Below are 60,948 nucleotides of genomic sequence, written 5' to 3' on the forward strand. Positions count from 1 at the left end.
GAAGACAGGCAGAAGAGTTCTCTGCTGGATTCAGTGCCAGTAAAGCTCAGCTAGGCACATGCTGCTGGTGCCTTCATGAAAACAAGACATTTCCTCTCACTAACGAAACAGTGTTCGTGTGCATTTTACAAATATATGAATTTTGCAATGGAGCTTTTGACAAGACAGTTTTAGATGCACAAATCTGGCTGCGAGCTCCAGGTTCTGGTTTGTGCTTGGTTCTGGGAAGCATTTTTTTTTCAGCAATGAGCTGCACATTATGTACCATCAAGTCATCCCCGACTTATAGCCACCCCATAAAGGGAAGACTGCTAAAATGCCCTGTCCATGAGAGCGCCCTGCAGCCCTTCTAAGGGCAAGGCTGTGGCGTCCTGAATGGACCTGATCCATCTCATCTCAGGCCTCCCTGCGCTTTCCTGCATGTGCCTCCAGCGTTGCTGGCTGGCTTGTCTTCTCCAGTAAGTCTTGCCTTCTTGCGAGGTGTCATGAGAAAGGCTGCCACATTCCCCTGATTCAGGGTCCAAACTTTTCTTTTAGGACCATATCCCCTCTTCGGTGTAACAGGCATGCTTAGTACCATGGAGCAGGGCTGCGAAGGGGGTGATGGGGGTTGGACTATTCTGTGCTGCCAGGATCCTAAGGAGCCTTCTCCTTACTGGAGCTGCTATTTTCAGGATGAAATCTCCCATATGGATCAGCTCAAACCATGTCGGAGCCACTTGTAGCAATAATAATGTTAAGCTGCAAATCCAACATAAAACACACCAAAAAAACATTGACAGGACAAAGGCTAAGGCCAAATTTAAAACAGAGTAAAAAAGTGTAACGACTGGGCTCGGGTGCGGGGGAATGTGGAAATCTCACAGCCCAGGTCAGGATCTCAGCAAGCGCCGAGAGAGGCCTTGGAACTGGGACCCGGAATATTTCTATTGCCTGCCAGGATAACGCCTTTGGTTCCTGGCCACCAGGGGGAGACAAAGTCCATCGATGAAGCCACAGCCAATTTTATCTGGCTTTTCAAAAGCGAGTTTGTGGGAAAATACAGTCTGCTTTGGAGGAAGGAAAAGGTGTAACCAAGGCACCCAATTTCATAGCTGCCTGTGCCGTTGCTGCTATTATTTCTGGGTTTCGAACTTCCCCTCGGTTGTCTTCATAGAAACTGGGGTTAAAAAAGCACACACACACACAGCCCGACAGAAAGTGGCTTTGCAGTTCCTCTTTCCTTCTCGTTATTGCAATGCATGTTCCTGGCTTATTGCTAGTGTGAGTTTCCTGCTTGTGGTCTTTTGCCCAGTATAGTGAGTGACCAAAACGTGTTCTGCAGTTCCCACCCAAACTTTCAGGTTCAAGGTCGCGTTCTTGTGACCGCTTCCTCGGGGGGGGGGAAGTTGCGACACTTAGCTAAAAGAAGTGAGATACAGCCAAGGACCTCTGCAAGGAGAGATCCCCTGGGGCTGCTCCCCGAGCATCCTGAGCACCGTGTGGTGCACCTGCACCCGCTGACCTGACCCACATGGGCTGCCCCGGACCGGCTGGGAAGGGGCCTTGCTGAAGCCGGCTTCCACGGACAGGCCTTCCGCAGGGAAGTCCCAGCTTCCTTCTGACGGCAGCAGACAGATATTTGTCATGAACATGGCCACTCGCACAATGTTACGCTCTTTGGAAATGCACTCTCTGATTGACCGTGCTTGACCCTGTTCCATGTTGCAGAGCCGAGCACAAGAAAAGGGGCAACAGGCACACGGAGAAAATAGTAGGCTGAACGCAAAACCGAGAAAGCCATGGCTGGCGAGAGCAGGATGTCTCCTGGCAGAAAGGTGTTGCCAGGTGGTGCCAGAAAGAACACGATATGGGTGTCTGCCTGATCCCCGAGGGCAGCGAGTTCCACAGGCAGGGGGCACCGCAGCCAAGCCCCGAGCTGCCCAGGGCTTTCTATGCCAGCACGGAAGGGAATCGCCGTCCAGCAAGCTGCGTGCTGTGCAGGGGCTGGCTGCTCCAGACGGCAGCCGGACTCCCGCATTCTGCACCCACTCCAGGACCCCAACCAGTCTGGAGGGGATGCCCGTACGCGGCACGCTGTGGCCCAGCCAGACCTGTCCAGGCCAGCCCTGGCGGGCAAGCCAGTCTTCACTAGCAGAAGGCACTCGGCCTCCGGAGACCATGGCGGCTCCAGGAATGCCCCACACTACATGCCGGATCGCCCGCTGGGAGCGCGTCCCCATCCGGATCAGCCCCGAGCCCCTCTCCACATGTCCAGACGGGCAGAGACACCCGCAGAGGCGGCCCAGAGGCCGAGGCGGGGAGAGAGCAGCAAGGGGAAGAGCGGTTGCAGGAGGAGAGGGCGCCCATGAGAACACCCTGTGTCAGCCTCTCTGTGCCCTTTTGTTTTTGGGGCGCTGGCTGGCAAGCCTCCGATCCGAGTCGCTCTTCAGCCAGAAACTAATTCGATAGCCTTTGGCCAGCCAAAATCTCATGGCGTGGAAACCACACTGCCTACAAGGCAGTGCGGCCAAACTTGCCGAGGGCACTTGCACATGGCCGAATCCCCATCTGCACCTGCGCTGCTCGCCATGTGCCTTTCTGATGAGTCAGGCAGCATTGTTCCCCTTGACATGCGTAACGAAGCAGAGTCTCGAGTGGCCAGCTCGCTTCGCACTTGTGCGGCCAAGATGCAATGCCCAGCGGTTTGGTGGCGGGGACGCCTCTCGACCCAAGGGCCCAGTCAGTGCTGGGGCCGCTGCCTGGAGCTGCGCTGCAGAGACCCTCGGGGCTGGAGGCAGAGGTGGAGGGGTCCCAGTTGCACCAAAATACAACACCTGCCGCTGTGTTTTCATTTCAGGCTCTTCCTGCCACAAAAGCGAAAGAACCCTGGCTTAAGTGCTGACGAAGCGAAGCGTGCAAATCCAGTCAATTCAAATCTCATTTCTGCCCGAAGTTCACTAGGGGCCTCAACTCTTCCATCTGGGAAATGGGTATGATGGTGAGAATACATTTCTTCCAGCACCTCAGTAAATTTGCCAGTTGACTCATAAGGTTTGCTGATGAGTGACATATGCAAATAAAACTGAGGCATGCTTGATTTTGCAAAGATTATCAGAATAAATCAAAGCACTTCTCCGAGTGATGCAATTGGCCTTGCAATGGTGGGACCCTTTGGACTCGGGGGAGGAGGCAGGTTGCCAGCTACCCAGCCCCCCATGGGCATCGGGATCGCTCTTGTGCTTGCAGCCGGAGTGTGTTTGGCAGAAATTGGCCAGCAACCCTTTCCCTGAGTGGCAGTTGATACTGCCCACTTCCAACCCCTCTGCAGGTAAGACTGCCCTTCCAGGCCCAGGAACTTTCTGGATGGTTAGCAGGCCTACAAGCCGGTGGTGGAGACTGTCGTGGCGAGAAAGTGAGACGGAGAGTCGAACTACGCTGTCGAAGTTGCTTCTCGCATGGCCACATCCCTTTGCCAGAGCGGGGGCTCCACTGCTCTAATTTCGCAGCCACCGAGCTGAAAAAGCACCAGCACCCCAGCAGAAAAAGCTGGCAACCTCAGCAGCCGCAGCAGCCCTTCCGTCAATATTTTGTCTTCCTTCCTCAAATTTCAAGCCAGCTTTTGAAATCTGTTGTTATTTGCAAATGGAATTTCTCTTTCACTCTGACTGGGTGCTCTGATTTGAGTCAGGAGCTCTGGGTGTGTAAAAGAAAGCATGTTTTTGGGGGTATCAAAGAGGGCAAATTTCCACTGAAATGCTTTATGAGTCACACGAATGCCTCGATTTCAGTTATGGGCAAAAGGGCCCGGAGCTGTGGGAGTGGAGCGGAGGCTGCCGTTGTGCCCGGTTAGTGTACGGGCTGCTCGTCTGGGTGCCAGCGTTTCTCTTCTGAACCAGTTCTGCTCCTGTCCCTTCAGCATTAAGCTGGCACACAGAAGTCTTGGGGGTGAGGTCTCTCCATGGCAGAGCAATGCAATAAGCTGGAAGGTTTCCTATGCTAAATTTCTGGGAGTCAGACAGATACGAAAAAGCAGAAGGCCCCAGAGCAATAAAGCCAAGCAGCCACGCTAGGGACTCGCGCTGCCGACCTTCTCCTTCAACCAGCCCCTTCTCAAAGCCTTTCAGCTGCACGCAGTCACTGGGAAATTAGGATGTCATGCACAGAAAAGCTGTGCCAATTGATCCGCTCAGTTGAAAGCACAGGTGCAGCTCAGGCACTAGGGAGGTCAGCTGGCCCTCCTTGGAGATCGAGACAACAAGAAGACACCACGCATTTCAGCCGGGCTCCCGCAGGAGACCTCCTGGCGGCCGAGTTGGGGCCCAGTCTGTAGGGAGGGGGGAAATTCGTCCCATTACAGGTGGCTCGATGCTGATCTTTTCCAGCAAGCGGCTTCCCTCTCCCAGTGGGAGTTGCTATTGTTGCTGCTGTTGAGGTTGTTCTGGGCATGTGTCGCGGCCACGGGAAGCAAAGCGGAGCGCAGATGTAACACGAGTGCCTCTTCACTCCGGTTTGCTTCTCTGACTGGAATTTATACAAGTGCTTTTGCTCACTCATTTCTCACCTGCCACTTCTGCCTTTCATAGAATTCTCTTCATATAGCCATATTGGTCGTTTTGCATTTCTACTAGCTTTGACTCACAAAGGGGGATTTTTTCAATGTTTCAAAACTTGGTCAGAAAGTCAAGGGGAATCTTGGGTATAAAAAGAAGAGTGTTTAGAGATACAATTGGGCAGCTATCAAACTAAAATTGGCTTTACCACATCAGTTAATCAACGAATAGCTAGAAATGCAACCCAACGCCTCTCGACTTGGACCCTGCAAAAAAACCAAAGCAAACCCAACATGTCCTTGAGGAACATGCCAGGATCCCGCGTCTCAGGGACAAGGAAAGGGCCCGAAAGCCAATTCCCGAGTTCTCCAAGGCTCACCGTTGGGTGGGATGCCAGGTGAGGCAACGTTGGGAGGGGCAGGGGCAGGGGCAGAGGGAAACCACGGTGGCTTCTTTAGTCACGGCTTCAAGAGGGAATGTAGGAAAGGCCTGCAGAGTTTGGGCAGAACTGGGTTGCCCTGCCCTGAGACAAATGAAAGGGCTGCGATTCCCAGCATGTCCTGGTCATGCTGTTTGACGTGTTCCACAAGCTTTTTGAAACCTTAGCAACTTGTTTCGGGATGCGGGACTTTACTTGTGCAACAGGCATATGTTGGGGCAAGGAGGTAGTCGAGGGGGCCCTCGAGGGGTCGGTGCAGCCCCACCTATTTGGGGGGCGCTCAGGGAGCCCTCGGGGATCCGTGAAGCCAAGGTCACTCTTTCCCCCTTCACCACCGCTCCAGAGTCCCAGTTTGGCTGGTTCCTGGCTGGTGCCCGCACTGTGTCGGAGTCCTGATTGTCACGGCTTAACAGCTGGGTGTTTTCCACCCGTTCGCATCACACTCCCTGGGTGCCCATTGCAATAAAAGTGCCATCAAGTCACATAAATAAAATGATACAAAAGCCATAATAAAGGAGCAGGATGGCATCAGCCATGCATGGTCAAGTAAAGGTAAAGCCTAACCATTAAAGCCTGTGCAAAGCCATATGACTGATCGCGGTGGTGCCACAGGTGTGCCACCGCCTTCAGTGTCCCATCCAAGACGGACAGCGGTGGGGGGACGGGCTGCTTTGGCCAGTGAGGGGTTCTGTGGCCGGACCAAGGACCCTGCACGCCAGCAGTTTGCTCCTACAAGCCGAACGATCTGGGATCTGAGCTAGCAGTGACTGAGCAAGAAAGCGCTCCTGGGCTGCTAGTGGAGAGCTTGAGGAAAATACTGCCCCAGTGCGCAGCTGTTGTGCAGAGGTCAGACTCCATGCTGGGCATCTTAGCAACTGGGAGGCCACCTGTTATAGTCATCACTGCCGCGAAATGAGAAAAGACATTTCTCCAAACATTTCCCTATGTGTAAGAAATGCTTTGCACACTGCATGTCCACAAGCCAACTGCCAGGGCAAGATTTCCACGAGTCCCATCTTCCCTGGCCTCGGGGATCATGGCTTTCCTTCACATTCAGATATGCAGAGCAGTTTGTTTCTTTCTGCCGGGGCTGCCAACTTTTGAATCGCTCTGCTCTTACGCCTTTTGCTTCTGCCCAATGTGCAGAAAGTGCAGCTTTTCCAGGAATGGAGAAACCGGCTTGACTTCTGCCAACCACCCTTCCTTTAAAGTTTTTGGAAAGGGATCCATCCAAAAAGTGACAGGCCACGATCTTTCCAAACAGACACCACATCTCCCTGTTCTTGCAGGCAACAGCTTCAATATTACTGAAAATCTGTTTTACTGCTTGCAAAACTAGAGCTTTCATTTTGATATTGGAAAGAACCATGTATTCATTTTGTCAGACACCTCAAACCACAATTAAAATAGCTCCGGAAAGCCCAGGCGCTTTTGGAGATGAATAAGTATAAAATGAATCATATCCTGACCCCTTTGACCTGAGCGAGAAAGAATGCAACAAGCCCATAGGCTTGATTTTAAGTTTTAGCAGTTCCAATGAGCCAAAATAGCCTGTTAGAGGCACAGCAGCTTTCCTTTGTGCTGACTACAAGCTTTTAACTTGCTGTTTTTTCACAGGGTTACCAACTTCTTTTTTAAAGCTGGTCTTCTTTGCTTGGAAGAGCACCTCGCTAAAGTGGCGGATATTAATGGATGAGAACACTCATTGCTCATGCTGGGAAATGCTTCTGCTGCCAATTTCTGAGGGCCGGCTGCTGTTGAGGACACAGGCGCAGACCAAAGCAATTTTTCTGATCAGTTGGCAACTCTGGCTTTTAAACTGACAGATTATGGGCATCACCATCCAGGCCTCCTTGGCAGCTGTCCTGACAAACTGGAGAGACGCAAGAGGCCTATTTTATAGCCAGCTTCTCTGGCTAGCTTTTAATTTCCTGGGAAGGGGGTACAGCATGCAAGGACAGGTGTGTTCCCAGGCAAGTCCCCCGTGAAGATGAGCGGTCTGTGGCGGTCCAGGTGAGAAAAAGCCACACAATGTGGTCGCCCTAAGCACCTGGGTATACTCCTGGGTCCCGCGACCTGTGCTCGGCAGGGTGGGCCTCGGAGAGGAATGTCTGCAAAAGCCTCTCCGCAACGGTGCAGTGCCGTCCTCCACGCCTGCTGCGGCGTGTTTCTCGCTGCCGCCGGGCCCCTGCACACCCCTTTTGAAAGCTGCTGTCCCTGTAACTTTTTTCCCTGCCTTAAACGAGAGAAGAGAACTTTCTGGCTCAGTGAACTCTTCTGTGCTCTTGGTTGGGCTGTTGAAGGCAGAGGAGGAAATGCAGCCCCTGGCAGCCCCCTCCCTGAGCCTGGCACCCCCACGGTTGCCCTGGCTGGTCAAGGGCGGCGGTCCCTTGCGCAGAGAGGGCCGACCTGCTCTTTGCACGGGAACTTCAGCCAATGCCGCATGCCGGGCCGGGCCGGGCAGCCCCCTGCGAGGCGGGGCGCATCCCGCCGCTTGGGGAGCAGCGGCAAATGCTGGGGCCCAGCCCCCTCCTTGCCCCGCGAGGCAGCGGGTGCTCCAGGGAGCCCTGGGGTGGCGGTCCCACCTAGCAGCTGCTGGCCCCGCCCGGAGCACCTTCTGGAGGATGGCCCTGTGGCCCCCAGTCCCACAGCCCCCTGCTGGCCCCGCTCCCTTGCCCCAGAGGCAGAGAGAGCAGCCACCTGCCCTCTGGCCACTCGGAGAATCCTGGACAGGCAGGCTCCCGCGAGGCCTGTGCCAGCTGGAGATGGTGGGCTCCCCACAGAGCCAGCCAGGCCCCAAAGCCTCTGGGCTTCTGTCCTCAGAGCCAGGCGCTTTGGAAGGGCCGGGCCAGGGGGTGGTCTTCACCCCCGGAAATGCTGCCTAGCCAAGCCCCGGGCTGCATCCCAACCCCCTTGGGAGGTGCTGGGTTAGGGGAATGCTGCACCGACACCCCGAGACAGGTGCTGAGCCAGGTGCGGCTTGCGCTCCTAAAAGGGACCTCTCCCTGGGCGAAAGAGAAACTGTGGCTTGCTGGGGAAGGGCCGAAAGAGCGGGGCTGTCCCTGGCAAACAGGGCCAGCGGCTCTCCCGTGAGTGTCCCTACTAGTCTGTGCATGGGGGGTACCCAATAGGAGCAGCTGCCTTAGCAGGCGGGTGTATGTGGCACGTCTCACAGATGGTTTTGTGGCTGAAATAGCAACCAGCCCCATCACCATATCGCAGGCAGAAAATATCTGAATAACGGTGCCAAGCCTAACCGATATTCAAAAAGCTCTCGCTCTCGCTCTCTCTCGCTCTCGTCTCCGGGTTCAGGGGGCGCCTCTGAACCTCCCCTCTCTCTGCCCACTCCCTGGCACTCTGCACTTGTCAACCTTTCTTAAAATTGGAATGTGCCCATGCCATAGCAGCAGCCTGTTGCCCAGACATTCAGCAGGTAAAGTTGTGGAAGGAACACCAGAGGGGCTTCCGTTGTGCAAGAATCCTGCCCTTAGACTGGGTGCTCAGGCTCCCTTCAGTGGGAGAACTGGAATCCAGTAGGGGCAGGAAGGGGAAAGGGGCAGAACCAGAACAGCTCAGGCAGTTCTTGTGCCTATGCTATTGCACTCCTCTCCCACCTTTCCTGGGGAGATCCCAGCTTTTCTCCCGCTCTTCTGTGAGGAGAGCGACCTTGGCACTGGCCCGGGGAACTTTCAGGTGTTTGCTGAACACCCCACAGCTGGACTCCTGAAAGAATCTCCTACAGTTTGCAGGATCAGGGCAACCTCTGTTGCATGGTGGGAAGAATAAAAACGGCCAGGAGACTGCTAACCCGTTCCTCTTCCTCGTGGGGTACAAAGGTCTGCCTCACAGTCAAGCCAGCGTGAGCACTTGAATGCCTGGAGCCCAAGCTGACCCTCTGAGTTCCCGTCGCACCCCCCCCCCCCAGCCTGCTTTTCTTCCATCACAAATTCTCTGGTGGTTCTCCAGGTTTTGTGCCATGTTTCCGTGCTCTAACATGCTGAAATTCCTCTTCTAAGATAAGCACATTAAGCTAAAATCTGAATTAGTGATTTTGGACTTTTCGCCCGGTCCCCTTCGCCTGCAGCCCTGCTGCACCGCCGAGTGCGAGATCAGTTGGGCTGTGGGGGGTGGACACCTGTCTAAGCTCAGCCGCGAAAGCTGTGGGCGGGGGGGGGCGCCTACATAGGAAAGAAGGATTTGCAGAGACCAAACCCAGAAGTAGCCCTGAGTAAGAGGCTGGAATCCAAGGTGGCTTGCAAGCGTCTATTTCTAGTTCAGCCTCACAACAACAACCCTGTGAGGTAGCTTAGATTGGGAATCAGTCACTGGCCCAAAGTCACCCAGTGAGTTTCATGGCTGAGCAGGGATTAGAACCCAGATCAATACTGAACGCTCCAATAAGCATAATTCCATATATTGCACAAGTATGGCAAAGCGAAAAAGAATCCTATGCTGTAGTTTATTATTTTTGGGGAGCCTGGAAATTTCTTGAGAAGATGCAATCCCAGGGCTGGCCTTTTGCCAATGCCCCAAAGCTGCCACTATCTTGCCCCCAGGGTACAGACCTTCCTGAATCTCCCTTGCCCGGTGGGTGACGCTTCCTCTGCAAGATTAAGCATTTTTAGGCAATGAGTGAAGCAAACCTCTAATGATTAACATTCTGAGCCCGTGGATGTCTGAAACTTGGGAGGGGGGGCAGGCAGTTTTCTGGGTTAAAATGTTAGAATCTGGCCTGCTGCTTCTGCTTCTAATTTCTGACCGTGGTCTCTTGATCGTGTTTTCCTGGCCAGCAGTGATTGCCTGGAAAGAGCTCCGACTTCATCTTTGCGCTCTGGAATTCGTGTCCTGGACAATCCGTTCATTTTCCCTCCAGATCTTACTCATGCTTGCCACCCAAGCGTGATGCCTGCACGGATTTCGTCCAGCCAGTGAGCTGCATTTGGTGATGTAAGCTGATATTTTAATTCTCTTACAAGGAATGGTGTTTAGAGGAATGACTTAAATGGATTACTCATCTTCTGTAATAACTTGGCAGCGCTTCTGTTTCTATTCCTAGACATGACGCCGGAGGCTTTGATTCTTCTCCCGCTTCCCCCTCCCGCCTTGGTGTTTTGTTGCGCTTTTTTTAATGCAAGCAGTTTACGCTCGTGTGTTTTTCACACTGGTGCCTGCCTCTTGCCAGGGCGTTGCATTCTGGGAACTGTAGTACGCTGAGGCTCGAGGCAGAGGTGCCAAGGCAGAAGAGCCGAAGGGTACCCCCTGTGGGGCTTGAAAGTTATGGGGCCAGATGTGGCCAAAGGACACAGGGGCCTCCGATCAAAGGAGGCCATTGTTTCTAAGAAGCAAACTTCCCATTTCTTCGCTGAACGCTGACCGAACAGTTGGCGGTTATTCTGGCAAAGGGTGATTCATCAGCATTAGTGGAAAGGAAGTGCCAAATACGGAGAATGGTGCTCCATGGCAGCACACATAACGCATGAAGGTGCGACTTTGCTGTGAAACTGGGCTGACGCGGCCTCGGGCTTACAGGAGCCGCTCTGGTGCGCGCTGCTAGAACCCTGGGAACGCAGAACTGGGTACTTCGCTTTCAGCATCCCAAGTGGAGGAATTTCTTTTCAGGATTTGAACAGAGTGGGACTCACCAAAAACACTCTGCCTAACCAAGCCCACCACCAGGCCAAAAACACCCCCACTCTGTTATCCTGCAGCTCCTTTATTTCTGATGGATAATCCAGGCGAATGTGTGAGAGCGGAGAGAGGGAGAGAGATTCTTGTTGCTGTTGCTAAACAATTGGAAAGGTTGGTCTGAGTGGACTGGCAGAGGGTCTCCTGGTCTTTTCCACCCTGACCACCAAACGCCAGGAATGGAACACCCAGAATGCCAGCTGCAGCCCCAAGTCTCCGAGAAGCCCCCAGCCCCACCACCCGGCTGCCCGTGGGCACCTGCGCCAGCCTGCTGCCCTAGAACTTTTGTGCATGGGATTTCCCCCCCGAAAGCCAGGGCCCTCCTCTGCCCATCCATACCTGCCTTTTCACCAGTTGGGATGAGCTTAGGGTCCTTGGTATACTCCCCACTCTCAATCTCCTAAAATTAGCATATGCAAATCTGTGCGTTCTCTGTCTTGCTGATCTGAGTCCTGGATCTGTTTGTACCCAGTGCCACCGCTGCATTTCGTGTCCTGGCGAAGAGGAGGAGGCAGGGCCTGGGGCTGCGCGGTGCCTGCTCCATGTGTGCAGCCAGGTCCCTGAATGGGGCATCCCGCACGGCCAAGCTGGCTGGGGCAGCTGGGAGTCGCAGGCCCCTTTTCTCTCCCACCCGGTGCAGCATCGTGTCCGCAGTCTCTCTTCTTTGCAACCCACCAGCAGGTCGGCTAGCATGCAGATCCGACCTGATCCACTTCTCTACATACGTAAGTCCGTGCCCGCTCCATTTCACTCTGTATCAAGGCTGCTGGTTTTGCTGCTAATGCAAACAATTAACCATCCGATGAACGTATGTCCAGCACATGTTTCCCATGACGGGGCCACATGCCCCTCATTCCTGACTGGCAGCCTACCCTGCAGGGCTGTTGCAGGGATTGCCAAGCTGCTATTGCGGGAGCTGCTTGCAATGATCATGAGAGCATCGACACATTTCCCTTTCTTATGGCTGATCTCCAGTGGCTTGTTCACAAGCACAATTCAGGAGGGATGAACCTGCATGTCTGCACACAGCCTAATTGTTTTGGAAGGAGGATGGCGCAGGAGTTCAGCAAATTGTCCACGTATTTCAGAGTGTCTCCATAGTCATACCGTTGCTGTTCCGCAGAAGAGCCAGGGAATATCACATGTGTGCTGTGTGTGTTTTGCTGAGGAGGGCAGAGGAAAAAGACGCAACTTAAAAATTGGGATCACAACTGCCCACTGCATTTCCAAAGGTACCTCTGCTGGCAAATGCCCAGGGCCTTGTCCACACACAGTGGCAGGCGGGGCATTCATGATTGTGGGGCAAAGCCCCTCCATCACAACACACGGAAACCGGGTTCAGACAACACGGTTCCCAACACCCAAGCACTGATTGTGGGTTGTTGCTGAACTGTAGGTTATTGCCTTGTCTGAACCCCGGTGTGGTAATCAGCCATGAAGAACAACCCACCATTCACAACCCAGCAACAAATCATGGGGTTCGAGTGCCTGTCGGTGCCCTGCTGCGCCTCCCCTTTTGGCGGTTTCAGTGCAGGATCTTTTCCCTCCCCAGTTAGCTCTTGAACCCTTGCCTGAAGCAGGCTGCGTGTGTGTCCGCTGCAGGCACCCTGGCCTGGGAGCCAGGGGACCTTCTGTAGCAGGCCTCCTTCTTCCTATTATTGCTCGGTGCGTGAACCGTAACAAGAATACGGTACTTTGTGAGAACATCTTTAGATGCGTTTCCATTATTTTTATTGTGAATTTCCTTGAAAAACAAAAGCACCCCCTGTAAAAAGGAATAAAATAAAAGATTCGATGTGGAGCAAGATGTCCATAAGCAGAATCATGCAGACGCAGGACACGTTTCCCTATGATATCCATATTTACGCTTGTAAATATCTGCAAAACTTGCCAATCTGAACCACACTTCCCAGCATCCACGAGGATAGAACGGGCGGGGACCTTGGTTTGAGTGGTGACTTTGCTGACCAATCGCCAGAGCTCAGCCCCAGTCTCGGCCCTATCAGCGCTCAGAACGAAGCGCTGGGCGAGAGTTTAGCGAAGCGAGCGGGTTGCTGGCTCAGTTGTGCGGTGGACTTAGTATCACATGGGAGTTGCTGGTGCTGAGCCGGGCAGGATCTGCGCTCCGGGCAATGGGTGGGTGAGCGAGCGCGCGCGCGCGCGCGCGCGTGCGGCTGTTTTGCCTCTTAAGCCGGGCGCGTTTGGAAACTGGGAATCGGGGCGCGCTGAGGACTAGGAACTTGTTCGGAGGCGCATTCTTGTGGCTGGCGCAGCTTTGTAGAGACGTAAGGAAGGGGGCCAAGTAGGAGAAAGAAGGGAAGCCGGGTAGGTCGAACTTGTTCCCCCCCCTCCGTTCTCTTCCCCCCACCAACTTTCTCTAAGCCCTGTTTGCACTTAGGCGCACAAACGCGATCGGAATGAAGCTTTCTGTTCCTTGTGATTTTAAAAGGGGGGGGGGAAGGGGGGAGGGAGACATTTTATGGGAAGACATAATACCCACCCTTCCAACGAGCATTCCCACAGTTCGTGGGTGTCTGACCGCGAGCAAGGTGGCTCCAAGCAAGTCTAAAAATCTAAGGGCTCGCCGGTCTTTACGCGCAGGAAGCGCTCCGCTTTGCAGCGTGTTTCTGCTTTCGGAGCCCGGCATGCTTCTCCGGGAGGGGCGAGGAAGCGGGGCTTATTTGCTGTTTACCGCAGAGGTGGCTTTCCGTCCCGTAGCGCTCTCGTTTCCCTGCGTGGTGGAAACGCAAGTCCTCTATGCAAATACCTTCCCGTCCTGCGTGGGTCCGCGAGCGCGCCGCGTGGCGAGGTCGCCAAAGTCCCCGCGGTTGCGCCTCGGAGCAGGTGGAGCGCGCGCTACGGGCGAGTCGGATTTGGGGGGACGGGCTCGCGTTCAGCCGAGCACCCCCCTTCCGCCTCTTTCCTCCCCCTCCAGCCCGCTCTGGGCGCGCGTCAACCGCATGCATGTGACCGGCGTTTGAGGCTTGTTTTTCAACGGCGCCAGAAGTAACTTTCTCTAAAGCAGCCCCGCGTCCGTCCGTCGCCCGGGCACAATTTTCCCCCCTTTTCAAGCCCTTTCTTGGCTATCAGGGCTTCCTGGTGGTTCAGATCTCGTTTCTCCTTCTCTTCTTCCTCCCTCCCGCCTTGTTTCCAATTTGGTAAATTTCATCCCGCTTCTCTGATTTTGCGATCCTCCTCCTTCCTTTTGTGGTTTTTAATCGCTTGCTGTTCTCAGCTAATTCGGTGTGTCAGCAGTTAGCAAAAGCTACCCTTCCCTCCCCGCCTCTCTTCTGTCTCTCTACCCCCCCCCGAGGCCCCCCCCCCGTTCTGAGAAGACTCGGAGGTAGCCTTTTCCCACACCCCTGCCCGTCTCCTGACCAGGATCTAAAGAGTTAATCATGGCATGTTGAATGAAATGTGTACACACAATTTGGGTACCATTGTACTCTGTCATTTCCTGTAAGAGACTTGATCTACATTCTTTGAAGATGCTAAACGGCTGCTGCTTCGCCTAAGCCAAGAAATATTTCTGTAGGTTGCTGACCTTTTTGCTCTCCCTCTCTGCCTTCCCCCTGCAAACCATTTTCCCCCAGTAGGGTGTTTCCTTGGAGAAGCTGAGTTGGGGTGCCCACTTTTGCTCTCCTCGGCTCTGCCCTGCCTGCCCGGGGAGCCCGCCGAAAGAATGCTGGGCGCTTCTGTGAGAAAGAAAAAGGGAGATTGCAATCGCTGTGAAATACAAGCACATACAGTCATTGTTGGCAAAGGCAGCCTTGACGGGAAGCCAGGGAATTCAGAAAAGCCAGCAGAGCCCTTCTGTTGCAGTTCAGAATGAAGTCGAGATGAAGCAGGGGCTTAATGAAATTTCCCCGGCTCACACGTCCACGAACTCTGCCTTTCTTGTCTAGGCCGTCCCTTTCCTGCTTTCTTGGGGTGATGCGTTCTCTGTGTGCCACGCTGGAATTTTCTGGCGACCCAGGGATAGTCAGGCTGTTTTTATTCTTTTAAGCTTCCATCCCACTTTTTTTCCTCTTGCAAGGACCTCGAGACAACTTACAGGCACCTCCTTCCCATTTTAGCCTCACAACAACCCTGAAAGGTAAGCCAAGCTCAGTCAAGGCTGAGAGTCAAGGCTGAAGGGGCACTAGAACCAGAAGCTCAGCACTCCAACCACTATACTACACTGCTCACCGCACTGCTCTGCCTTTGTGTGCTTTCCCCCCAAGTTTTGTGCCTGGGTATTTCATATTCAGCTTTGTGAATAACTGCATTCTACAGCCTACATAAATTATGCACCTGGAGAGTGCTTTTCGCATCTGCTTAACTGACCCTGCCCTTTTCATTCTGTTTTACCATACCCATATAATTTCTTATGCATAGGAGGAACAATGTTTCTGAAGCTCCTCCCCAGTTACTGGAAGTATTAGCCATTTCCCTGAGTTAGCAGAAGCCTCGTCTCTGTGCTTTTGTTGATATTGCTTCAATCTTAGGGACTAGAAACTTGCTTTCCTTGCTTGAAAAGGAAAAAAAAAGGAAGAAGCAAAAGCTGAGATTTCTTGGCAGCTGTCAAAACTGTGCCACTTCAGTTTTTGTGTTTCTGTAGAATCCCATTATTTACCTACCTCTGTACAGGAAATTCAGCACCCCCTGGCAATGTGGGGTTCCCAAGGTATGGACATACAGGGTGAACGTGGGTGAAAATTGTTCTTCCAGAGTCTCTGTGCTTCACTTCCTTGTGAGTGGTTTAGTATCCCTACTGAACCCTCATTCAACACTGGCAGGAGACCCACTCGAGTTGGTGGCACATGGGTGCCACTCTTCTCAGGAAGGGCCGGGGAGCCTGGAAGCAGGACCCCAGGAGCGCCGAGCTACTAGGCTTTATTTATGTCGTGTTGGATTTCTATGATTCACCTTCAAGTTTTGAAACTGATCTGTGGTACTTCTCTTTAATTGCGTGTGGTTCTTTTCCTCCTTCTTCTTTTTTGTTTTTTGTTTAACTTACTGGCACTGACAATTTTATTTCCCCATTTCGTCCCCTGATGTTTTGACATGCCCTTTGGGGCTTTCTTTGTGCTCAGAGAGGCTTTCTGTGGAAGGACAATGTACTTTTGTTTTTAAGATACCGCAGATTACAGTTCTCTGATCTTTCCTTAGATTGCTTGCTTCGTAAGAACTGCCTTTGTGGATCAGAGCAAAGAATACAGTTTCTGTCAGCAGCCAGCCAAGAGCCACGGGGAATCAGCTAGTCAACAGATTCCCTGCCTAGTTTGTCCGGCATCTTCTGTTTGGGAGACAGACTAACTCTGAACACGGCGGTTCAGTTTATCTCTGTGGTCTTTTGGTCTCCAGGAATTTGTCCAGCCTCCTCCAGAAAGCAAAGCGTCAGGGTCCGGGCAGATTTCCTCATCCTGTGGCAATGAGTTCCATAAGTTAACGAGGGCGCTGAGGTCATCTTAATTATTTAATTATTTCCCGTGTCTCCTGGGACGGTTGCTACTCAGTCATTACAGGAGAGGGGGAAGCAAAGGTTCCCTCTCCCCGGCCCATTGTTTTATTCCCATGATCTGAGACTCAGTTTCCTCGTCTGTAAAATGGGCTTGATAGAGGTGCTGTTCTGTGCCAACTTGTGTGTGTGTGTGGGGGAGAACTAATGCCTTCAAAAGCTTTAAAACTTTTCAGATGGAGGAGCAAAGAATTGGGTTGGGGTCAGCACTAATGCACTTTATTGGGGTTGCTGAAGGAGGACCAGGCGCCCCCCTGCCCCCTAGTCTGTGTGTCAATTCTACCATTGTGCACAGAGAACAGTTGTTTTCACTGCAGCCAGCAAATGGCCACCGAAAGTCCCACAAGCAGCTGCATTGCAAAAGGGGGGGAAGGTGTGATTCTTCAAAAAACCCTTTATAGGAACAGGTGCTATAACCGCCCCCCCCCCCCGGTTAATTCACAAGGGTCAATAAATCCATAAAGCATGCAATACAAAGGGTTAGATTCCTGAAGCCACATTTTGCAACGTTTTCTGTATGCTGGTTTTGCAAGAACTAGGACTATGCAGCCATGAAAAGCAGCCCAGCATAGTCACGGATGGTATATTTGAACCTTCCCCAACCTGGTGCCCTCCAGGTGCATTGGAGTCAGACCTCTCTTAGCTCCATCCTGACTGTGGCCGATGGGATTTGTACTCCAGAACATCTGGAGAACAGCAGTTGAGGGAAGCTGCTGCATTTCACGGCAGTGCAAGATTCGCTATTATGTTTTTCCAAGTTTTTGGTGTGTCATCAGACTGCCATTAAAGGAGAGCCAAGTTTTTTCCTCCGTTTCTCTGACCTCTTCAAACAGGCTGGTGCTGATGCCAAGCTGAGCAAGAAAGCACTCTGTACATGCCCAGAGGTTTATTGTATCTTTGAGCTATCCCAACTGTTCTTTTCAGGAAGGGGTTTGCTGAAAGCAAGGGTGATTTCGAAAATATTAATTGTAGAAGAAGTTGTTTCAGCAAAGATGATAACATACAGGAGGGAGAAGAGGGGGTCAAGGAGGTGGGGCCCTAGAAGGACAAGGGCCCCCTTCTTACAGAAATGGCACAGTGTCACGGGGGCCCAGTCTCCACTCTGGTGGCTAGAGCACATCTCCCAAAGCCCCTGAGTTTGTCAGGAGTGTTTTCCTTTCCTCTCAGTCGCACTGGCGCAAGTGGATGGTTTGCGTGCTGAGAATACATCAAAGTTCTGGGTTGGGGAAGGGGCACAGCGAATGCCGCCCACTTCATCCGAAAGACCGTTCCAGCCCCAGCCAGACAGAACCCAGGGTTTCTTCCGCAGTCCACGAAGGAAGGGTGAAGGAGCCCCCCGGGCCCGTCCAGGATGCATCTTCTCTCTATCTCATTTCCCCAGTTCTGTTTCCAATTTAAGCTGTTTGGTTTTCAGGGGTTTCTGTCCTCCCACTCCTTGTAGATCTGTCCCCATCTCCCCACCACCACCCGCAATGTGCCCCCTGGCATTAAGTGGAGAGGGTGCCTGGTGCCCCCTTCCTTCCCACCTCCCGGCTTTCTGATGTCAACCCTATGAAAGGCCAAGCAGATTTTTTCTCCCCCCCCCCACCTCCTCCTCTTGTTTCCTGAACTTGTCATCATGTCCAGTAATCCTCTCAGAAGCTGGACTCATTTTGGCTGCCGTGTGCCATGATCTCATACTCTGAGAACACTAAACTGGGAAGGCTTTCCCCCCTTCCTTCTCTCTTAACCAGTCCCCCCCCCCCCCCCCCCCCCCCCCTTTTTTCAGTATGCAAGTGCTTTGCATGAGCTCAGTGATTGCAGTGGGGGAGAGGGACATGCAAACTGCTTTAGCAAACACACACACACACACACACACACACACACACACACACGAGCTCCAGAAGGCTACAGACAATTCGGTCCTCCGGCTTTTTTTCCCAGAGAGAGAGAAACTGATTCTTCCTCTGCTTATGGACCAATGATCTACTTTTCTACCCATCCTCCTGGAGTTTTTTTCTTCTTCGATTTATATCCTGCCTTTTTCCTACAAAGGGCTCAAGGCAGCTTACATCATTCTCCTCCTCCATTTTATCCCCACAACAACAACCCTGTGAGGTAGGTTGGGCTGAGAGTCTGCGACTGGCCCAAAGTCACCCATTGGGCTCCATGACTGAGCGGGGACTTGAACCCCGATCATTTGAGTCCCAGTCCCATGCTCTTCACCACTACCCCACACTGGCTCTCGAGGGAATGGGAACTCCCAACTCATGGGAGTTCCCATTCCCATTCTTGCTTGCCAGGTAGATTGCCAAGGGCTGGAACCCGGACTTGGATGCTGAGAATCTTGTTGCAATGTCTTTCTCTTTGGCGAAATTGTGAGCGCACAGACCCTGGCATTGCAAGCGGGGACATACTGGGAATCATGGCCTTGTTTTCTGTTGCAGCAGGTATAGGATTGCACCTTTCCTTGTTCTGTAACAAGTCGATATGCTATGCAAGGCTAGTTGCGAAGTCGCGTCTGACCCATCGCAACCCCATGGACAACACTCCTCCAGGCCTTCCTGTCCTCCACCATCTCCCAGAGTCCCCCTAAGCTCACACCAACTGCTTCAGTGACTCCATCCAGCCACCTCACTCTCCGCCGTCCCCTTCTCCTCTTGCCATCTATTGTTCCCAGCATTAGGCTCTTCTCCAGGGAGTCCTTCCTTCTCATCAGGTGGACAAAGTATTTGAGTTTCATCTTCAGCATCTGGCCTTCTGAAGAGCAGTCAGGGTTGATCTCCTCTAGGACTGACCGGTTTGATCGCCTTGTGGTCCGAGGGACTCACAGGAGTCTCCTCCAGCACCACCATTCAAAGGCCTCAGTTCTTAACAAGTCTATACAGTGTAATAAAAGAATTAATCCCATAAACGCAGGAGGGTCACTGACCTTGGGGCCTTCCAAGCAGATGAACCATTCCGGGACTTTTGTCTGAGTGCCCTGTCTTCTGACCAGTTGCATCTGCTGGCCACCATCTGGGCTTCCTCACATGTAATGCCCAACCTGATCTGAGGTCGTAACTCATTGTGGAGCTGAGCAATGCTCAGTTCGACTCCTTCGGGGCACTGCTGTTTGCTCGGGCTTCTGCCAAGGGCCCCAGATGGCCAAGGGGCAGGTGGGTGCTCTTGAGACCTTGAGCATCCGGTCGTGATGATGAACCTGATAAACATAATGTTTACTTTTACCTCTGCATAAGGCGCCTTCCACGGTTGTCACAGCTCTTGCTTCTGCTGCCATCGCATGTAAAAAGCACAGCCATTTTTTCTGGGGGGGTCCATGTAATTCCTGAGGGGAGCCCAGTTTGGCTTTCTTGGAGACAATGCCAAGGGAGTTAAGAGAAGGTGGGCGAAGGGTGTAAACGGTGCCTCGTAATATCTCTCTGGTGATAAGAAGTTGGAGAGAAGAAGCATTTTAAAGTTCCATAGAACCTCAGTAACGCTCACAACAACCCTGGAAGGTGGGGCACTGTTGCTTGCCTTGTCCTGCAGTTGAGAATCGGAGGATAACGCAGCGGTTCATTTCGCGGTGAAGTGAAATTACAACCCGGAGCTCCCTTCTGCACAAATCAGTGTTTGGATTTCCCCCGGAGGCATCACACGCACCAAATGCTCTGTGGTCGTCCTTGACACAGGCTGAGGCTTGACTTCGGAATCGCTCGTTTGGCGGCGCTGGCTGGCTCGCTCGCTCGCTCGGAATGGCACTTCTGGCCATTGGCCAGGGACGATTTTCGAGCTGAAGGTGCTCCCTGCAGTTTGGTTTTTGACAGTTGACACCTGGGTCTTTCATCTTTACCACTTGCTGAAAGTGAAATGAGTTGTCCAGAAGTTCAAAGCGCTGCTAATATTGAGGCTGAAGCGTACGCTGAGCTTCATTTTTGACCTTTCTCCTTAAAAAGCAGGAATGGGGAAATTGGGCCCTTGTGCACATTTCGGATATTTGAGAATTCTTGTTTCAGTTGCAAGTCATTCCCTTAATATCAGTATATAGGAAACAGCCCAGATTAGTCTAGGATGGTGAGAATGCTTAGCTACAAACGCCCATGAACTAATGGGGATTTCCCTGCTGGAGGTGATGTGCATGGGGCTGTATCCCCCGTGTAGGTCCCCAGATGTATTGAATGGCAGCTCCGTAGTCTCTGACCGTGGCCACGGAGAGGTGGGGCAGTTCATTTATTCCTGCCCGTTGGAGGATTTGCTGTGTGCTTCCAGCCAGAAGCTCTGGCGAGGTAGAACCTGTAGCATCGGGCTGGGAATGACGTTCCCTTCCACTCCGGTCCGGGATCGGTCTGCGGATAATCCTTGATCTCTGCCAAAGCTTCAAGGGCCAGGCTTCCTTGTGGGGCCAAGCAGCCAGGAAGCCACTCTTTCTAGGGTTCCCCAGTGAGCCCCTTGCTTGGGAAGAGGGCAGGGCTTGCCGCATAACTTGTCCTGGCCCACGGAAGTCTGCCCAGCATGGCGGCCAACGCTATCCCATTGGCAGGGTAGAAGTTGGCTGCAGCTTCTGGTCCACGGACGGGGAAGGGCACCCTCTTCCCCATGGCCTGAGGCTTGCCACCAGACCCAGCTCCCAAACCTGCCGGGCCCTGTCTTTTCTTCGCCTTGCCTCGCCTCGCCCTCAGCCACTCGGGGAGCCCGGCCGGCCGGGAGGATGTGCAGCCCTGACTCAGCCCCGTGCAGATTTATGCCGTTGTGGTCTGGGGAGCTTGCGTGCGTCCAAGCCCAGATGGGAGGAGGTGCGTCGTGTGCAGGCCTCGGAGGGCCTGACGGTGGCCGTTGGCCGAGCATGTCTAGGAGGGAAGGATGTGGTTCCTGGGGGCGAGCGTCACCCCGTTCAGGAAACCACCTTGAAAGTGAAAGCGGAAGCGGGGCGGCCTTGCCAGTCTCGGTGGAGACGCACCTCCACGCAGGAAGCGCGTGAGCTGCACACGACCGCACAGGCCGGTGCTTCTAAGAAAGCCGCCTGGGGCAGCAAGGGCCCTGTTCCAGCCGGGACCCTTCCTGGGCCCCAGACGGCCTCCTCCCGCAGGCCTGGCTGGGGATTCCGGCCCCTGTGTCATGTCCCAGCCCGACCTGGTGGCCCGGAGGGGTCCAAGCTGCAGAGCGCAGGGCTTCCGTGGGGACGGAGGAGCCAGGGATGGGCAGGGTGGTCCACGGGGTCCGGCCAGCCTCACCGAGGGGGCCAGCGTGGCCAGCTGGGCGACTGAGAAGTAACCAGCAGCTGACAGCAGGCGTGGCCTGGGGCAAGCAGGCAGGCTGGGCGGTGCTGAGGGCTCCTGCTGGCCTCTGCCAGGCGGGGGAGGGGAGGCGAGGCAGCGGCTTCTCTGCCGTGGTTCCTTTCGCCCCGTATTGTCTGCGCAGACGGGCAGCAGGGCTGCCCAGATCTCGGGCTGAGAAGGTTCCTTCGCCTCCCACTGCATCGCCCCAAACTCGAGTTTGTGCCTCCAGCTCAGATGGGGCCACTTTGCTGGCCGCGCTGTTGCCCCGCCCCAAGAGAGAGAGCTGTCGGTCGGGGCGACTCCTGGATTCCCCGGGCTGCCTCTGGCTCGGAGAGGACTTCTGTTCTTCCACCTCTCTCCTCTGTGCTTGGATCCTGCAGGACTTTGGGTTGGGGTCCCTCCAGACCCGAGGGGCTGAGTCCACGGTGCCGCTGCCCGGCTCTCACCATTTTCCCCTTTTCTCCCCCACGCAGCACCCAGCCTTAAGGGCCAGCGGAAAAAGAAGAGCAGCGCCATGGCTGAGAATGAATCGGAGAATTCCCCGGAGCCAGGCCCTGCGGAGGGGGCCGCAGGAGGAAGTCCGGGCGCAGAGGGGCAGCCGAGTGCTCCAGAGAAGGTGGAACAAGCGGTGAGCAGGAATAATGGCATCGTGGCTGCGAGAGCGTTTTTGAATGCGTATTTATGGAATATACACCTTCTCCTCGTTGCAGTTGAGCCCTGGGAGTCACCTGTAACCAAGGTTTGCAGAAGGGGGTTTGCGACCAGCCTCACACTGCAGCTTCAGAGCCTGGATTTTTTCAGTCCCAAGCAAATCAGCATTTGGGCACACCCGGATTTGGGCATGTGAGCAAGCCGTGGGTTCGCATTATCCTGGAACCCAAGCTGAGTTCTTTCTCCTTTTCATGGGATGTGGTCTGTGTCCAGAAGTCTTTTTATTTTACGGGCAACACAGATGGAGTTGGATGAAACCTGGCATTTCAAAACTTCCAAATTTACTTGCACATTTCTTCACATGTTTACTTTGTTTTGGGTTTTCATGTTTGCCTATCTTTTTTCTTGGCTTGTGGAAAAATAGCAAAATCGCCCTCCTGTTGGCTCATGGGAAAAGCTTGACGTGAACGTTGTGGAACGAAAGGTCCCAGAATCTTGCAGCAAGGCTGGCATTAAGACCCAGCTTTGAGGAGCTCTGACTCCAAGCTTTCCCTCAGGACAATCCTTCCAAACACTCTTGGAATCTGGATTCCTGGAGTGCCAATTCTTGATCTGCACATGATGTATTTTCTATTCTTGCTCGGACAAACACAGTCGGCAGCTCTCCCCCCCCCCGCCCCCCACGCTTTGCGTTCTGCCTCTTCCAGGACAGCCGGGAGCAAATGGGGGTGAGAAAGGAGAGGGAAGTCAGGGAGGGCTGCGCCCTTGAGGGGATCTGTCCCGAGTTCGGCTGTGACCCATCTGTTGATGATCACCGGTGCAGAACCCTATTCCTGGGAAAGTTAAATTTGGCCTGGTGAAATTGGAATGGCAGTTTGCAGATTGGGAGCCAGGCATGTTCGCCTCCCCTCCCTCCCATTTAACTGGTCCAGTTTAACCGGTTCAGCATGAGGGTTTCGCGAATGCCGACTGCTTCACGTGCTAATCAGAAGGGCCACCTTAACCCAGGTTTCCCTTGGAATCCTGGTTAGCAGGGACCGTGATGAATCAGCATTGGTGCTGAGCCGTGGTTAGGACCAGCAAGGGAAGTGGGGAGCGTGACTCGGCCCCTGGCAGCTCGTGGTCGGTGGGAGTTCGGTTGCAGTGGTCCTCCCCCGAACCCGAGCCTCCTCTTTGTCAGACTTCTCCTCGTGTACAGAACGGCTGGCCTCTGATGTGGTATTTGCACCCTCTTGCTTCCCGGCAGGCCCCCCACAAATGCTGGGCGCACTCCCGGGAAGGCACACTCACGGCCACGAGAAAGCAGGTGGGACCCCAGGGAGCCGACCCCAGGGAGTCTGATGGACCCCGCTCCAAAATGGATTCCTCATGCACACCTGGTGGGGAGCCTGCATGCATCTTCCCTGGACGCTGATAAGTATTTGTGGGCGCAGCTGTCCCCCCTTGCTCCTTCGTTTTGGTCCTGTTCCCATGGTTACCTTGCATAGAATAATAGTTCTGGGGTTCAGTTCATCCTCTTAATTGTTGACCTCTTGTAAGTGTGACTTAAAAATAGAAGTGAGTTGATAAGCCAGTTCAAACATATATTAACATGCTGGGAAACTATGGTTACTCCCTTTGAAGAAGCCAGGATCTTAAACTAGCCATGGCTTAAGATCCTGGCTTGTTCTAAAGCTGGATTCCTGTTTCATCTGAGCAGGGAAACTGTTGCTAGAGACTTCCTGGTTTAATTGTAGCTTGTACAGGAGGAATAGCTGCAGGTCTGAATGCATGAGCAAAACACTCATTTGTGTGAATGCACAAGCCTGCAAGTGTGACTGGAGTTTTGCGACACCACTGTTATTGTTGTGGCGTTTAGAAGCTTCTGTGCCGATGGAGTGTTTATGTCTTTTGCCCCCACGACTTCTGATGGGTTTAAGTAACTGCCAAAATTTCCGAGCCGAAGGTGCCTGTTGCAAAAGAAACTGAAAATGCAAGTGTTCTCTGTGTCGGGGAGAAAAAACCTGTGTCAAGTTCAGAAATGAGCTCTCGGTTGCGCAGAAATCACTCTCTCTCCTGAGAAATAGGTTGGGGGGAAATCCACCTTTCTTCCTCTTCCTCCTCACCCCCTCCCGCCAGAAAAGAAAATCTGCACTCAATGAATTCTGCAAAATGTGGGGTTGCTTTGCGACGGAAATTGCTCTTCCACCTTGACTCACAGGCAGCCTTGCGCTCACGGAGGCTCCCCTCCCTTGCTTCAGAAAATAAAGATGCCAGCGGCATGCTTTGGAAAGCTGCATAAGGGATGGGGAGTGGCCATCCCCTGGGAATGCCACTGTGGGGCAAGGCAAGGCGCAGAAAACAGGGCTCAGGCGAGGCCGTTTCTGCAACTTTGCGAAGCAGCCGCCGAGATTCTTCCCATGACTGCCGCAAGGGGGTGTGAGGAGGGTTGCAAAACCCCAAATCCCCTTCTTGAGCCCCTGTCCCAGGGGAAGGAGAATGCAAAACCCAACATTTAGGGCGAAAAACCCAAAATCTCCTTCTTGCAGCCCCTGTCCCCGAGCCCCAGGAGGGCTCCCTTATGCCATGGAAGCATAGGCCCCATGCCTTCAGTGTCTCCATCGTGAAGAACCGAGCCTGGGAGGCTTTGCAGAATCCACTTCGATCCTTGAATAGGGGCAGGTTGTCCAAGCAGCTGGGGTGTCGTGCTGCCTCCTCTTTCACCCTCACAACAACCCTGTGAGGTGGGACTAGCTGGTAGAGAGGGACACACACAAAATGGGGGTTGGGGTGGCTTCCCAAAATATCTGTAATGCCTATTCTGCCCAACCCCTTCCAGAAATACCATTTCTTCTTTGGAGTAACTCCTTGAATTAGTTTCACGGGGGAAGGAACAGAAAGGTGGTTTGTGGGAGGAGAAGTAGCGTGGCTTCAGATCAAGGGAGGTGTCGCTGCCACTCTGTGCGCCTCTGGTGCGCCCGCAACTGGAGTATGTGCTCAGTTCTGGGCCCCTCGTTACAGAAAGAATATGGCCAGGTTAGAGTCAGTGCAGCACAGGGCCACAGGGTTGGTGGCCGGTTTGCAGGGGATGCCGTATGAGGCGAGACTGAGGGAACTGGGTCTCTTCAGCCTGGAGGAGACTCAAGGGGATATGTTGGTGACGTACAGGTATGTGAGGGGGTGTCACACGGAGGGGGGCAGAGACCTGTTCTCCCCTGCGGAGGAAGGCAGGACGCGCTCCAACGGAGCCAAGCTCAGGGAACCCAGGTTCCATTTGGATGCCAGGAAGCACTTCCTGTCAGTTGGGACCGCGAGGGGGTGGAATGGGCTCCCACGGGAGGTAGTTGAGGCCCCATCGGTGAGGGCGTTCAAGGGCAGGCTGGACATGCACATGGAGCTGGGGGTCAGACTAGATGGCCCGGGACACCTTCTGACTTGCTCTGTTTCTCTCTAAGTAGACGCTCTGGAGAAGAAATTGCATTTCTGAAAGGCGTTAGGCAGGACAATAAACACTTTGGGCTCTTTGAAGAACGCCTCCCACTTGCTGTTTTGCAGCGCTGGTGCTTTTTTTGCTTGCTGGTGATGGGACCAGAGTCCCGCAGACACTTTCTGAGCTGTTGTCAAGCAAATTTTGGAAACAACGGAAACACCAGCAAGCCCTGCTCACCCTGAGCCTACAGTAGGCCTGGGTGAGCGAGCCGAGCCTACATCACGTTTCCCCACCCTGGCATTAGTCTGGAGGTGAACAGGAACTGTTCTCCCTCCTGCAGGCTCCCCAATTTTTGCAATCTCCAAGTTGCAGATGCCAGATTTCCTAAGGTGCAACCTGAATTAGAAGTGGCCCCCAGCAACCGAGAGCCGAGGAAAAATATACCTTGAAAGAGTACTTCTGGCACCATCAGCTTGGCACTCTTGCCAGTTCAGAATTAGCTTTGTTCGAAAAGAAAACCAGTCCCTAAATAGCGCTACCGCTAAAATATCATGTCTATCGTAAGCAGCGGGAAGAATAGAAAGCAGCCGAAGTTTTGGGAGCAGAGCAGCTGCCTTGACCAAAAATAGCAACAAGTTTTATAACTCCGGAAAATTTAGAACAAACAAACGCAGAGCGTTTTTTAGCCGAGGGAGCGCGAGGGAGGGAGTGTGAGAGCATCTGTGCTTTTCTGTTTTCCTGGAAACAGCCTCTTGCGTTCTCATACATCTCCGGCGCTCTGACCAAGTTGGCGCCTTGCCCGGCAGCCAGACATAATGTACTGAGCATCTCTCTCTAAGCTGAACAAGCTGGTGCTCTCCGGAGCTAATAAATTGCCTCCGGCCACAAAACGGCTCCCGATGAGCTTTGAGCCGTCGCACTCGATTCGTGCGGAACTGGGAAGGGGACCTATCCGACTCGTGTTCATGGTGCTGTGGAAAGGGCGATTCCTCGGGGTAAAGCACTTTTCCTGCGTCCAGAAGATATGAGTGGGGCATTTCCCCCTCCCCCTCCCCCCATTCCTGATTAAAAATACCCCATGCGGCCACAAGAAAACCAAGGACCGAAGGACTGAAACCAAGTTCGGTGCTGTCCTTTCAGCAGACCTCAAGCTTTTTCACTTTTGGATGACTTTCTGCGTGTTTTGGCACACTGCAGCGCAACAGCCCGAGTGTTTGTGTGGCCCACGCTGTTTCTTAGCTTTTATTAGCCACAATGGGGCGAATTGTATTCTAAATATGGTGTGCATTCTTGTTTTCTAACTTCTTTTTTTAAAAAAAAATATTGTTGTCTTAACATGAATAGAATACAGAAAAAAAGATATGTATGTATATATAGAGAGAGTAAAACAGAATTGCCAAGGGATTTTGAACAAACAAGACCAATACATTCTAGCCCACAAATTTCAAAGAAACCTGAAATATCTGTCTTTCTGTCATTCAATATTTTATGGAAGCTCAGAAAAAAGAGAATTGTTCTTCTGTATACCAACAAATTTTCCAGTCACTTCAAAAGCTTTCCAAAGAGCTTCCTTTTACATCATGTTAATTTTTCTGGGTAGAATAGAATTTCCATTTGTCATTAAATTCTTCAGTCAGTATTCTGTTTACATAATTAGTTAATTTTGCCATCACTGCGTACTCTGCCAACTTATTTTTCCAGTCTTCAACGTTTTCTAACTTTTTGAGGTATGCTGGGAAGGGTGCAATATAAATAGATCCAGCGTTATTTCGGGTCGGAATTAAAGCTTGCAGGCAGAGGGGGTTCCTGGGGTGCCCCCCCCCCAATGATGTTATTTTAATGCTGCTGCCACAATCTGGTGGCCATCCATTCTTGTTGGACTGCCAGTCAAAAATTCTGAGTTCTCTGACCCCTTCCAAGTCTTCGTCCCCAATCTCCTTCCGGCCAGAGACTCTGGGGTTCGAACCCAGGCCTGCTGCATGCGAAACAGGTGCGCCACTCCTGCGCAGTCGCTGCCCCCGTGACCTGGTGCTTGTGGCTGTGGGAAGAGAGGAGGCTTGCTGGACTGCCTGGAACTTGGGCTGCAGCCCTTGCTCTCTCCTCCTTACGAGCTTCCCCTACTAATTGTTAAAGGGCCTTCAGGTCGCGAGTCCCAGCGCTCTCACTCATGCAGCTGTTCGAAACGAAAACAGCGCTCCATCTGTTTTCTGTTTCTAGCAGTGCTAATGGTTTTGGTCCCATAAGAAGGAGAGTTCTTAAAATTAGAAACCGGCCTGCACTCTCGTCCCTTTGAAGCTGTTTGGCTCATACGGGGTGGACCAGGAATGGATGTGGCGCATTTCTCGCTCTGGCCTGGGGCTGAAGGGGCACGGCGTCGCATGGGTAGCGGCCGGGGTCTTTCTGACGGAGAGAGACGGCTGCTCCCAGGCGGAATGCTGGCGCGCGGAGGGCAGCAAGCGGCTCTTGTCTTGTTCCGCTCCGTCTGCACATTGGTTGCCCCTTGCCCGGCTGGCATGGCCCCATCTTGCACTTGCAACATGTTTGGGGTTCAAAACTCTTCTGCGGCATTGGTGAGGCTTGAGGAGGGGATGCAGGAGGGATGCTCAGTGGCAGAGGGCACGTGCCGTATCCAGAAGGGTCCTCAGCCCTGTCCTGGCACCTCCAGGCAGAGGTGGAAAAGGCCTCCCCGTCTGCAGCCCTGCCGAGCCAGTGAAGGCAGTGTGGAAGGTGGAACTCCAGATCATTTGGATTTCAAGTCCCAGCAGCCTCTGCCAGCACGGCCTACTTTCTGCCATCCCTGGTGTGCACCAACCATCCCTAACTCTCGCCACCCCCACCCAACACCCATCATCCGCATCCAGCACAGGGAGCAGGGAATTATAGTCCGGCACTCCAGGATGGGAAAGGCTTGGCAGTGCCGGATGGCTCGGGAGCTTCCCGGGAAGGCCTTGAGTGCGGGCCTCCCCTCCAGGGTTGGCAGAAGGCTGGTGGGGTTTTCTGCCTTGGGTAGCCACATGTTGGAGGCGGATTAGAAGAGGACGGTGGCCAAGCTTTCAGACTCCCGTGCCTTTGAGAGATGTGGGAATCACTTCTGGGCCACCTGCACACAAGGGGGCGGGGGGTGTCTTAGCCCTGGGCTGGCACACGGCTGTTGCAAGGTGGTAGCCCAGGCCTGCCCTTGTGCCTTACCTTGGAGGGGTGACCTGCCGCCAGGTGTGTGTTTCCACCTTGGCCGTCTGGCGCTCCTGCAGCATGCAGGCGCACTGTTCTGCCGTGGTCAGCGATGGCCTGACCGTGCTCTGTTGTCCTGCCAGGAATCACCCGCTGCAAAGCCAGAGGTTCCTTCCGAAGCACAAGCTGCAGAGGAGTCTGGAGATGAGCAGGTGCCAGCCAGCGCGAAAGAGGAGGAGCAGTCCTTCCTGGTCAACCTCTACAAGTTCATGAAGGAGCGCGACACGCCAATCGAGAGGGTGCCTCACCTCGGCTTCAAGCAGAGTATGTTCCTCAGTGGCTGGGCTGGGCTGGGCTGGGCTCGGCTCCTTCGTTCCCAGAGGGTGCCTTCTTTCTTTGCTGTGTGTGGACGAGGGCCGGGAGGCAGCTGCCAGGGGGCGGCAGGCACAGGGCAGAGGGGGCTCCCAGCGATTTCCCTCCCCAGTGCATTCAGAGGCAGGGCAGGTTGCTTCCCCAAAGCATTGTCCTCCACTCCAGTCCGCTTCTGTACCTTGAATGGGGGTGGGTGCCACTTTTTCTTCCTCCAGAAGTGCAAAATACCTCGGACCCCTCTGGACTTTCACAAACGCACCTTGTGGGGATGGTTGTCAAACTCCTCTCCAAGGCACCTGCTGGCATCCAGGCCATGATTGTGGGATGGGCCGCAAGGCGCGGATGCTGCACGACGGCAATCTGAACGGGCTGCCAGTTTTCAACCCTACTGTTCCCAAAGCCTTTCCTGCTGCTTATTCTGCAGTTTGTGATACATCCGGTCAGGCCCCGCCTTGGTTTATTATATTTATAGGCCCAACTCCTCCTCCTTTCTGTCCTCACAACAACCCTGTGAGGTGGGTTAGGCTGAGAGTCCGTCACCAGTCCCAAGTTGGTCAGTGGGCACCATGGCCGAATGGGCCCTAGGCCCCGGATGTCCCAGTCCAGCATTCTAATTGCTGTGACACGTCAGCGGTCATTTCCTGCAGAGAAAACCCCGCATCTTGCGCAACTGCTCGCAGCGAGCGGGTGTGACTTCTGTGGAAGTGGCCGAGCCTTTTCCCCGCTCCCTGCACCATGGCACCTTTTCAGGCCCTGCGTGCAGGAAATCCCATGTTGGGCTCGGCTCTGTTCTGCCCCTTTCGGCCTTTCCCTGGACTCCGGGCCCCTGGACTGCCCGTCCCCGTGCCAGAGAGCTCCGTTGTTCTTCGCCAGTCTAACCATGTGCCACTTTTCTCCTTTTCAGTTAACCTGTTTAAGATCTACAAAGTTGTGGAGAAGCTTGGCGCTTACGAACTGGTAAGGAAAAGCATGCTTCCGCTCCTTCAAAGTGGGGCTGAGAAATTCTGAAAACATTTCGTAAGTTCAGTTTCCCTTCTGGGGAATGGGAAGAATATTGCAGTAGAGCTGCTGCCACTGTGAGTGGCACTAGGCAGAATAAAAAATTAGAGCAGGGAAGTGTTTGCTTCCCTCACCCCAGGAATGTCCTGAGAATCCCTAATAATGATCGTGTGGGGAGCCAGTATGCCTAGTGGTTAGAGCACAGAACCTGGGTCTCCTGAGTCCCAGTCCATGCCCTCGCTCAAGGATGTCCTCACACAAGGCATTTCCAGTGCAAATGCTGTACTCTTTTTGGTGCCCGCTGAAAACCTTTTTCTTTGCACAGGAACTTTAAAACCCTTTATATTTATAGCTGTGATTTTCCCATGCATTTTTAGCTTGATGTGACAGTTTTGTGTTTCTCAATAATATTTTCTGGCAGCCAGATCCTTCTTCTGGTACCTCATTATATCGCATGGGTTTTTAGGTTGTTTGATGTTTCTTTCCTGGAAACCCTTTTGGGGGAGGAAGGTGCACTTTTAAAAAGTCCAAATGCAGAAGTAAAGGTGGACCTGCAGCCCTCCTGTACCAGCTTGTGAAACCCCCAGCATTCCCCAGATTCCATGGATGCCTGGGGCATGCTGGGAATTTTAGTCCAGGAGGGGCTCAGGTTGAAAAAGGCTGACCTATACTTGCTTTGCTTGCTGTCTGCGGCGTGGACTTGGAGTTTGTACATCAGCACAGGTGATCCTGCAGGTAGCAGACGGAACCTGGGCTCAGGGAGAGGTGTTTTTCAGAGTGGCAGCTGCACATTCTCCATCCCTTTGTCAGTCCAAGTGGCTCTTTCCCCGAAATGCTAAAAAAAAGAGTATTTTCCCCGGCTGATGCAGCTCACCTCACTGTGTTCCCCCAAGAGCGAGGTGAAGATGTGCCCTGCACCCCACACTGATGGGGACGGTGGGTATGCCAAGTAGCGAGACTCACGGTGCTGGCCAAAGGGGGCTGCGGGGGGAACTCCCTGAAGCCCAGGACGGGAGGTGCGAGAGGGAGCAGATTGCAATACGAATATGGCGATTATATTTTAGGAAGTGACTCAACAGCCCCTGACAAAGGAAATTCTGTTTTTCTGGCTGTCTCAAGGGGGGCTCTCTGGAGCTGATTTCCTTCGATTGGCTCCCCTTGGGCTGGGGCAGCATTGCAGGCCCCTCCTGCAGACCCTTCCAGGGAGACACGAGCTGCCTGTGCGCAGAAGTCAGCAACAGATGGGCTGGTTCTGTGACCTAAGCGGGCATCGGCGGGGAGGGTCCAGGACCCCCCTTTCTTTGGAGGCCTTTGCTCTCCATCAGCATCACTTGGCAGCTTGTGGGGGCAGGTGGTTCCAGTGGCAAACCCCACACGAGACCGGAGGTGTGATCGGAGCATTGCAGCTGCTCTTGACTGCAAGATCCCGAATTCTGTTTCAGAACTGTTTTCCTCCTGATGCAGCGTGTGACCAGCCAAGAGTGGGGCCAGTTCTTTTCTGCAACCCTTATGGTTGCCAGAGAAGAATCGGCCCCACTTATGCTGAACACCAAGCCCATGGACCAATTCTGGCTTTCCGGGGGTCCCCCAAAGGGCCGCACCCCTTTCCCCACTGCATGCCTTGGGGGTCAGTCCACAGAATTCCCAGGCAGCGCTAGAACTGGGACTGGCAGAAGATCGTGGCCCGCCTTATGGGGCAGCTCCAGGGCTGCAAGCGATGCTCCAGGCCTCCACCTTTGGATTTTTCCTCTCCTTGCCTCCTTCCTCCGATCAGGAGCATCACCGCTGCTTCTCAAAGGACTGGGATGCTTGCATGCTCTGTCCCGGTTCACCTCCAATGTGCTTCTCCTGCATTTCTCTCTGCAGGTCACGGGAAGACGTCTCTGGAAGAACGTGTATGACATGCTGGGAGGCAGTCCAGGCAGCACCAGCGCCGCTACCTGCACCCGGAGACACTACGAGAGGTAACAGGCGCCTCAGCTCTGCCAGGAATGCGGGCGAGTCGGGCTTCCGCTTGGGTGGGAAACAAGACGAGGAATCCAGGCCTTGTCCTGAGAAGATCTTCTCGGAGCCGAGTAGTGCTGCCCCTTGAACTCTGAGGCGGAGGTCCTTCTTTGGGAGCCCTCTTGAAGGAGAGCAGGAGGGTGGCTCCCCGGAGGAGGGCCTTCTCTGTGGTGGCCCCCCGATTGTGGAATGTGCTCCCCAGAGAGGTTCGCCTGGCACCGACGCTTCTTTCTTCTTGGCACCAGGCGAAAACCTTTTTATTCTCCCATTATTTTAACGTTTAATTGGTTTTAACTGTGATTTTATTGTGAATTGCTGGATGCTGTGCCATTTTTATCTGTGCTTGTCATAAACCGTCCCGAGACGGTAATGCGATGGTCTGTAAAAGCTATGAATAAATAAAGAAATTGTGCAGCCTTTAATCAGCAGACCACTAGATCCGTGCTTTCGAGAGCAGTCCTGGTGTCGGGGCACGGGTGTCCCAGGAGCCGGGGGGCACCTTGCCCAGCCCTTTCATGGTCAGGATGGCACTTCAGCCTTGGAGTATTGGCAGGTCTTGCTCGCAGCCTGCCCTCTTGTGGCCTGCGTGGAGAGAACCGTGCTGGTGGCTTCTCTGAGGCTGCAAAATCAGCCTCGGAGTGGGGGAGTTTGTGAGGCGAGCTGCCGGGAGAGCCCTCGTGCTGTGGGGCATCATACAGATGTCATCAGGCAATCAATAAATGGGAGGCAGAAGAACAGAGAGGCCGGGATGCGGCTTGTGGTGAGCTTCATGCCTCTTCCCTGTCAAATAATAGTTGCTTAGTTGAGTAATTGGTTTGGGGCAGCTTCATGAATGAAGACAGATTCTTATTGGTGGGACTGGGACAGAAAAATCCTTTTTTGTGCTCCTTTAGAGTTGTTTTCCTTCTAGTGTGTGTTCCAGTAATAGGGAATGGAAGAGGCAGCTGCTCTGAAGCAGACTTCTTCTATAAATCCACAGTTTTGTTTATGAGATTGCAAGATATCTTGCAATTCCTTCAGCATCACCTGACAGCTGACTGATCTTTATTTAAACGCAATTAACTGCTCCGTTTAAAAGAAGTTCTTTAATAAGGTCAATGCAGAAGCATTTCACTTCAGCTTGTGCAGTTTTGAGCACGTGTTGCTTTAATTTAAACGGGGGGCGGGATTAATGGGCAGATTTAGCTCCATTTTGGGAAGGAAAGACAAATGAAGCACAGTGGGGCAAAGAAAGTGGGAGGCGGATTTCCTGCGGTCACTTGAAGCAGCCTGTACCCTTTCCCAAATCTCAGGGCTAGCCGCTTGCTTTAAAATACCCTCTGAGCTTCTCATGCATCCCAATTCTGCCTCTGTTGGCAGACTCGGTGTGAAATTTCTCGAGTGTGGTTTTGCCTGCGTTGTTGCGGAGCTGAGATAAGGCAGCACCTCAGTTTTAATTAGCGGGGTGCAGCTTGCCGGGAACATTTCTGGGCTGGGGCTTCTGGTTTCACGGGGCTGGCGTTTGCTCTGCAGGTTGGTCCTTCCGTACGTGCGGCACCTGAAAGGCGAGGATGATAAGCCCTTGCCCCCCGTCAAGCCCCGGAAGCCGTACAAGGTGTCCAAGGAGCCAAAGGGGGACCAGGCGGGCGGCTCTGGGGAGAGGAAGCGAGCCAAGAAGGAGAGGAGCAGAGAGCAGGTAAGGCAGTTGCTTCGAGAGGGCACCTTTCAGGTGAACAATGCTCCAGAACCTGTTTTTGCTTCATCGGGGTGTCATTAAAGCATTTTTGGGGTTTGACTGCCCTCTGCCTGCTGCCTGGGAATATTGCCTTATGTTTCTGTTTAACTTCTGGTGTTCCTCTTAGAGAGCCTGTTGCCTGGAGCAGCCCTGTAGCCCTGAATTGTCCCTGCTCCCCTATTTTCCCCACCCAGACAAATAAAATACGGTTTACAGTGTGTCCTTAAGCAGCCTGCAAGCCTGATTAACTGCTCCCCTGGCTCTGGCACCCTGCAGACGTATGGGCTGGCACGGGGCCTTCCGGTCTCGGGAAGAAGCATGTCCAGGGCTCTGCAGCGGCCACAGATGTCAGCCGCGTTCACCGCACGGCCTTCAAGTCACCTTTCCGTGCTCTGGGGTGAAAATCCAAGCCAAACGATTTAGAGCGGGGAAGGGAAGACACCGGCTTTGTCGGGTTTCCACATTTTGCATGAGGTTTTCCAACCGGTGGGTGGGGGCTGTCTCCCAACTGCTGAATTGTGCAGATGTGAAAATCACAGTTTTCAGAAAAAACAGTTCCTAGGAAGGGCAAACACATTCAAGATGCCTGGCCCTGTATTTCTTTGACATGGGCAGATAGGACAAGGGTGTTCACTGTGTCTTCAGGGGGCTGAACCCTTCTGGGGAGCCCTGTTTGCCCGCCCTGCACAGAAAGTGCCAGTGCTGCCCCCCCCCCCCGCTTCTCAACCACACCTCTTTGCTTGCAGGGCCTGCCAGAGAAGACCAGGGCCGATCCCAGCGTGACCCCCAAGCCTGCCAACGGTGAGGAGCAGGACCTGCCCCAGGATCACGTGGAGGGCGGCCTCCCGCTTACAAGCAGCCGGGAGCCTCCCGAGAGCCAGGCCCGGGAGGGCTGCCACGGCGCCTGCGGGGCCCACGGCTGCTCCGAGACCTACAAGCAGCTCTTCTCCGGCTTCTACTTCAAGGGCAACCACGGCATCATGTCCCCGCTGGCCAAGAAGAAGCTGCTGGCCCAGGTCAGCAAGGACGAGTCCTTCTATTCCCATGGGAAGCACCTCGGCCACTGCCTGGAGCACAAGGAGGGCCGTGTCCGCGAGAGCCCTGGCTCAGACGTGGAGACCCAGCCTCAGGCCCCCTCGGCTGGCCAGCACCCGCAGGAGCGGCGGACGCCCGGGCTGGAGGTGGCTGGCTGCAGGGGCCCTCCCGGTGCTCCCCAGGCCACAAAGGCGAACGGAGGCACTCAGAAGGTGCTTCCGAGCCTCCGGGATGGCCCAGCAGACAGCAGAGGCCCTGGGGGCCACCCGCCCACGGGACCGCTCATCTTCAGGGGCTACTTCCACACGTCTGGAGGCAGCGCCGTGCACCCGCAAAGCGGCCTCCCTCTCCGGGGACCGCTGGAGTACTACCCTGGCTTCAAGGACTTCCCGGAGTCGTCCTCTGCCTACCCTCCGCCCGGGAAGGACGTGCTCCTGGGCAGCCTGTCTCAGAAGAGGCAGGATGCCCCAGAGGACCAGCCCGAGGACCTCCGCCAGAAGTCGCGCCGGCCGCTGCCCTGCTGGGGAGGGGACGGCCCACAGGCCGCGGCCTTCCAGCTCAGCAGCCCTGGCGAGAAACGAGGCCCGTCCCCCTTTGCCCACGCCAAGCCCTCCTGGGCGCCCACCGCAGCCCCCCTGGTGCGGGGTGGCCCACAGGCGCTGAAGAACGGCGCAGCGCCCCTTGCCCCGGGCCAGGCCGCTGGCGCCGCGCAGAAGAAGCGGCCACTGGAGGAGGACCACTTCCCGCCCCCCAGGAAGCTCAAGGCCGTGGCCCCCTTCGCCAAGGAGGCGGAGCCAGGCAGCCCGCTGGAGCCCGGCCCCTCCCCGGGTGGGCAGGTGGGCCTGGCCAAGCCAAAGGCCGCGGTGCCGGGCTCCAGCTACCCGGTGGCCCCCATGCCCCAGGTGCAGGACGCATACAAAGGGACGATGCTGCGGCTGCCCGTGAGCTCGGCCGGCCCGGCGGAGCACCTGAAGGGACGGTCGCCCCCACTGATCCCGCCCCTGTGCATCAGTCCGCTCGTTCTCCCCGCCTTCCCGACCCCTTTGCTGACTGCCTCCATCCAGCCCTCCGACCTCTGCCAGCCGCTGGGCACCTCCCTGGCCCCCTACCCCGCCGCCTATGACAGTGCCCTCCGCCACCGGCTGTACCGGTTCTCCACGTGGCACAGCCAGCCCGCCTACGCCTCCACCCACGTGCCCGCTTTCCACCGGAACACCAAGCTGTAGCCGCGCTCCGTGGCCTCCAGAGACACGCACCGCCTGGGCCGCCCGCGCGTGCTGCACGCCGGGTTCGCCGCCCTCTTCCAGGCTTGCTTTCTTGAGAAGCGGCCAGGTGCCACGGCCAGGACCATGCGATCTCTTTCCTCACTCTTGAACTTTGAACTGTCTTTGTATCTGGTATGATATGCAAAGGACTTGTGCTTAGAAACAAAGCAAAACTCTGTAGGGAACAAGGTTGATACAAGCAGAGGTTTATATCCGCGGGAGGCCTGGACCCAGGTCAGTGCCAGTTTGTCTGTACTTTCTGGAGGAACTGAAGCTGCTGGTAGGAGCACGGTGGGGTTAGGGAGGGTTCCAGATGTGTGAACGGATCCCATCAGCCTCAGCTAGTTTGTTGGCCTGCAAAGAGTGTGGTGCACATGAGCCCTTTCCCAGCCGGCCGGCAGATGCAGAAGGAAAACAAGCCCGTCTGGGAGTTTGATCTGGGAGTGATTTGAGCTGAGGTTCTGCACTGATTCCCTGTGAGGAGCAGGCAGAAGAGGCTGTGCCTCCTTCCACAAGGGCATTTAAGGGTTGCTGAATTGTTCCAGGTTGCATCCTGTACTGTAAAACTTCACTGCCATTCCAGGCTTCTTGTCCTTATCGTAAACTCACTGAGGTCTGCCTCCTTGCCCAGTTCCGTAGCTCATGGAAGAGGAGGAAGAGGATGCATCTGGAGCCGGTGGGCATCCCTCCTCCTCCTCATTCCCCTGCAGAAGACTCAAGGAACCTTGCTTGTGTCGGGGCCAGGGCGCTCCTTCCAGGTATCCATCGCCAGGGTGCGTCTCTGCTTCCCGGTCCCCCAGAGTTCAGCCACAGGCACCTGGCATGTTTCTCCTGCCCAGGTGGCTTATTCCTGAAGGGTATCGGAGGAGTCTCCCTCCGGCCACCTGCTTCGCCTTGATTGCAGGTCTTCCGCAGCCCTTGACTGGAATCGGCGCCCCTGCTCCATCCCAAGCAGAGAACTCCCAGGTAGGGGAGGATCAGCCAGGCTCCTCTCTGGGCCCCTCGGTGCTCTGGGGATGAGTGAGGGAACAGTCAAGCTGTGCATGGAGTACCAGGGCACCCAGCGGTGGGCGCTGGAGGCTGGGTCAAAGCCCCGGACTGGGATGGGGACACAAGCCTTTCTGATGCTTAGGGACGAGGTGGTATTTAAAGGTGCTTAAACTTTAAATACTTGCAAGGAATTGAGCCCAGCCTTGGAGCTGTGGCAGGCGTTGCTGACTCCTGAGTAGACCCTGTAACTCCCATGGCCGCACAATTGCGCCAGTGGCAGTAATGTTAAGCTGACACTCTTGTGGAAACCATTTCCGCAAAGATTGCTGCGCTGAGCTTTCTGCACAAGAGACTTTTAACCTGCCGTTTTGTTGAGGTTTTCACTTAGTGGGATTAAGACTGACTGCTTTATACATTCAGGGGTTTTCCTTTTCTACCTTTTTATATGTTCTGTTGTACAACCACAAGGTGGCGTTGCAGGTTAGCAGAATTGCAAAAATAGGTGATGTTGTCATAGTGTGATTTCCAGATAATATAGTCTAATTTAAAAAAAAAAAAAATCCATGGAAATGGTTGCATAGCTCAGGAGAGGCCCTGGATTATGAAAAGACTGTGTGAAGCAACCAGCAGGGCAGAATCTCAAGTGCAGAATAAATGCCTCATGTGGGGAAGACCTTGGCTTGTAGCAGCAGCTTGACGAGAGGAAGACAGAACAAATCTATTTTCCCGACATCGCGTAGATGCCTCTGCCCTCAGACGCACGAAGTATTAACCTCAGGTGGGCAACTTTCTCTGCAGGTGCTGAGGGGAAGTTGGAGGTGGGAAAGGACTTAAGCTTTTTTCTCAGAGGGCATCGGATTGCAAAAGTATGATGGGTGATTTCAGTTCCTTCCAATGTTGCAATTTATGTCTCACCCTACCCTTGGTGCGTGTATAATCTGGCCATTTGAGGTTACCCCTTCTTGCTTCTGATGGCGACAGCAGTGCCCAGAAAAGCTCATGTGTGAGCCATGAAATGTCCACGGGGTTTTCTGCAACTCAGCAAGAGCATAAGCAACCCGTCCCGGTGGATTGCACCAGTTTGCACAGGCCGCCTGAGTTCAGTTCCGATTCGGGTTGAGCATCGCTGGGCAGCACTGGCTTGCTCAGATGCGGAGCCTCGGCCTGCTTACCCCACATGGGGCTGCAGCTTTCCTGGAAATCAAGGTGACTTTCCCAGCTTAGCTTCTGATGAGGCTTTGAAGTTGAAACAGTAAGTACCAAACTCAGCAAAGCTCGTTCAAGCAGTGGAAGCCTCCCATTTGCACTTCAGTTGAATTTATTGTGCCATATTCAGGAATAAATTTTCAAATAATAGGCATTGACAACCAGGGCTGTGCATTTTCTATTTCTGGGCACATTATGGTTGACCAGTACAGGGTACGGAATTCAACATACCCAGCATTGAGCTTTCACTGGAAATTAAAACCTGGTTTATAAAATAAACGAAGAGAACCAAACGGTGCAGTCCTTGGGGTGAGAAGCAAAGCAGTGTGTCACCTGTTATCTCCCGTGTTTGCACAGATTGTGCCACACAGTGACTCGGCCGCTCCATAGCCCCCTCTGCCCTGCTGCGCCCCCTGAGTTGCCCCATTTTGCACCCACAGTTGGTGAGAACCGTGGCACTGCTAGAGATCTAAAGGATTATCCTTCCTAAAGAAGAGGTGCTTTTTAAAATGCAAAATCCTGCTCCCAGCACCTCTCCCTGCCTTGCTCTAAAGCAAAAGTGCCGCCCCTTGTGCTGCTAGAGGCTGCCGGGATTCGCTGGCATCGGGGTGGTTGGCGGCAATTTGATGGCAAGTGAGCAGCAGGCGAGCAGCTCCTGGGGCTTCCAAAACTGCTCAGCTAGGTGGCGGCAGCCCTTTCCAAATCTCCTGGGCAGTTTGCTGGTCCCGGTCAGGAAGAGGATGCCCAATGGGGTGATGTTTCACTCCTCGGAAACTTGTTGGAGTGACATGATGCTCTGTAAGCAACTCGTGTGCAAGTGGGCCGTGGAGGCCTGATGCTAAGTGGGCTGTTACCTGGGGACCAGGTAGGAGAGCCTTCAAGAAAGAACTGCGGGCATGGGATGAAGGAATTTGCACTGCTCCCTCCTTTAGCTCTCATTCAGCATCTCAAGCATGTCAGGAGCCCAAAGTTTCACAGGCCCAAGTAGAACGACTGCAGTCCAGCACGGGCCTGGAATGCCAGTTGGCCCGGCAGTTTGGCTCCAGGAACAGTCCAGCACAGCCACACCTTTAACGTCATCCCCCAAAATTCATACTAGAATGTGCCTTAGAAACAGCGAGTCAGAAGGGGCCTCTAGTCTGACCCCGGCTCCAGCCGGCTCCACTCACGACAAGCCCAGCATGTGCACGTCCAGCCTGTCTTTGAACACCCTCATCGAAGGGGCCTCACCCACCTCCCGGGGAAGCCCATTCCACCCCCTCGGGGTCCTAACCGTCAGGAAGGGCTTCCTGGCATCCACCCTAATTTTGTTGCTTGTAACCTATATGTGGACTGGACTCCATGACATGAGATGCACACAATCTCATCCCGAGTGGATGAGCATATATCATACAAGCAGCTTCCTCATGGAACCTGACATGAGAGGGAAATGATTGCAAAAGGACGTTCTACACCGTTACACTGAAGCTGGAAAGCAGCTTTTCTCGGTGAATATCGCCCTCCTTCAATCTCACACATCCCCTTCACTTTACCCTAGAAGGGTCCATTTAGCTGCTTTAGAACAATGCGCAAAGCCACTTGGGATATATGACAAATTTCTTGGGAATACTTCAGGTCTATTTGAAATCGATGCCCAGTCAGTTTCCCAATCTGGCAATTTCCTTCAAAGCCTCTAAACCATTCTGCCCTCGAAACATTAGCTCTGTTGCAGCCCCAAAAGGTTCACACTTTTTGCTGAATGGGCATGTTTGCTGTGCCACTGCTTGTCTATTTTTCTCTATTATGCTTCCATCCATGGTCCAAGGTCACCCAATGAATGTCACAGCATAGCAAAGACTTAATAGGGTCAGAGTTGGAAGTCATCTTGCTCCAAAACCTGCTTGGTGCAGGATCCGTGAAGGCGCTTGCAGCCATGGCGTCCCCGACAAACGCGCGCTCTCGTCTTAGCCCTCTGTTCTCATGCAATCTCCATCCACCGATCGAGTTCTTCAGAGCAAGAGAGCAAGCCTGCCCACCACTTTCCTGGCAACGCTCAGGTGTTTGAAGGCTGCTCTGTTGTCTTCCTCGTCATCAGCTGTCGCTCTCCCCACAGCACAGAGGAGCGAGTGGTGCCCGGTCCCACGGGCAGATTGATGTCAATCCAGCTGATGGAATCTGTCAGTTGGACTTCTCCGCTAGATCTGTAGAGTCCCATCTTCCGCCTCAGCCTTTCTTTCACCACTAGATGGTAGTGTTTGCACTCGTATTTGTGTTTGAGAGACCAGCTTTCACTAGGTTCCCCCCCCCCCCGCCCCTTACTGCCTTCAGAATAGCCACGCGATTGGACCAGCACTAGGGCTGCAATGGCAACGGTGGGGGCACCGGGAACCAGAGCATGGCCTGGCTTCTCATCGTGGGGGGGGGGGGGCAGTTCCCAGGCTGTGCCCCTCAAATAGATGCCGAAAGGGTGCCAGATTCATGGAACGTGTGTGTTTCAGAGAGCAGGGCTGGCTCAGACTTCTGGGCGGCCTTGGAGACGGTGCTGCTGACGGTCACCCACTTCTCCCCCCTCCCCCTGCCCCCCCCCCCCGGCTTGCCCACCCCCTTGCTTAGCTCTAGCTAAGTGGAAGCTGCTAATAAGTACATTCGTAAAACCATGTCCAAGCAGACGGGGGCTCCATTGAACCCCTTGTTCTGTTCACACAGCCGCTGTCCCTCAGGAGGCTCACAAGAAGTCATGAATGCATGAAGCAAGCAAATTAATTACACACGTCACTGTCAAGCTCCATAATTAACTTTACTTAACTTAGTTTCTATCTCTTCCTGTGGAGCTGGAAAAGGGACAGTGGAGGAATTTGCAAAATGTAGTCCACGCCTGACTGATTCAGTAATTAGTTGTGGATGCGTGGCTGTGTCGGGCCATTGTTCTAGCAGAGAATTAAAGGGAAGGGATCAGCTTTCAGAGATGATTAAAGAATTGCTCAAACAGAGCGCCATTTCTATAGCCTTGATGCAGCCAAATAGCAGGTGGTGGCTCTGTCCTGGTGTGGTGTCCTTGTCTGGTGTGGCCATCTCCCTTCCAGCTTGTGCGCTGTCCCTAGAAAAGCTTCGTGCCACCAGGATCCCAAGCCAGAAGAAGCCACCCCCACGCCCAATGACCGAATAATAAGGGCAAAAGGCAAAACAATCATGGCATCACACTGATCACGATCGCTGAATGAGGATGCCAGCAACACAGAGATGTTGGGCAGCAATGCGATTTACTTCGGTTCTCATCCCATGATGGGAATGGAAATACAGAGTGTTTCTACGCTTTTTTACATGGCTTGGAAGGATCGCCAGCTTTGTGCAGCTTGTACAGGTTTTGGGGTCAACAACTGCCGTGCATCCAGGGACATGTACAACACCACCGTATCTAAAAAAAAAAAAAAAACCACACACACACACACAGGCATGGGAAAATCAAGGTTCATCTTAACTTGCAGAGATCTTCTAAGGAGCTCAAAATTTATCTCAGCAAAGCTTTGAAAAATCTTGCTGATACGCCCACCATTCTCAAACTGGAAAGATCAGAATAAGCCTCGGAGGCTAACACATTAATTGCAGCATTCCTGACATTTGGCCTGTTAAAGAAGGCCAAAACTTAAGATGTGCCACTATCTATAAAATTATCTTTTCACAAGGAACTATGACATGTTTGCATCCACTTCTGTGCTTTCAGCATAGTAATGAGAGTAATTAAAAGACCAGTCATTTCCAAGACCATATTAACCCCTCTGCCCCTCCAGTACAGGTACAGCATATAATGCTAAAGCTGAAGGCATGATGGTTGGTGAAACTTCTGTCTTGTTTACAGGGGAACAAGCTAAGCAAGAGGCTGAGTGAGGCAGGACTGCAGACCTGCAATTTAGCATGCCGATTCCTCATTGCAATGCGGCCAGAAGTTCCCGTCTTCAGAAAAGATTGTGGCTTCTTTTGCAAATGTGCCATCGAAACTATGACTATCAGAACTGTCAAAGCTAGAACCTCCGTTGGAGTCTTTTTCCTTACCTGGTACAGCAGGTCATTTCATATCTAGCGCACCGACACTGCATGCATTTGGCCGTATTCCAGGTGGAACCAAAAGGGTGCTTGCTTCCATCATATTTATCCACACATCCTTTGGCTTTATGTGAGAGTTTTTCTAGGGAGAAAGGTCATCATTTGGATTTACCTGCACCGGTGCCAAAATCGGCAAAAGTGCCTCAGCCCTGATAACCACGTAAGGAGTGTGGTGTGTGTTTGGGGCATTTTGGAGGTTGTGGGGGGTTTTCCGGCTCCCCTCCTGTGCCTTTCACTGCCTCGTGCATGAGATGCAGAGATTTAGCATCCATCTTGGCAAAAATACGCACCTCCCTCCTTCCCTCCTGGCCCCCTGGAATGCCCCTCCATGCTGGCTGGTTAGAGGGAGGGCACTCGAAAGCTGAGCCCCGACTCGGGCCTTGGATGTGTGCGCCAAGGCCAGGGCTGGGATCCAAGCTGTCCAGTGGCCCTCCGGACAGCTTTCAGTTGCCCAGCTGGACCACTTCAGCGCTCCGTGTTCCAGTTTGCTCCCATTATGGAGCCACGTGAAGGATGGAGATACATTTGCTCATCTGATCATGCTTTGCAAGCTTCAAAAGCAATTGCAGTTTTATGAGGATGCAAAATAATATCACTAAAACGACGATGAAAAGGATGGAATTAGAGAGTCAAGTGTTTTGGTCCCGTTTACATTTCATGAGACCTTTGTAACCTAGTGGAAGTCGGGCAATAATTTCTGTGAGCTTATTCTGAGTTCCTGGGAAGGTCTCAGAACTTTCCAGGAAGGGAGGTGAGGAAACCAAACATTTGATGAAAAGGTCTCTGTCTTTAAACAAGAGCAAGGCAGAGCATTCTGTAGAAACATAGAAACAGCGCGAGTCAGAAGGGGCCTCCCAGGCCATCTAGTCTGACCTCCAGCCCCATGACATGCCCACCATGTGCATGTCCAGCCTATCTTTGAACTATCTATGCCTATCTATGTCGTGAGCGGAGCTGGATGGGGCTGGGGGTCAGACTGGATGGCCAGGGAGGCCCCTTCTGACTCGCGCTGTTTCTGTGATGCTTGTATGTTTAAACACCTCTTCCAGGACGGCTCTGGGAACGCGCCTCAATAACCTACTGCAGCATTCAGCTGTCAGATGTTGTTGAAACACAAACAACTGCATTGTGGCTACCCAGTGACACAACCCATAAAGAAAGTCAGTGGTTGGATGCTGGCTTGTGGACTGTGGCTAACCAGGTTTAGACTATCCATCTTTCAACAACAGGCTGTGGTTCAACAGGAGCCCACATGCCACCTGTGCGCATCCCTCTGTCTAACGAAGGCATCTCAGCGCCTGCCCCAGACGACCGTGTCCAGGATTCTTCAGCCGCAGCCATAGCAGGTGAACCAGCCGAATGAACCGGGCCCACGCCTGCACCCCTAAGTCACCCACAGATTCTTTTCTGGCACTAAATAATGAATAGCTTTGACGTTACCAGAGAAGCAGGCGCCTTCACACAAGGCCAGGAGGAGACCGGCAATTGCCAGGGAGAGCAGGACTTTCTGAAATGGAAGCAAAATGGAGAAAAATCAGCCTGTACCTACCTATATAATACTCAACAATTTTAAGAATGGAAGCACTGAATGAGTCATGTCGGGAACTTTGCCTTCTTTGTATATTTAATGCCTGCAACCAGATCTCACCCAGTAGCCATGAAGAGTGCTGAAGTTCTATAAGAAGCCATTTTCTCCTCCCAAATTGGAGAGATGCTTAAACATGCATGACAGGGCTATGCTGAACAGCCTACAGGGTTTCAGATTCACCTGCCTGAATCCAGCACTTGTAGCTGTTAGCTCAGCAGCCAACATGCTATAGAAGATTCATGGACATTCAAACTGCTCAGAAGTACAAAACCTGCCAGTACATGCAGCCCAGGGAAAGGTTCCAGCTGTTGGCTGCAATGCAGAATTCATCCCTACTGAGGCTGATAATTTTGGGGCTCATATTGCTATAAAAATCATCCTATGGAGTAATCAAACAATTCGGCCCCAAGGAGGGTGAATTCTGCACCAACAAATGATGTTGAATCGCCATGTGGGGTTCGCACATGAGTCTTCTTGGTAAGACCCATCCTTGGGAAGGATAGGAAAAGTTGGGTGATCCAAGAATCAAAGGACTTCAGCATCTGAGGCAATTTTTCCTCCTGATTTTTAATGCCTTTGACAGCTGTTCCCAATTTTTGTCCTAATTCCAATTCAATAAGCACAGTTACTTGTTCTTAGTTAATTATTATTTCCTATCTTGAAAGGGTAAGTGCTGCCTAGTATTCAGCTTACCATCTTGCTTTTTCAATCCGTGGATGGAAATCCCTTTTTGGTGGAAAAAAAAACTGCAAAGGTAAGAGGAGGCTGTTTGTTTTAGTTGAGTCCTCAGGAATCAACTGCCTCTTTTTATACTCTTGAGAAGGAAGAGGGGCAAAACTGAGAACACACACGCCCTGACTCAGTACTTGAAATTAATTTATTGCTGAGATTCCAAGAAACATTTGCCAGAAGGAAAGAATTTGCTCCTGATTAAATCAGCATTTTTGCCTAGAATATATCTGATAGACCAGTAATGTCTTGTCACCTGCCTTTCTTTTTTAACCAGAACACACTGAAACCATAACAGGAATAGCTTGTAAAACTTCACCCGGTGGGGTCATCATGTTGTCCAGTATGGCTCAAGGCAGGCCGGCTGTTGTCCTGTATCTTAATTATATGGATCAGGAAAGGGTCCTTAGACAAGAGGAAGTCCGTCTCAGACTACATCCCATGGAATTTACTGCCGTAGGCTATGAATTTGCTTTCACAACCAGCATCTCGTAATGCAAAGGAAAGTTGACCTGGTGCCACCGGGAGCTTGTTGTGAAATAATCAGACTGCAGTCAAAGGAAATTCACACCTGGCGGGAAACTGAAGATCTGTACCTGGGCTGGTTCTGCAGGTGATGTTGCAAGTTTGCCACAGGGGAGCTGCCAAAGTGTTTACACCTGCCCACTATGGAGCAAAGTGCAGTTCTTACATAGGTTGCGATGAAGCAAGGGGTCCCACTGATGACTTGCAACGCTGAGATTTCTTGTTAAGAAATGGCAGAACAACATAATTTCTAGAAGAAACCAGTTTGCTAAACTTTATTTATAGCATTATTTATAGAGCTTTATTTATACCGTCTCTGTCAGGACAGCTGCCTAAGATTAGTCAGGAGCAGGAAACCCCCAGCCAGAAAGGTGAAGCTGAGGAAAAGCTAGAAGTCGAAACTGCAGGGGGCAAGCCAGCCAAAGGAGTCTGCCAAAAGACACACCAGAACCAAAGAGTCAAATTACATTAAATGTATTTATTTCATTTGTATTCCACCCAATTGGCAAGGTTAATATGAGAATTAATCCGAGCAACCTCCTGCTACTTGATGCCCGGACAGGCATAGTACAGCTCTGAATATCAACAGGGCAACCATCACCTCCACACTGACTCGCCCTTGTCAATCATTGCCGCAGAACCTCGTTGGTGACCATCTGCCCAAGGGCCAAACTGTGTGCGTCTGTGCGGCTTGGTGCTGGAGCCCCTTCAGAGCAGGACTGGTCGCGAGGGCAGAGCCGGGGAAGCGGAGCAGGAAGGCAGCCGGACGTGCTCAGCAGGTCCTGGCCCCAGGCTGACCACGTGCCTTTGGGCAACTTTAAACAATGACTCTTTAAATCTAAGGCCTAGAAGTCTGTATAAAACATGATATTTTTTAATATGATGCAAGTTATGTTTTGTGGTGAAGCTTCAAATATGCTTCTAATTCAGACAAAAAAGTATCTTTGTCATTTCCGTTAACACTTTCTTTTTGTTCAAAAGCAAAATTGAATTTGCCTAAAACCCTTCCTGCGATATGCTGTGTTCAAAGACTATTGATCAATCATGGACAGTCCACTGCCAGACCAATGCTTTCTAAAACCAGGAAAGGAGAGGATTTGAGGGCACTCCGCAGTGGCAGCATCCACCAGGGTAGCACATCGGACCGTCCTCCAAGGAGACGCCACGATCGGCCTCCAGATGCGGCAGACTCCCCATGCCGCTCCCTCCCACTCAGGTGGGCCAGAGCTGCTGCCCCGGCGTGAGTCCAGGGCCCTTCTCCGCTTTCTGCCTACCTGGAGCAGCAGGACATTCCCCTCCTGTGACAGGAACATCTCAGGCAACCAGGCGAGGTCCACGTGGCTCCGAATGGGGACTTCTCCCCATCAGATGGGCCAGTGCAGTAGGGGGCAGCCTCTGGCACACCTAGGGGGACAACCGCCATCAGGTGCATGCGAGATCATTGCAGAACATGGTCTGGGAACCAGAACTGTCCTTCAGCCAGGAGGAGCCTAGGCTGGTTGACAGTGATAAAGGAACAAACCGGTCTCTACCTGCAGATTCACGATGTGAAAGGCACAGGAGAAAAGGACAGGGGCTCGGGATGGAGGAAGGGACAGAAGCACCAGATGCGTGGATTCACACCTGAGCACTGGGTGGAGATGAAAGCAAGCCTAGTGGAAGGCTATGGGCTTCTCTTCCCTGCAGGGGTGGCGGGGAGCAGGAGAGGGAGGCATCCCGCAGCACGGAGGCTTCCGCCTGCGGCTTCTCTCCCTCTGGGAAGAGCCAGCTGGCCTGCCCGCCCAGCGCAAAGGCCATGCAAGGCAAGGCGGCCAGCAGGGCCTCCTTTGCCCTCCCAGCAGCCTGCAACCGGCTGCGGGCAGAGCCTCTTTGGCTCCACTGGGTTGGGAGCCCAACAGCCGGAGCTGCTTTTCCCACATGGGCTGCTGGATCACCCGGAGAGCGTGGGGGTGAGGCCGCTGAAGCGGATCTGGGAGGCCCAGCTCCGGGGCCCACTCAGCTCCAAGCCTCACGGGGGGATGGGGGGGGGGCGCTCACTGCCTCTCTGCCTGATCTACCTCACAGGGCTGTTGTGAGGATAAGGGGGAGAGGGAGAGAGGGATTCTGAAAACTTTCTTGAGTTCCTCAAAGTAAAAATGCTGGGCTTGTAATATAATGAACAAAGAAATGGCGAAATTTCCAAAGCTGGCATCATAGAATTGTTGCGAGTCTCTGGTTTCCCAAGCACAATTTAACTCTGTGCCCAAATTAGCTGATGGTCTGGTAGAATTGCCATGGACCCTGATTACTTCGGGCTGCACCAAAAAACAGGCTTCATGGCACAAGCTGAAGGTGAGGCAGAAGGCGGCCAAAGTCCAGAGGAGTTTCTGAAAAAGGTGAGGGAGGGGCACCATAATGGGGTCACATTTAGTACACTTGCAATCACGCTGTCCATAAAGCCTGAATCGGGGAAGTCTTCTGGCCACCTTACAAGAACCGTGAATCGGTCCACTCTCCCCCTCAAGGTCAAAGCGTGCAGTGTAAACCGTATCCGTCCAATCCAATGAGGAGGAGGAAATGAGCGCCGTAGATCTAAGAACACAGCCTGGCCGGCGAGGGCAAGTCGGAGGGTTTCTGCGCAAAGGGGGAACGGCAGGTGTGGAGCTTTATCCCGGTACAGGCTCTTCTTCCGAGAGCAATGACAAAATTACGGGTTCCTTGAAGGGTAGTTTGATGTTTACCGTGACAGGACACTGGATTAGTCAAGCACTCATCAGTGGCCACAAGGAGAGCACGGGAAATTTGTTATTTAAAAAAGGGGTTATCCTCCCAGTAATGAGGTGTCCAGAACTGAGCACAATACTCCAGTTGCGCGTGCACCAGAGTCGTATGGCGTGGCAGCAATGCCCCTCTCGATCTAGAAGCCACGTTTCTGGCTATGCAGCCAAGGGTGACGCTCACCCTCTTGGCCACCGCATCCCACGGCCGGCTCATGCTCAGCCTGCAGTCGACCAGCGAAGCTGTGCCCGAGGCATCACCACCCCCATGGACAATGTTTCTGCGCCGCATCTGGAATATCGTGCTTAGGTTAGGACCCCTCGTTAGAGGAAGGACAGAGCCTCTCCGTCTGCTCTAGTGGGGATAAGAGGGAGAGGGAGAGCAGGATTCTGAATACTCCCTTGAGTTCCTCGAAGCGAAAACAGCAGGCTAGCAATATAATAAACAAATAAATGGTGAAATTTTGCAAAAGAAAAACATAGGACTGAAGACAGCAATCGCAGGGCAAGCATATCAAGCGTCTGAATGTGTGTAGGGCCAGCCAAGTATCTCAGAACAATGCACAAAGTTTAACGACAACAGACTGAGTATCCCAATGCTGAAGGAGCTGTCAGCTGCTCGGTGCCTTGGCTTCGAGGGGAGGCACTTTGCTTCGCCTTTGCATGTCCTCCAAGCCATCTCTTAGCTGCCGGAAGGACACGGAGCAGGCGAGGTGCGGAACCTGCTCCCAGGCCGGGAGGGCATCGCTTCCGCTGGCTCTGCTCCCCAGACTTTCTTGGGGCTGAGTGCACCTCCCTGCCCGCCGGGAAGCCAGCGCCACACGACGGCTGCACAAGCACAGTCCCTCGCTCGTGCAGGCCACTTGCAGGACACGGAGGGAGGCTGCCGGTCGCTCCACCAGGCTCAGCCTTTACAGGCCTCGAATCCACTCGGCTCTTCTGCGAGAGGGCTCCACGCAAGCGGAAGTCCGTGATCCGAAGAGGGACGGATTCCATGCAGGGCCATCATAATGCTAGCATGCAGAATCCAGGTGGGCTGAGCATGCACCTTCTTCCAAGAGACTGGCGGGTAGGTGAAGGAGCACAACTCCAGCACAACATCGATCCGTGTAATCACCTCCCCCAAAGAGGGAAGCATGAACGTGTGCTTAAAAAGAGCTGGTTTTGCACGGGCAGGATCCGGAGGACGTGGGCACGTTCCTCCAAGGAGACCCCATGCTGACCCTCAATCCAGTGTGGACATGGGTCTATGCCACTGACTGGTCCCAACGAGATTGGGTGGCATCCCCAAGACCTCCAGGAGGGAGCCCTCCCAGGGAGGACAGAGGCTGAGCCTGGGGCTTGCTGCTGCACGAGAATGTGTCCTGCCAGCGCTGGGCCAAGGCCGTTCCCTCTGAGTCCGGCCCTGGGTGCAAGCGCAGACTCATGGCGATGTCGTCCCAATGGAAGTCAGGTGTGTGCTGCTGAGACCCTCTTTCCCAAGCACAAAGCGGCGCCTTGCCCAAATCCCTTGCCGTTGGGCCACATTACCATTGACTCGGATTATTTCGGACAGCTCCGAAAAGCAAGCTCCACGGCACAAGCGGGAGGCGAGGCACAAGACGGCCACACTCCAGGGAGCCTCCTCGAGCAGAAGGAGAAGGTCCGTCGTCATGGTGGCCGCCCCTTATTGCATTTTCATTCACACTGTTGTACATCGCGAATCAAGGGAATCTTCTGGAAGCTGACGGGACTGAGGATGGCTCCAAGCTACTCATCACATTGCGAGCGAAACGTACATTCTAAACAGCATCAGAGCAATCCAGGAAAATGGGGGAAATTCGAGCAATAGACCTATGAACACACCCCGGCTGCTGAGCGCAAGGCTGGGTCCCCAAACTGGCTTTTCGAGCAAAGGGGGATTGGCGGAAGTGGATCTTCCTCCCGTGAAAGGCTGCTCGTCAAAGCACTATGATTAAATTACTGGACCCTTAACAGGATACTTTGATATTTACTTTCACAGGAGACTTGTTTGTCAAGCATTCATCAGGGGCTGTGGAGAAAGTACCGGGAATTTTTTTCAAAGGTTTTATGTGGCATTTTTTCGGGTCTCTCACTGAGACGATGAATAGCTGCGATTTCTGCCGCTTCCCATTGACTAGCTCTCATTCAAAATGGTTACAAGCAAGTGTGAATCTACAGAAAGACAAAATTATAGCCCTCAATTAAACCTGGGCAGCCAATCCTGGACCGATGGGTAGAGGTTCTGCTTGGAGCACTTTTGGAGGGTGTTTTCTGGCAGTGGGCCATGGAGGAACAGCAACGACGGCCCCAATCCCTGTGTTTGGGACACACACTGCAGATGATCAGGGCACTGGCCAGGAGGGGCTTGGCCCCAGGAGGGAACGTGGAGCCTCTGCCTGTGACCGCCCCGTTCTCTCGTAGTGCGAATGCGCACGGGGACTCTGACACGGAAGACCTTTCCCAGGGAACGGACCGGGAGCAGCTGGGCACATGGGCAGACCGCCTGGGAATAGCACCTCTCCCGCCGGCACCTGCTGCATCGGGGGTTGACTCCTGGGGCCATGGGCAAATGTGACTCACACGGGGCCCCGATGCAGCCCCGGGAAGTCCATGGAGGCCACACCTGTCCCAGCTCCCCCTCTTGTCCTCAGTTACTAAGCACCAGTGGCTTCCCAGGGCTGCCTTATCACTTCCCCACTCCAAAAATTAAAACGCCTCTCCTAAACCTCACTCGCTTTCACCCGAACTCGTGAGTTTGCAGTGGCCACGTGTGTTCTGGCAGCAAACGGGAACGCCACTCTCGAATAAAGAGGTGGTTAAACTTAAGAGCAAACAATCAAGACAAAACAATGCTGCGGGTCAGACTAGATGGCCTGGGAGGCTCCTTCTGCCTCGCAATGTTTCTATGTTGCTAATGCAACTCTAAGAAGTGATACGTAAGGTGGGGGGAAGTTAGCTTGCCCAGACATTGCTAGGGGCTCTGGTGTGACAGCATCTCTGAGGCTGAGTCATGCGTCTCCGATTTGGATTGAAGAGAACTGGGGGTCACCTGTCCGCATGCAGGCATCTCATTTCAAGCCCCTCGAGTCTTGAATTCGGCTGGGGCATCTCTTGACAGTCCAGGCCTTTCCTTCCTCCCAGGAATAAGGAGACATGCTGAGCCATCTTGGCAAATCCCATTGAACCTGATTTCCTCACCCCTAATGCAGGCATTCCAAATTGGCTATTTTTCAGTGGCTGATCTCCACACACACCTACTTTTTGCATTATCTAAAACTGAGAATATTATTATTTTAAAATGGAATAAATGTTCTTGCTGTTGTAATACATCACCTCATAAATGGAAATTATTCTTTCACAGCCCTCAGTGCAAACAATCAGTTGATGGGCCCAGTTAATCCATTTCATTTGTACATCAAACAGATCTGGACTAATTCCCCTAGAAACACTTATTTTACTTTCTGATGTCGGATCCTTGTTCTGTAGAATTTAAGTGATCAGGCCCCTTGTCCCTGACCTGTACCCCAGCCATGTCATGCTTTAGAGTCTAAAACCAGCACTGAGAATTGGACCAGCACCAGAAACATTCAGGCAGCCAATGCAACCAGGCCAGAACCAGTCTTACATGTTTGGACCTTTGGATCTCAGTTATTAATCTAGTTGCCACATTCTGCAGAAGCAGCCATTTCTGAACTGCCTTCAAGGACAGCCCCATGTAGAGGACATTGCAGTAATCTAGTTGAGAGACTACCAGAGTGTTCATTGCTGATGTCAGGCTATTCCTATGCAGACAGGGGCACAGCTTGGCCACCAGCTGATGGTGGCAGAAGGCCATGAGACAAAGCCTTAGTTCCCTGGGTAAAGGAAAAACTTTTGCTGGCCATTTCCAAAGCCTTGGTTGGCTCCTGGCAGCTGCATAGCAGCTATCATGTGCTGCTAAGAATGAAATTCTCATGCATCCCCATGTGGGTGAAGATGAGCACAGCACTGGCTTCAGTTCTTGGGGAACTGTTACTGGGAGGGGCTGTCGAAGCTGGTGGAAATGCTGTTTGCTTCTCGTATTGGCACCTTCGTTTCACAGGCCGTCAGTTAGCAAATCGCAATCAGAGCCCGGGCCAGAGGCAAGTATTGCGTAACACGCACCAGCAAGAGGCCGCTGTACCCGCAGGGACTGCCTCTTGGAGCACAGCCCACCTCTTTCGTAAGCCAGGGAGAACCTGCTCTTCTGTAGCGCAATATGGCTCATGCTCATCTCCAGACAGAGTCACCCAGGAAAGAACCTTAGGATGGACAGATAGTTCAGATGAGATTGGCAGCTGGAGCTCTGCTGGAAAAGTGGCTGTGTCCTCAAAAGTCCTCTCTTTTTGGCAATCCACACATGGCTGCACTACTGGTCACACTTGGAAGAACTTCACTGATGTCTGTGGGACTTTATATCACAATGAGATCACAGAAGGGCAGAGTTAGAAGGGGCCATGAAGGCCATCTTGTCCAGCCCCTGCTGTTGCAGGACACCACGTCGCACCCTCCCACTCAGAGGGCTGCCCAGTTTCTTCTTGAATGTGCCCAGTGTGGGAGAGCCCCCCACCTCTCCAGGCAGCCGGTCCCACTGTCGTGTTGCTCTGGCAGTGAGGAAGCTTTTCCTGATGTCCAGCCTGAATCGGGGTTGCCACAATGATTATTCCCTGCCCTGCACTCTGGCATCAGTGAGAAGAGAGCCTGACCTTCCTCTTGTGACAGCCTCTGAGGTACTTCTAGAGGGATACCATGTCCCCCCTTAGTCTTCTCTCCTCAAGGCTGCACATGCCCAGTTCTCTCTGTCTCTCCTCACAGGGCAGTGCTTCCAAACCCTGGGTCTGTCCTCTGGGTAGAGGTTCAATTAACTCCTCCCTGGGTTCATGAGTGAGGACATAACTCACTCATGAGTTATGAGTTATGACTCACTCATGAGCTCACGCCCCATCGGTGCGGGTGCTCAAGGACGGGCTGGACATGCATGTGGTAAGTATGTCGTGAGCGGAGCCGGCTGGTGCCGGAGGTCAAACTAGATGGCCCAGGAGACCCCTTCTGCCTCGCTCTGTTTCTATGTTTCTATAACAGGGCTTAGATTGGGGCGGTCTCCACCACCATCATGCCTGGCAGAGCTTTTCCACTCATGGGGAGGGAATGCTAAATGATCCCTGCTCTTCTGTGCTGAAAATGTGGGCAGCTGGGGACACAGAGCCCTTGGAGCGAGGGTCTGCACATATGAACAGCTCCTAGTGATGCACACAGTTCCTGGCTGGACCCCCACATTGCTGTTTCCTGAGTGGCTGAGAGAGTTCTAACCGCGCCTTTATGTGGTGTTTTCCAAAAGTGGGTTTTGGGGGACGGCATGTGTCCAATAGCAGCTGCCAGTGGGAGCACAGAGCCTCAATTGGGTACCAACATCCCAGCAATATTTTAAGGAAAAAATGGAAACCAGAGCCTGTTTGCTGTATTTAAACTATTTTGGTGCTTCAATTCGCAATGTTCTACACGTCACTACATTTTTGTAAAAGTAGAGCAGTAATTTAAGAAAATGTTCCAAATTATTGGTAAGACTGATCTAGCAGACTGTGGCACATGGGCCCCCCGTCCTCCCAAAATTGTCCATCTATCTCCAGTCACCATCCAAACCTAAATGAGCTCAGATTTAACAAGAATGCTGCATTCTGGTTCCACAGACTATATTCTGGGACTTACTTACTCTCTATTATTGTTGAGAATTCTTTGTTTTTTATAACAACAACAACTAAATATGCAGGATCAACTTTTGTATAAAGCTTTCCATCAAGGCCACCCTTCCACTTCTATTTGCTGGAAGTGTTCATGGGAAAGTGACTGGGCCCCCTGTGAAATGTTGGAGGGTTTGCAGTGGAAACAAAGATGCCAAGAAAAGATGAGAGACATGGAGAGATGCATGAGGGACTGATTTATTCATGTTCTCATCCATGGAGGGATTGGAATGAGTTTTCATAGGTTAGAAACATGGTTTTGAAGGGTCATCAATCTTATAGAGCCTATACTGACATGTTCCTTCATCCATCACAGCTATGCATCCTTCAGCACTTACAAGACCACCATATCTAAAAAGAAGAAGGAGAAAGCATCAGCCAGGGTCTATCTTAGCTTGCAATCATCTTTGGTTCATCTTAGCTGCAAAGATCTGTGATGTAAACTTGTAAATATCTACCATTCCTCTACCCAGGGCTATCGAAACTACACTGGTAGATGAGCTACCTTGCAAAACGCTCACCTTGATTCAGGAAACCAACCTTGCATGGGGAATCTTTGGGTGGACAGACATAGGAAAATTCTTTTTAGCTGCTCCATATCTCAGCAGAAGAGTCTCCAAACAAGCAAGCTTGTCTTACCACATGTTGAAGTAAATAGAGAGGGGACAGGTGCCTCTGCGAAATCAATAACTGCTGAGTTCAACACTTTCCAACCGCACCACTGAGTTCCTTGGTACATAGGACTGCGGGCTTATCTTTCTTGTATAGGTGCACAACAAACAGTAGAGTTTTGGATTCTGTCTTAGTAAGAGATTAGAAGAACCAGGACAACCCCCAGTTGCTTCCTCAGTGCTGAATATCTGGAAAACCTGGTGCTGGGACTCGGGCCCAGCCACCTGGAAGCAGCCCCCACTGATCTGGCTCTCCAACCCCAGCAGGTGGCAACCTTGTCTGCTGGCTGTGTGCTGGGAGAGATCCCCTTCTGGATCCTGACCCATCACTGGTTCAGGTCTTCCAAAGCAGATGTTTGGCACTGAAAAGAGCCCTGAACCAACAGGTCTGTGTCCTCCCACTGCCAGGTGAAAGACTGGGGCTTATCCTTTGCTTTGAAGAGTGCAACACAAGGAATATTTGCATAAAAACGCAGAGTTATCTTCAGAACCGTCCACCTGTGGATCTCTCCATATGGCATGGCAATGAGAATCGGAATCTCGGTATGCCTTGAGAAGTTGGATCGTCGCCTTCCAAGTCTCCCTTGGCCTGTCCAACCAAAGGGAAAGGAAGGCCGCTCTGGCTTTTTGTCAGAGATCTTCAAAGAACGTAATGAACTCCTAGGCAACAGGGTGATTTTGCCTACCTAACGCAGCAGCTCATTTCCTTTTTGGTACACTCGCATTGCATGCACTCCAAGGTATTCCAGACTGCACCAAAAGGATACTTTGTTCCCGTATATGTATCGACACACCCATCGGGCTTCACCAGTTCCCCTGGAAAGAACAGCTCCTATCAGTTTCATATGCAGATGGACCCATAAAATCTCCAAATGATAATGCTACCTTGGGCCTTGTTTAGACCTTGCAGTGTCCCACAATCCTTTGCCTGATCAGTAGGTTCATTTCCCTAGACAACTGCAAACATTCAACTGAATTGGGTGACGGGATTACATAAAGCTCCTCATTTATGAAGTTGGGCTTCTACATGGGGCCCGCCTAACCAGATGCCTTTTAGATGATTTAGATGCATAACAATTTCATGTCTGCTCAAAATATAGATGAAGATGCCCTATTTGCAACCCCCAAATGTGAGTACAAATATGATGACATTTTAAATGTTTCACATTCTTGACCCTTATAAATGGCCCAAAAAGGCAAGGCACATAATAAAATGCCCCAGTATCTAAACTTAATTTGCTGTATATTCTCCCCATCAAGAAAAGACCATGATCTTAGTTTACTAAATTTAGCTGGTAGCAAATTATCTCTACAGTAACTCCTGGAACTGTGTGATACATGCTTAAGACACTGTTTAAGATAAATGTGTAAGATATTTTGGATACTGATACAAGAACCGTAACATCTGCACAGAGTGAAAGTGGAGGTTTAGTTATGGAATTCTAGTGCTAAACAGTTCCCAGTCAAATTGTTTGGATCAAGATTAAATATGGGGGCTAATATATATCTCTGATGAACCCCATTGGTGCCAAAATAGGTTTTTTCAAATTGGACCACACCTTCCTTGTAGTGTAATTCACTGAAAAAGGCATTTAATAAGATAGAGTGGTCTTTTATCAATGGAGGAAGAACTTAAGTTGTCCCACAGTTTGTTCCTCAAAATTGAGTCAAAGACCGATTTCAGAGCAATTACAGTGGTACCTTGGCTCACGAACTTAATTCATTCCACAACTCTGGTCGTGACCCAAATTGGTCATGAGCCAAGTCAAATTTCCCCATAAGGTTCAATGTAAAAAAAAGGTTAATCCATTCTGTAACTATTTTTTATCACAAAAATTTGAAGCAAAGTGACAAAGAACAATAAAGATTGCAGCCATCTCCCCCCCGCCCCAAGCATGATCACGGCCATCTCCCCCCACCCCCTGAGCATGACTGCGATTGCGATTGCACCCATGCAGGGAAGACAGGCGCAATTGTGATTATCACCTGATGCAGAGTTCACGACCTGAGGCAAATGTTTTCTGAAATTTCTGTTTGTGACCCTATTTGGTCATGAACAGAGGCATTTGTGAGCTGAGGTACCACTGTATTTCTGAAACTTCATGGAGTTTTCTGCCAAGAGAGTTAGATCTAGAAAATCATCAAGAGTTCATCTACCTTTCCCAACATCTGCCTGCTCAATCCCAAAACATTTTCATCTCTACCTAAGTAGCAAGCCTCAAGCTGAGATAGCTAGCATACAACTTTCCCACTATTGACACTAAACTCAATCCAGTTTGATGGCTCAAATCACCCTTTAAAAAAAGTTGGATCACAATTAACTAAGCCATGGTTAACCTGGTGTTATTCATATGTATGAGATGATGTGCTAAAAAAGTACCAGCAGTCTCTATTGGTCTTCAGAACTTCAGAAGTTGCTGGGTTCTTTTCTGTCTGAAGATAGGTAATCGGAGTACATATATCTGACTGGATTATCAGATCTCATTCTGACAAATAATTTGAATCCAGGAAAGATAAATTTTCAGAGGAATGATCCCTCCACAAACAATGTAAAGAAATAAGAATCCCAAATGCAGCAAGGATGCTGCAACTCACTGATCCTGAAAAAGCACCATTATTATTTAATAAGGAATCATCAGGTGCTTTCCACCCTCTTTGCACTGACTGTTTCTTCCTTTGTACCGGCAATATTTTGTTTTTTAAACAACTTGGGAATGTTCTTTTGCAGAGTATCACTTAGGACAGTTTGTTCTGAGATTAAGGCAGAGTTTAACGCAGAGACTTTTATGGGTTATTTACTAAAAACAGATAAGATTTCAGTAAGTCCTAGAAGGTTTTCACCTACAGAGGGACTTGGTCACTTCCAAGCCTATGTTCTACCAAAACCGGATTGGGGAGGGAATGAGAGCTCAACGTGTAATCAACAACAGTGCTTCCATGCATAAAGTGAAAGTAAATTTTGCACAGATTTCAAAAATCTGCTTCCATTAAATATTGAGAGGCTAATACAGCCCACCAGTTGTGTAAAGCCTCTGCCAATTAACCATCAGGTCTTTCAAACTTCTACTATAATTGAAGATGTTTTTCTCAGTATCATACATTGTTACTGGGGCCAATTTTAGCATTAAAATCACCAATGAAAAGTATATAAACTCTAGGAACTATGTATTCTAGATCTATTATATAATTAGCTCTTACTCTGGTTTGTGCATTTTCTAGGGGAAAATTGGAGGAATGTAAACATTAATAAACAAGAAGGACTTCGAGCTAAACTCAAGCAATCTAGCAACTGCAGTTTTGTCAGATGGGATCCAAGTATTTTGGGTCACCCCTGGGGCTATTCCTTCCATATTCCCTGTATAAGATTGTTCTGGTTCCAGCCAAAGAACCTGTTCTTTCGTTAGTGGCTCCATCTTCTCTGAGCACGAGAAGATGAACCTTCTGTATTTTCAGCCTGGGCAATTTTAGTTGCCAGATGTATTATTTTCCTTTAACTGAAGCTGAAATTTGTTCCATAAGTAACCTACAGTCCATCTACCATAACTATGACAGCTGGAGACTTCACTGGTGCTGAAGGGTAATACCATCCTTTATATGTTAATACACTTGATACAACAGCAGTGTGGACTGATTGCAGGGTTACGAGGAGAGGAAATGCCTGCCAAAGCATTTAGGGCTGCTTCCAGACACAAGGTCCCCATTGCTACCAACCAGAAGGCATTCTGAAGCTACTCCAACTTTTCCTCCTTGATACAGGGCAACTGGGATGATAAGGCAGAAACGTGTGCTAGATGTACTTAGCTGATGTTCTCTCCAGAAATATCCTAGCTGTACTTAGCCAAAAGGATAAAAGGGGATAGGAAGGGAGAGGGCACCATGAATGCATTCGGACTATCAGGATGCCACCAGCACCTTTCTTAGCACTTTCCACGCTCTAAGTAATCACTTGCCAAAAGGAGCAGGAGGCTAAAATTACCATCTTTAAACTCTGCTTTGTGCTTGGAGTGAAGGCAGTATCCATGGCAAAAGGCCAGTGTTGAGAGGAGGACCATCAGGCTGAAGAGGACTTTCTTAAAGAGGCAGAAGAAATGCAAGTCAGCTCAGGAACCCTTAATTTGTCTTTGTTCATTAAAAGTGTTATCGCCTGTTGTTTTTAAAGAAAGAAAGACTTCAGTTCTGGGAAACACTTCCCCACCCCTTATGATCATGTACAGATTAATGTGGTTTGTTTCTTTAACATAAAATGCAAAACATTATAGTGTTCATTATATCTGTTTATATTCCACCTTTTCTCTCTACTAGGACCCAAGGCTGCAAAGGGACCAGCTCGTGGCACAGGCCATGAAATCCGTTTAGAACTGTGTGGAAGGCATTCTCTTCATTCCCTGGGAATTCCAGTGATGTGTTCCTGCGCTTTGCCATAACTCATACCCTTAAAAAATGTACTGCTCTTTTTTTGTTCTGTCTTCCTTCTTTTTGTTTTAGTAGTTTAGCCACAAATAGACCCAAGAACAGCCCTTTGGACAAAGAAGGATTTGGTAACATTTTTAAGAAATATATTATCTTCTTAACATAAACAGAATACAAAAAGAAGAAAAGTATATGTAAAATAAAGCAAAATAGAATAAAGTCGCCAAGGGATTTTAAACAAGTACAACCAATGTATTCAAGCCCACAAATTTGAAGAGACCATAAAGATGTTTCCATCATTCAGCACTCTATGAAAGTTCAGAAAAGTGGGAGTTGTTATTCTATACAGCAACAAATTTTCCAATTGCTTTTTATCAATTGTAAACTACTTTTTAAAGAACTCTCTTTTACATCCCATTAATTGTACTAAATATAATAGAATTTACATTTGTCATCAAATTCTTCATCCAGTCTTCTATTTACATAATTAGTTAATTTTGCCATCCCTGCATATTCTGACAGTTTATTTCTCCATTCTCCAATTGTTGGAGATTCTGATAATTCCCACTTAGAAGCGATTGTAATTCCTGCTGCAGTTGTTATATACAGGCTTGGTAACATTTGAAGCACCTTTTCTTCAATAAGGACACTACTACCTTTCCAGTATTTTTAGTAAATTCAAAACAAGCAAACGATTTTCCCAAAGAGAGAGAAAAAACGTACTCTGCTTACCATTCTTCTTTATCGATGCAAAGACAGCAACTTCTTCTTGGGGAAAGAATGGCCGCTGCAGCAAGTGTTCCTCGCTAACCAGTATGAGGACGTGATTTTCCAAATTTATAGAAATGCAGAAAAAAAAAATAAAAACGAGAACGCCCTGTTGCGTTTCTGCTCCGGGTGAATGCGTCCGCTCCAGGTGCATACACAAAGCCATGTGTGGGAAGGAAATATTTGCTTCAGATTGAGTCAGTATTTGTATGACGCAGAAATACCAGCGGTGAGTCTTACCACTTTTGCAAATACCTATAAAAAATTCACAAGGATAATGAGAGGAATTTGTGTAGGTGATTCTGTTGGGAGGGATAAGGCTTGCTGGGCGAAGTGCTAAGAATGGGGGCATGGCCCAGCGTTCCCCAACCCTCAACCCAAATGGCCTGAAAGGGAAGGATGATCAAAGGGTGACTGACAGAAGCCATGATTACAGTGCACAAGGCAAGGTCAACATTTCCAGCTTCAGCAGAGGACGAGTCCAAAGGGCCATTCTTGGGTCTATTTGTGGCTAAACTCCTAAAAGAGAAAGAGAGAGAGATCAGTGCATTTTTGAAGGGATGCGTTGTGGTGAAAAATGCACATAACTGATCTGTGTGGGCATCTCTGGGGGAGACAGATCCTTTTTCTCTACCCTCTTCAGTGATCCCTGCTCTTTCCAGCAATGAAAGAAAAATAGCCAGTAGCCAACAAGTATTTGAAATACGATCTCAAGTGCTTCCCCCTCTGTGGACTCCAGCTTGGACATCCAGCATTTCTCACGCCATGCAGAGGAATATTCCTCGTTGCAATGCTCTGAGCATCGCTTTGCTTGCATGGGCCCTGTTGCAACGGTCCTGTGGTTTGCCTCTCCTTTCTTGGGGGCTGGAATATACATTGAATGCTTCCAATCTGTGGCCCATTGCTTTGTTTCCCATATTTGCTGACATATTTTGTTAGGGCTTGGACTGATTCATTTTCTGCAGCTTGGAAGAGTCTAACCCTAACCCTTCTGCTCCAGGTGGATTATTGCTTTCAGAACGGCTCTCATTGCACTTTCTAACATCATAGAATTCTACTTTAAAAGATCTGTCATCCTTTCATCTCTTCTGTGTATTCTGTATATTCTTTCTGTTTTTCTGTATTTCTGTTTTTCTACCTTCTCTTTCTCTTCTTCTTGCCTGATAGTGTGTTTCCTTGTTTGTCTTTTAGCATCCCTAATATAGGTTTGAATTTCCCTTTGATTTCTAGGATCTTCTTGATAAGAGGTCCCTTGTTTTCCCTCTTTAGTTGCTCTCTCTCATTTTATTTTATTTTATCTTTGCACAATCATTGTAATGCTAGCATACAGACCAGAATAAAAATATAGAGGTGCAATGTGCCTTCAGATTTTAATTGAGAACAAAATAAGTGTGTTTCATCAACCAGAAGTCTGGGAAACACTAAATTAAATTCTCCTTTTGCAGTTATATCT

General features: G+C 51.7%; 3 protein-coding genes and 1 long non-coding RNA gene across 7 annotated transcripts; 1 reads left to right on the forward strand and 3 right to left on the reverse strand.

The window, feature by feature from the left end:
- Positions 1–12,661: 12,661 nt before the first annotated feature.
- Positions 12,662–59,432, forward strand: ARID5A (AT-rich interaction domain 5A). Of its 4 annotated transcripts, none has more exons than XM_044437511.1 (7): positions 12,662–12,792; positions 21,867–22,021; positions 28,768–28,948; positions 29,901–29,953; positions 31,862–31,959; positions 33,512–33,674; positions 34,460–38,502. In XM_044437511.1, the coding sequence occupies exons 1-7, from the start codon at positions 12,789–12,791 to the stop codon at positions 35,972–35,974; spliced, it is 2,169 nt and encodes a 722-aa protein (XP_044293446.1). In that variant the 5' UTR covers positions 12,662–12,788; the 3' UTR covers positions 35,975–38,502. The 4 variants fall into 4 exon arrangements, 3 of the variants coding, with proteins under 3 accessions (XP_044293446.1, XP_044293447.1, XP_044293444.1); XM_044437512.1 differs by lacking the exon at positions 12,662–12,792 and adding an exon at positions 12,813–12,981; XR_006415446.1 differs by lacking the exons at positions 12,662–12,792; positions 21,867–22,021 and adding an exon at positions 58,620–59,432 and having other exon boundaries at positions 28,863–28,948; positions 29,901–31,959; positions 34,460–36,247.
- Positions 14,304–17,879, reverse strand: LOC123027099. The gene is made up of 2 exons (XR_006415447.1): positions 17,745–17,879; positions 14,304–17,609 (listed from the first exon to the last, which is right to left on the reverse strand). It is a non-coding gene; the product is annotated as an uncharacterized LOC123027099 (long non-coding RNA).
- Positions 40,867–49,541, reverse strand: LOC123027158. Its single transcript, XM_044437653.1, has 6 exons — positions 49,418–49,541; positions 47,602–47,744; positions 47,420–47,497; positions 43,730–43,796; positions 42,239–42,371; positions 40,867–41,603 (listed from the first exon to the last, which is right to left on the reverse strand). The coding sequence occupies exons 1-6, from the start codon at positions 49,539–49,541 to the stop codon at positions 41,393–41,395; spliced, it is 756 nt and encodes a 251-aa protein (XP_044293588.1). The 3' UTR covers positions 40,867–41,392.
- Positions 43,730–59,835, reverse strand: LOC123027098 (small serum protein 5-like). Its single transcript, XM_044437513.1, has 5 exons — positions 59,460–59,835; positions 58,294–58,387; positions 55,004–55,133; positions 53,619–53,997; positions 43,730–43,796 (listed from the first exon to the last, which is right to left on the reverse strand). Exons 1-4 carry the CDS (start codon positions 59,460–59,462, stop codon positions 53,892–53,894), a joined length of 333 nt encoding a protein of 110 aa, XP_044293448.1. The 5' UTR covers positions 59,463–59,835; the 3' UTR covers positions 43,730–43,796; positions 53,619–53,891.
- Between the last annotated feature and the right edge of the window lie 1,113 nt (positions 59,836–60,948).

This window comes from Varanus komodoensis, unplaced genomic scaffold (assembly GCF_004798865.1).
Source record: "Varanus komodoensis strain SLA01 unplaced genomic scaffold, ASM479886v1 scaffold30, whole genome shotgun sequence".
Classification (NCBI taxonomy): Eukaryota; Metazoa; Chordata; class Lepidosauria; order Squamata; family Varanidae; genus Varanus; species Varanus komodoensis.

What these genes read in the sequence shown, in the direction of transcription:
- LOC123027098 (XM_044437513.1), bottom strand. An exon ending in CAAAGCAGAGTTTAAAGATG is followed by an intron (nt 55,134 to 58,293) that starts GTAATTTTAGCC and finishes TGTTCTTTCCAG; the next exon opens with GGGAACTGGTGAAGCCCGAT. An exon ending in GAAATGAGCTGCTGCGTTAG is followed by an intron (nt 53,998 to 55,003) that starts GTAGGCAAAATC and finishes TCTTCTTTTTAG; the next exon opens with ATATGGTGGTCTTGTAAGTG.
- ARID5A (XM_044437509.1), top strand. Translation starts at nt 31,454, where the DNA reads ATGCAGCGTGTGACCAGCCAAGAGTGGGGCCAGTTCTTTTCTGCAACC. An exon ending in ACCCGGAGACACTACGAGAG is followed by an intron (nt 31,960 to 33,511) that starts GTAACAGGCGCC and finishes TTTGCTCTGCAG; the next exon opens with GTTGGTCCTTCCGTACGTGC. An exon ending in AGGAGAGGAGCAGAGAGCAG is followed by an intron (nt 33,675 to 34,459) that starts GTAAGGCAGTTG and finishes CTTTGCTTGCAG; the next exon opens with GGCCTGCCAGAGAAGACCAG.
- LOC123027158 (XM_044437653.1), bottom strand. Translation starts at nt 49,541, where the DNA reads ATGACGACGGACCTTCTCCTTCTGCTCGAGGAGGCTCCCTGGAGTGTG. An exon ending in TGGACCGATTCACGGTTCTT is followed by an intron (nt 47,498 to 47,601) that starts GTAAGGTGGCCA and finishes CACCTTTTTCAG; the next exon opens with AAACTCCTCTGGACTTTGGC. An exon ending in GAAATGACCTGCTGTACCAG is followed by an intron (nt 41,604 to 42,238) that starts GTAAGGAAAAAG and finishes TTTTTTTTTTAG; the next exon opens with ATACGGTGGTGTTGTACATG.